This window comes from Peromyscus leucopus, chromosome 16_21 (assembly GCF_004664715.2).
Source record: "Peromyscus leucopus breed LL Stock chromosome 16_21, UCI_PerLeu_2.1, whole genome shotgun sequence".
Lineage (NCBI taxonomy): Eukaryota > Metazoa > Chordata > Mammalia > Rodentia > Cricetidae > Peromyscus > Peromyscus leucopus.
In genome coordinates, this window is record NC_051084.1 from 61,562,679 (window position 1) to 61,634,767 (window position 72,089).

Here is a 72,089-nt window from a genome sequence, read left to right on the forward strand (position 1 = left end):
ACCCCCTGGGGGTCGAATGACCCGTTTACAGGGATCACCTAAGAACACTGGAAAACACAGCTGTTCACATTACAATTCGTAACTAGCAAAATGACAGCTGTGAAGTAGCAACGAAAATAATTTGATGGTTGGGGGTCACCACAACATGAGGAACTGTATTAAAGAGTCCCAGCATTAAGAAGGCTGAGAACCCCTGCTCGATAGCAATGGAAGCCCTTTGCGCTTATTTGCCTCATAGCTACTCAGCCGCTCAAATGGCTTCGGAGGGGATTTAGTCAGGCCTCCTGGAGTCAAAGGTACCATGAACACATCTTCCTATAAGAATCATGATATAGTAGAAACCTCTACCTTAGATATGCTAGCAAGATTATTCTATTTTTTTTTAAAGTTACCAAATCAGAAACATGTACTCTGGTAGAAAACCCACATCTCCTTCTGCAAAGGGCCGGGCATTATGTTCTTGGAAATTCTACATTGCCTTGTGTAATTCATATTTTTCATATTTCAAAAAATGTAGGCCATCGATTCAAAATGTCAAAATCTTTAATACAATTGTGAATGTAGCTAGGAATGTTTATGTAATTACATTGAAATCCGCATAGCAATCAACTCCGTGGCTCTTCAAAGGGTAGTTTGTTCAGCCCACAAGTAGAGAAATTAGCCGTAGACTTATTTTTAAAGGCTTTTATGTCCTCCTACTTTTAGATGGATGGAGTGTCCCTACCTCCTCCCCCTGGCAGTGCCAAGCGAAATACAACCCAGCTTTAGAAGGAGTTTGGGGTCCAGGCAGCCCTTGTCAAGGGGTCAAGGAAGGTAGTTTTCTTTATATTGTTAACACGACAAAAATTCATGTACAAAAACTGTTTAATGATTATTCATGTAAGTCGATTTATCGAGACAGAAAATAATCCCACATTTTCTTTATCAAGCAATCGAGCAAAACACGGTAGTACAAGTAGCGGCAAAACCTTGGTAACAAGAGCTGAGAAATCATCGATTAAGACAACATCGCCGTCTGGAGGATCCAGGTGGAACTACAGAGCAGTAACCAAAGACAAACTCGGAGAGCAACAGAAACACAATAAATGGCCCTCGTGTCGCGGCTCTGACCCCTGTTTCAAGCTTCCGGTCGATGACTTGCACATTGCTATTGAGAGACTTAAAAACTGAAATTGTAACCCTGACATCTTTAAGAACTTTAAAATTAGTTCATTAGAATTCGGTGTGGTGTGGGCGCAGGCAGCCTGTATTCCCAGCTCCTTGGCCACCTGAGATGGGAGAATCCGGAGTCCCAGGCCAGCCTGGGAAACACAGAAAGACCCATCTCAAACAAAACAAAACACCCCAAACCAGAAACAACTTTCACCAGCAAATAAAAGTCAGGATTCTGAAACGAGAAACAGGCACCCCCAAATGCATCCCGTCGGCCCCTCTTCTTGAACTAAGTAGGGCCTTGAATAAATCTACAAGAATTTTATTCATGAGAAAATGTAGATGACTGACAGCTTAATTTTATCAGAGGCATTTGCATGTTAATGGGTTGGAAGTCTTAATTAAAAGAGAATGTCTAGTATTGCAGAGCCAGATAATGATCTCCCTTATACTATTTTTCTTTCACATTATGCTGATTTGGGGGGGGGGTAGTAAATCAAGAGGCATCCATCCTCCTTTTTACAATTCCTACTTGTTACTTTTAAATTCAGCAGGTCTTTTCCGCACTGATAGACTCGTTTTAATGACTGTCCCAAAAGGAGTCAAAAGACTTAAAACCACCTATATTTAATTATTCTAACTAGATACCGGTATTTTCAAGGAAGATCACAGTCCCCCATATCAATGCCTCCCAATGTATCTATTATACATACACTGTTCCCTGGCCTGGTCAAATGGAGTAGGTCAATGGAGGAATTCTTGATTAGCATGTTGGAGGTCTTGGGGTCAAGTCCCAACTCCACAGAAATCACTTCTTTCTTTCTTTTTCTTATCCATTTCCAAATCACTAGTTGGCAATATTTGTATAATTAAGCTAAAAATTTAATGCCACTATCTCAGTTTTTACAGGTATGGTGTCATGGAGCTGCCAGTGACAGGTGGTGCACCTGCAGGTGCACAGAAGAGCCTTGGGTCTCTATGCACAAGGCTCATCACACGTGGTGGTGCCCACTTCTAACCCTGCCACTTGGGAGGCAGAAGCAGGTTGAACTCTAGAGTTCAAGGCCAGCCTGGTCTATATAATGATTTACAGGCCCAGCCAGGGCTATTGAGTGAGATCTTATCTCAAAAAGGAGAGAGAGAGAGAGAGAGAGAGAGAGAGAGAGAGAGAGAGAGAGAGAGAGAGAGAGAGAGAGAAAAGAAGAAGGAGGAGGAGGAGGAAAGAAAGAAAGGATAAAACCTCCATTCACCAACACCACTGCAGTTACAGTCAAGAGCACCTTCCCCGCTCCTTCCCTCTCACTTTTCCCACCAACTTTTAAAAGAATACCATCTTTGAATCCATAACAAAGAGAACTTCTAACACGTTCTGGTCCCCATTTTAAACAGACCCTTTACTTGTAGCATTTACACGACCCCTACCCCTGCCATCTTTTGGTTAGTTCAAACCAGTTCAGTTTTGATAGCATTCCTTGTCATGAACTTGGCCTACACAACAGGGAGCCAGTGCAGACACTCAGTTAGCACAGAAGTTCAGCTCTTTGACCATGAACAAGAAACCCAGCTAGCAAAACAATACAGCAGACACATGCTTTCTTGCTTTGAAGGCAGTAGGAAAGTTTCAGTTGACCCTGCCCCCCCCCCCCAATATAGAAGAATAGTTATTTGACAAGTTAACAACTCTTGCTTTCTGGGGTTCTTCTTTTTTCTTGTCCCAGTAACCCAAAACATGAAATTGCATGTGTGCATATATTAAATAAAATGTTTAGACATTTCCATGTATAAGGCACAAAACTCACAAATCTCTCACAGAAAGATTAAAGAAAAAACACAAAGGTTTAAAGACTAGCAAGTGACGTAATAGTGGAGGAGGTTCATCACACTGGAGTTGAAACAGACCACTTCCCTTTTTAATACGCAGGGACCTTATACTGATAGGAAACACAGCCTGTGAAAAGAGGGTATCTCAGCTCTTCCTTGGCCACAGCCTCCTTCACTGGATTAATGCAGACGTCAGTCCTCAGAGAGAGCTGTGTGGCCAGAACACATCAGCTGCAAGCACCACCCACCCTGCAGCAGCTGCTCACAGCAATATTGCAAACAGTGCCTTTGGCCATCAGGTGCCTCAATCTTACTCAAAGGACCTTCAGGGGCCAACCACAGTGAGCACACATTCACCAGTCCTAGGACCTGTTTTAAGGTTTCTTCTTGAATCGGAGGCAGAACTGCCTGTTTGAGGACCCTGGATTTGGGGTAGCTGTGTTGGTCCATCATGGGACAGCATCTAACAGAAATTTGAACCTTAGATGCTCGGTTCCTCTTCAAAGAATCAGATCCCTCGAGCAACTGTAGAGCTAAGCTTTTAAAAGAGAACATTCAAACCTTCAGATAATGTCCTGGCCTGCAAGACAACCCTAAATAGCTTGCAGTTAATACTGCAGTCCACACATAGAAACTGAAAGGTCCCCATGGGGAATGCACAGACGAGGGTATCCATGTTTTCGGGCTGGGTCTTCTAGTAGAGCTTGGCACTGTTGCATTTCCTGATGTTTCTGTATTACATGAGAATCGGCTTCCTGAAGGTTCATATGGCTCCAAGCGTTTCCTGGAAGTGTTAATAGCTTTGGAAGTCTGTATATTGCCATGCAGCCTAGGGATGGGAACAGTACTTCAGGCAAATCGGCCAGCTAGTTGGGTATCCTGAGAAAGGGGCCATTCATTGCTGCAGTGAATGAGACCAGAGATCAGATACATTGAATAGTCCATTCTGTCAAAGGGTTTTGATGAATCTTCTTGAAAATTCCGACATTTCCACCCTAGGCAAGCTGAAATCGTAATAAGATGGAGTCCACAGGTCAATTTACTCAGTTACCAAGACCAGCAGCATAGGGTGGCTGCTCTGTTTGTTATTGTGAGGAACATCCAGAGTTTACTTGGCAGTCCAGTTTGATTATCTGTCCAGTTCAGGACTCAGCTTTGGAAGCCACATCCAGAATTCTGCTGAGTGTTCATGAGTGGGGGTGGTTTTCCTTAGTTTGGGATCTCATGAATCTTAGCCAGGATCCCTTCCCATGCAAGGCTATAACCCAGATAGAAAATGAATATTCCCTTTTAAAACTCTTAAATGCCTGCCTTGCATTTGAAATTTTATAACCATACCATGCCCTTGAAAATATAGAATAATCCTTTTTTTAGATAAGTTATCATGTATTAAAGGCTAGCCTTGGACCCACTACGCATCTGAGGATGATCTAGAACTTCTGATCTTCCTGCCTCTGCCTCCTTGAATGCTGCTACTGGTTTGTATGGTACTGGGGATCGAACCCTGGGCTTCCTGCATGCTATGTTAAGCACTCTCTACCAACTGAGTTTCATCCCCAGCCTGTAATACATATTAATTTTAAAAATCAAGCCTTAAAAACAAAAAGTCAGTTTCTATTATTGTGTCAAGTTTTCTCCAAATCACAGTAGCACATCTCTACACCTTTCCCCCTCGGCAGACCTCAGGAATCTTTCTTGATCAGTCTGGCCTTGACTTTGTGCCTCAGGAGGGAGGCGGTGGCTGCGCTGCAGGCAGCTAAAAAGAAAAAGGAGAGGCAGGCAGTGTAGACGGACAGGGGACCGTGGCGCTGGAGGAAGATCTCATGCCGTCCCTGGTAGTCTAGAAGAATGGCCTCCAGCTGGGAGAGCGTGCAGATGGAAAGGAAGGCGTGGAAGATCTGATGTCCATGGCCCACAATGTCACAGGAACCGGGGAAGTACTTCTCGGGTACCGGGCAGGAGAAGAAGTAGGCGCTAACTAGAAAGAAGAGGATCTGAAGGGTGTGGTACCAGGCCGCCTGCTCCTGGCAACCAGCCAGATGACAGAGCGCCACCCGGTGGGCCACAGGGCTGATGTCTAGGATGAAGGCCAGCCCTGCCGGCACCACTTGACAGATCTTCCGCATAACTGGATAAGGCCTTCGGTAGCGATACTTGGCGTAGCAACAGCCCGCACAGGAGAGCCAGCCACAGAAAGCAGCCGCGGGCAGGAAGAAAAGCCAGAACCGCTCGTACCAGGCCTGGTCCGAGCTATAGAAAAAGTGAGCCAACGCGCTGCCGTACTGGTAGACGCTGACCCCAACGTAGTCCACAAAGTAAAAGGTGTAATGCGACAGCTCTGACTTGGACTGCAGCAGGTGAGCCAAGAGGCTGCAGGTGAGGTAAGTGATGGAGGACAGGATAAAGAGGAGCAGGGGTAGGGTGTGGGGAGAGGCCCACTGCAATGCCCCAGCCTCCGCAAAGGCCCAGAATCGCAACAGGACCGCTAGGGCCGCCAGCAAGTGGGTCCAGACGTTGACCACCTCGTTGTGCTTCTGAAAGAGGCTGAAGAAGTAGTAGCGCCACTCGTGCCCCGTGGGGCGGTAGCCGGCGTGGATGTAAGGCTCCCTGAAGAGCTGGGGCACGTCGGTTTCTGGGACTGTGCACGGCATCTTGGGAAGCCCTTCTTCCAGAATCTTGGGCAGACGGCGCAGCTGCTGCCCGCTCACAGACAGGGTGCTCAGGCGTTCCAGGATGGCAGTCGTCATGGCAGCGGTGGTCCAGGCTCCCCAGGACGCAGCAGGACCAACCTGAAGGGAAGAGAGGAAAGCTAAGAGACAAACACAGCCAAGGTGGCCAAAGAGCTATTCATAACGGAGCATGGCTTGCTCAGACAACCGGGGAAGTTAGGAGGTCCAGATGAATTCTCTGGGCCTTGCTTTCTTTCTCTGTACTGTAGGGTTGCAGCATCCTCCCTCGCCATGACAACATTCTGACTCCTCGGTTACTATTCACCACAGCGTGAGGAAGACGCATCTCTTGTATAATGGTCGTGTTAGCGCAGCGTAAGTTAGTGATAAGTAAGATTTAATGATGCCTGGAACATAAAGGTACTCTTAAAGATCACTAAATTCCCTAGATATCACCAAAACGTAATCATCAGATGCCCTTGGATTATTAAATGGTTGGTGATAGAAGAAAATACATTTCAGCTGGGCGTGGTGGCACGTGCCTGTAATCCCAGTACTCTGAAGGCTGAGGCTGGAAGCTGTCAGCGGGAGGCCAGTCTGCACTCCTTAGTGAGTTCAAGACCACCCGGTGCTATTAATAAATAAATAGATGCTTATTGATAAATAAATAGATAAAAATAAATAAATAAGACGCCATTTCTTTAGCACTCAGCAAATCTTGAATTATTCACTGATCTTACTGGAAACTTTAAAATCAAATATAAACAATTGGCTGAAACTCATTAAAGGCAGATTATATTTGTCAGTGAGATTTGGAAAGAGCAGTGCACACTGTGGGATATCTTAGCAGTGTGAGGCCACCGTTGCTTGAAAAACAGGCATGTTGGGTGTGCTGGACAACCCCTCTGCAAAAGCTTTCTCCTGTTCTAGACCGGGTACAGCAGTATGCGGCCAAGCGGGTCAGTCTCAGAAGCCCAGGCACACAGATCCCTCTGCTGGCTGACGGTGGAAACACAGCCCAGCTTTTTCTTTTTGTTTTTAGATGAATGTATTCTGCTGAGCTTTTTTTTTTTTTTTAAACCAAAACGAAACACTTATTTTATTTTTTATTCGTGTGCGCGTGCGCATATGTGTTTGTGTTTGTGTGTGCGTGCACACACGAGTGTGTATGGTGTGTGCATGTGTTTGTGTGTGTGCATTTGTGTGCGTGCGTGCGTGTGTGTGTGTGTGTGTGTGTGTGTATGGTGTGTGTGCAAATGTGTTGGTGTGTATGTGTGTGTGTATGTTTGTGTGTGTGTGTATGTGCACATGTGTGTGTGCACGGTGTGTATGTGCACATGTGTGTGTACGTTTATGTGTGTGTGTACACGTGTGTGTGTGTGTGTGTGTGTGTGTGTGTGTACGGTGTGTGTGTGTATGTGTGTATGCACTTGGGTGCCATGGCACATATATAGAAGTCAGGATAACTTGCGCAGCTAGTTCCCTCTTCTTCCGTCACATGGGGTCCAGGGATCAACTCTATGTTGTTAGGTTTGTAACGAGGCATCTTCACTGGCTAATCCACCTCAATAGTCCCTTTAGTGACCATTTTCTTAGTTCCACACTCTCTCATGTTGACCAACTTTGTAATCCTTCATTTTTTTAACCTTTAATGCCTATGCCAACTCTTCATTCAACAGAGGAATTAAAAACGTGGCCTAAATATGGCTGAAGTCTAATTGCAGAGGTGGTTCTATTTTTCTTCAGATGCTGCTCAAGAAAGCAAGTGGCTTGGGATGTGCCTCTCCCGGGTAACGACACCTGTGTGCGACAGATTTCAGGCCCCTGAAGTACTTTATACTTAGGATTTCGAGGTAGTGCTCAGACAGATGCACACAAAGATCACTTTGTGAAATTGATGATCTTCATGCACACTCACTGAGTAAATTATGTTTTAATACACAAGCACTTTCTGTGTCTTTTATTTTTCTAAGCTTTTTTTTTTTTTTTCTGAAGAAAGTTAAATTCTTGTTTTATCTAAATGGCCCTCTTCCTCCAAAGGTCTTCAACCAAAGGGGACCCGAGAAGGGCTGCTAAGGGAATAATAGTCTCTCAACTCCCCCCCCCACACACACACACTCCCTTTGATTTTTCAAGACAGGGTTTCTCTGTGTAGCCTCGGCTGTCCTGGAACTCACTCTGTAGCCCAGCCTGGCCTTGAACTCACAGAGATCTGCCTGCCTCTGTCTCTCAAGGGCTGAGATTAAAGGCGTGCGCCACCACTGCCCAGCTTGCACCACTACTGCCCAGATAACGTCACATTTCTTCTTTTTTCTTTATTTTTTTGATTGCCTTTTAATTTTATTTTTTATGTGCATTGCTGTTTTGCCTGCATGTATATCTATGTGTGGGTGTCGGGTCCCCTGGAACTGGAGTTACAGACAGTTGTGAGCTGCCATGTAGGCGCTAGGAACTGAACCAGGGTCCTCTGGAAAGCAGCCAGTGCTCTTAACCCCTGAGCCACCTCTACAGCCCAATTTAACATTTCTTAATGCTGAAAGAAAAGTATCTAATCAGGTGAAAAATGTCAGGAATGAAAAGAATAAAAGTGTGAGAGAAGTCTGGTGGTGGTGCTGCACACTTTTAGTCCCGGCGCTCGGGAGGCAGAGGCAGGCAGATTTCTGTGAGTTCGAGACCAGCCTGGTGTACAGAGCAAGTTCCAGGACAGTCAAGGCTACAGAGAGAAACCCTGACTCAAAAACAAACAAACAGGGGGGTGAGTTGGGAGTGGGAGACTGGGGGGCGGGAGGAGAGAAGAGGGGAATCTTTGATTGGTGTGTAAAATGAATGGAAATTTTTTCTTAATAAAAACAAACAAATAAATAAAAGGAAAGGGAAAAAAAGTGAAGGAAGTTTAGGAAAACCTACAGCTAAGCCCGGGTTTTGCTGCTTCCTGAACGGCCAGCTAGAACTTCCCAGGTCTCAGTGTCTTCATCTAGAAAACAAGGGTAATAATTTCACTGGTTGCATCCCTTGTTGTGATGTCTAAGTTGCCTGGTTTGGGATGGTACTCAGAACATGCTAGGTCATTCTGGGCTAGACTCTATGCTAGGTACTAAATACTAGGTACTAAGTAGTAGGTACTAAGTATTCGGTAGTAAGGCTACAATAGCCCAAAAGGTAGTCTACTCACCTTTTGTAGAGATTAATGTCTGTAGTATTAGTGGGTAGAAAAATATGTAGTGGGGTTACGACAGAAAAGCACAGTCCATGCTCCAGCTGAGGCGGGCAATGACCTACTGGGTCTCTGCAAACCAGGGTGAGTGGATTGAGAGCCAGGCTGCTTCAAGTTCTTCTATCAGGACTGGAGGGATTCCTGAAAAGCAAACAAATGAAACAAAACGTAAGACTTTAGGCAGGGAACAAATTGTTTACTTTTAAATTTTATTTTATTTTATGCTCGTGCATGTGTTCTGTGTATTGTATTTAATGTGTGGCCTGCACGTGTGTATGTGCACCACACGCATGCCTGGTGCCAGTGGAGGTCAGAAGAGCATGTGGCTCCCCTGGAACTGGAGTTACAGATGGGTGTGAGTCACCCTGTGCATATTAGGAACTGAACCTGAGTCCTCTGCAAGAGTATCCAGGGCTCTAACCGATGAGATATCGCTTCAGCCCCTACTTTTATTTTTTGAGACAGGGTTGTGGTCTGTAACCCAGGCTAGCCCTCGAACACATGAAACTCCCATTTTAGTCTCCCAAGTATGGGATTCCATCATGTTCTGCAATTCAAAGAACTTCTGTTTAGTTACAAACGTAGAAAACCCAGTCTCTGAGTGAAGACCATGCACGACAGTGGCACCAGAGACGCCTGGAGCTCTGGTCCCGAGCACTGCTGTTGGCAAGTCATGTGCCTCTAGCCTGCACCCGATCTGCGCAGTTCCTCCAGCTTTCCTACCGCTCACGCCCTTCTTGACTCTAGGTTGAATTCCACTAAGATTGAGTACTTCTTTGCTCTCACAGAAAACAAACTAGGAAGAGGCTTTGGAACTAGGAGGAGTAACAGGGTAAAATGGAAGGAATATTAACTAACTTCAAAGGAACTCACACGCTTGCATACACATGTGCACGCACACATGCTGCAACCCTCAATAGTATGAAGTAGGGTTTCAGCTGATTATGACAAGCTAATACCTGGAAGAAGCCAAGAGCCTTCCAGAGGTCAAGCTGAGGCTCAAGGAGTCTTGATGATATTGACTTTTGATTATTAGCCATTTCCTGCTATGAATTCCTCACCTGCTATTGTAGCTTTCCCATCATTCATTTGGGCACAATTTCCCCTCTATTAATGAAATATTTAGATAACCTTCTGTGCAGCAATGCAGCCAAGATCCCTAATTTCAGGCCTTTATGTCATTATCGTCGTTAGCAGCATCTGGCCAGGACCATTCCTGGGTGGATGAAAGTATCTTATGAGATACCTCCGTACTTGCTAAGAACAGACTTAAGCATTCAGACTATCTGTCTGAGAAGACCTGGCGGATGTGCTGATTAAGCTTAACCTTCTCCTTTCCAATGTCTTATCTGTAGTTTTAGATCCATCCTTAACAATGAACTCAGAACTAAAGGGTTCCTACTTACAGGTGCATCTAGCTGTGACAGAAGTTGCTTGCCCAAGTTGCCTAGTGATGGAGCACACTTCCCTCACCCTGCCAGAAACGGTGGGAGCAGAGATAGCTTGGAGAGATAAGGGCCAAAGGGATAAAAGGCAGTTTTATTTTCAGAGCAGGATGGAGAAGAAAAAAGAGAGTAGAAGAACTAGATGGGTAAGAAATGCATTGGAAGAGAACTAGATTGGAGGACTAGAATAGAGAACTAGAAGAACAAGATGGAAGATGAGGAAGAGCCAGATGGGGAAGAACGAGATGAGGAAGAAGGAGATGGGGGAGGAGCTAAGATGGGAAAGAACTAGATGGATGAAAACCTAGATGGGGCAGAACTAAGATGAGAGAATTAAGATAGAACTTAGGGGGGACAGCAGATAAATGCAGAAAGAAATCAGGCAAGGAAGGACTAGGCATGAGATCAGAAAAGAAGCCATGTAGAGAGAGAATTGACTCAGAAAAATAAAGTGAATGAAAAAAGAGTTCCGTGTATGTAGATTTACTAAAGTATCCCTTAGATTTATTTGCCATCAGTAGCGTCTCTTTTGGAACTCTGGGGACAGCTATCGAGAGGCTGGACCCCAATAGTTTTCAGTAGATTCACACTTGAGCTTGTGCACATGCACACACAAGCACACACAGCAGAATCATCATTCTCTTTGCAAGTTAGATGTTTAAAATGCAACCATGCTAGTCTTCAAATCTCCTTCATAACCCTGAGAGTGTTGTATAACCTGAGACTAGATCCTGGTAATCCAGGAATAAAGCCGCCATTACCTCCAATCCAGCACATGATTCCTTATCTGGCTCATCAATTCTGGAATCCCAGGGGCTGAGTCCTCTTCCTAAGGATGGGAAAGGCTTACATTTCCTTTGGGAGTTAAGGGGTATGAAATTACAAACCTGTCATAAAGACAGGTTGCTATTTTCTGTTCTTTCCTTAGTAACTACCTCTTCACCTAATATGAATTCCCCCTTTGAGAGTAACCAACAAAACCACAATCATATTGGGCACGTAATGCTGTTTTGCTAAAAACCATTGACACTTCATTTGGGTCTACAAAGAAACTAATTGAAAGACGCCATCTTTACTTTGGGACAGTCCCCTGCCTGAGTCTCTACAAGCACATTAATCACTCAGAGTATCTGCCAACCTAACCTGTTTCATCTTCTTTCACAGAGATAAGTCGTTGTCCTAAACCTGCAGTCACCTTAGATTCCAGGACTGAAGAACTTCATGGAACTGATCACCCTCTCACCCCAAAGGAATTATCCATGACATAACAGACCATCTTATCACGTCAGTGCCTGAAGACCAACTTGGGAGTCACTAGACTCGTTTGTCTGCTCCTCTGCCCAATGTGTTGAGTCGATCCCCCAACTCTATTTTCACCACTACATGAGTCTTTACTTGGCATATTGGGACATTTCCTAACTCATTATTGATGCTGGAGCTGATACTTGAGCCCTTAAACTCCAGTTACATAATGATGTTGATGGGGTATAATTCTCTTATTAACACTAAATTCCTAAGACACTATCTTATGGCATCTTGACACCCTACCCAGATGGTCTTTATTTTCACCAATCCAGGGTAGACATAGAAGGGGGCTTCAAAGGGCCAACTGTAAAGTTTGAATCCAGTTTTGGAAAAACTGAACATTGACATCTCAATACTGATACAGGCGCATGACATTTAGCATTCCTCGTGGATGCTCTGAATAAAGACCCATCCATCTCTCACTGCTGGCCTCTCCCTTTAGATATTCCTGTAGATGTGGTTAGTAGTCAACCAAGATACTATCTCAAGATGTTGTCCTTGCACAGGTTCACTCCACACCCCCTCTCCTGTTGGAGCTGCAAGCTCAACCCTCAAGAATCCTCTTCCAATAGATAAGCTCAAGCCAGTCACTTTGGCCAACGAAAACTTCTTACAGCAACAAGTAAGTTGGGCAGTGGTGGCATTCACCTTCAATCCCAGCACTCAGGAGGCAAGAAACTGGCAGATCTCTGAGTTCGAGGCCACCCTAGTCTACAGAGCTAGTCCCAGGACAACCAGGGCTACATAGAGAAGCCCTGTCTCCAAAAATAAACAACCAACAAACAAAAAAGCAAAATGATAAGTATTTACTTGATGGCCAACTCCAGACTCCAAAGGCCACAGAAGATTAAAACAACATCACTTTCCTCAAAAATCTTACTCTAAAGAGATAATTCTCCAGCCTGAATCAGTAGTTAGCCCAAAATCAAGTGTGGAACAGACTAACCTAGACCAGCCATGAGGAAAATTGACTGGTATTGGGTCTAAAAGGGCCACAATACAAACTAAGGGTGGTATGGCTTCTTGGTGGGTTGATAGTAGAGGGACTATTTGGAAATAATAGGAAAGGGAATGAAATACAGTGACATCAGTAAGAGATGAGGTTCAATATTATAGAAGGAAGATGAGAGGATCCTATCAGGAGGGATGGCATAGGCTTATCATCCCAGGCAGCACTTGGAAAGCAGGAGGATTGAGAGTTCAAGGCCAGACTAGGCTACATTCTGAGAAGTTGTCCCAAACCAAACAACAACAGAGGAAAAACCAAGAAGGAGGCATTTCTCTCCCCTTGGCTACTTCCAATGTTCCCTGAGTATGATGGGTTCTCACAGTTACTCTCATCTCCAGCCCCATTCATCTCTCTTTCATGCTCTCAACATCCTCATCAACTGCGGTGGACCTAAGAAGCCGCTCTGCACATCTCCATCCAACTTCTCAGATTCTTCTCCCAGGCCCTTAACTTCAGCTACTGTCTCTACCAGAAGATTCCCAAATATCCCTGGCCTGACCATTCCTGACTTTGGGATTTCAATAACCAACTGCTCTAAAAGTGTCCAACTGAATCTTGAATGGGCACTCAAAGTCAACATCTCTGGAACATGTTCAGTCTGGTCTTGTTCCTGCACCTACATCTCAGGAATCCAGGCCTGCTGGTTTTAGCCCATCATTTTCAGAACTCCAACAGTAACTTCTATTATAGCAACATCAGTCCCATGAGCATCCTTTCTTCTGTTAGTAAACCTCCCTGGCCTCACACCCCTAACCTTCAATATGGTCTCCAACCACTTCCTGGTGATAGTTAAAATGGAACTCTGTCTTCTCCTCCTCAAGTGCCCACCTGTTTACAATACACACTTTATGCCTTGTCTTTCAAACTAGTCCTTTCTCTGCTGACTATCTACCTAGTTTACCTTTTACTCCCTGAACCCACACCCCCAGCAATGCCAATGGCCTGGGCCCAGATCACAGCACTGAGTCTTCTTGAAGAGTACCCAGCACTCTCCATCTCCCATGCTTACAACCTTACTACGTTCTAGCCATTCAACCTCAGCTCACTCTGCAAGAAGAAGAAGCCCTTACTAGTGCTGGCCTACACATTATGACTTTGCCTAGTTCTTGTATCCTGTCTTGCCTTTCTCTACTCACGTCTCTCCTGAACCATGGTTGCTGTGTACTCCACTCACCTCCTCATTAGTCACCAGTTAGCTCAGGGCAGGAATTGTTTGTGGAAGAAGTTTCCATATCTAAAATAGTATCTGGTATATGGAAAACACTTTGTAACTATTTACTGAATAGGTGGTAAAGGTGAAAAAAGAACTGCTGGGTTGGTAGTCAGGAAGTCTGGCTGCCAGTGTTTGTTGTACTTAATTAACTACTTGCCCAAGACACTGAACTACTCAGTGTGACTGTCTAGTAACCGAGTAGGTAAGAGGAGGTGACTTCCTCTCTAGCCATATCTCAGGAAAATAATAAAAAATAGTAAAATGGGCAGAAGTGGATAGTACTTTGAAAAGATAAAATATGCATATTAAGGTTCTGGTAGTATCTGGAATAAAGAACCACCACTTGGTATGACAAGCACTTAGGAACTGCTTTTGCTGAAAAAATTCTTGATGGTTTAGCACTTCACTTGGCCTACAAGGTAACTGTCCTGGCTGGTTTTATGTCAACTTGACACAAGCTAGAGTCATCAGAGAGGAAGGAGCCTCAATTGAGAAAAATGCCTCCATAAGAATCAGCTGTAAGGAATTTTCTCAATTAGTGATCTATGAGGGAGAGACCAATCCATTGTCGGTGGTGTCATCACTGGGCTGGTGGTCCTGGATTCTACAAGAAAGCAGGCTGAGAAAGCCATGGGAAGCAAGCCAGTAAGCAGCGCCCCTCCATGGCCTCTGCATCAGCTCCTGCCCCCAGGTTCCTGCCGTGCTTGAGTTTCTGTCTTGATTTCCTTTGGCAATGAACAGCAAGGCAGAAGTGTAAGCCTAATAAACCATTTCCTTTCCAACTTGCTTTTTGGTCATGGTGTTTCATTGCAGCAATAGAAACCCTAGCTGAGACTAAACACAGGATAACAGCCTCCAGCTTGCATCTATCTCCTTTAGGCACTTAATACCAGCTTTCACGTGTCCTGTTCTAGGCCGCTAAAATCTCCTTCAGGTGTCCAGTGATTGTCCTAGACCTGCAGTCTCCTTGGATTCCAAAATACAGCAGAATTTGGCAGACATATCACCCTAAGCAGGAAGGATAATCTTATAGAAGTAACTTGTCTCTTCTAGATACAAGCATTTCTTCAAACCACCCTATAGAACCAGCCAGTGGTCAACCAGATCAGTCCACCTAGATGGTTTAGTGGTGCATGGCTCATGTTACCTGACTGATTCTTAATGTAAAGCTACCGTGGTCATTCAGAAGACAGACTTGAAGTCACTGACCACTTTATCTGTGCTTCCCAGTGTGACCACATTGGTTAAATCTTCTTTATCTGCCTTTCACCATCAACCAGCTCTTTAATAGTTGCACTGAAATGGATGACTGAACTTCATCTAGCGGAGGTGAGCTTTTTTGCCGAAACTCTCATAACATATCCGCACTCACATCACCCTGCCCATCACAGTTTTCTTTCTGTGTCTGTGGGCAATTACAGATTAGGAATATCTTAATCATGTCTTTACTGAGTATATAACAATTTCTCTTGTTTTTAAACAGTGCAACATGATTTTACATAACACTTACATTGTATTAACCGTTATTAGTAACCTAGAGATGACTTGCAGTATACAGGAGAATGTGCAGGGGTCATATGCAAATACTGAACTATTTTACAAAGGGGACTTTAGCGTCAGCTGACTCCTCTGATTTAGAAATGGGAAATGGAGCCAATCCACTGAGGGCCAACATTTTGTACCTGGAAATTTATTTTATTATAATTTTTAATGTTAAAAAGGAATATATTTTTTTTGTATGTTCCCCCAGAACCCTCCTCCCAATTCCTTTAAAGACTCTGTGTGTGTGTGTGTGTGTGTGTGTGTGTGTGTGTGTGTGTGTGTGTATGTGTGTGTGTTACTGGAGAGTGAATTCATGGCCTTACGATTTGTAAAAATGCACCCTGCCACTGAGCTACATCTGCAGCCCCAAATTAATCAGATCAAGATTAGAGTGGGGTCACAATGGAAGTTCTGCCAAACATGGGTGTGTATACTATGAATTCATTTAATAGTAAAAATAAAAGTGACGAAACGTTATATCACGTCTGTGTCTTAGAAGGCTCCGTTCTGAAGGTTTTACACTGAGAAACTCTTTTCAGTTATTTAGAAAAATGGAAAATGAAGGCAAAACAGAGAGATAAAAGCAGGGTAAATCAAGCATTCACAGCAGTAATTTGACATTTTAGTCACAACTGTGCTTTTAGATGTTTTTAAAAGGATGTCACAGGCTAGGTATGGTGGCACACACCTTTAATCTCAAGACTCCTGGAGGCTGAGGTGGGCAGGTCTTTATAAACTTGAAGACAGCCTGGTCTAGATTGTGAGTTTCTAGCCAACCAGGGCTACATTTTGAGACTCTGTCTCAAACAAGCAAACAAACAAAAAACAGAAATCACAGCATTGAATAAAGTAGTGTTTTTTTAAAGAATAAATGTATCATTGTTGTTGTTTATATTTTATACAGTGGGTCTTTTGCATGCATGCATGTCTATGCACCACATGTGTGTCTGAGTGCCCCTGGAGACCAGAAAGGGTGTTGGATCTCCTGGAACCAGAGTTAGAGATAGTTGTAAACTGTCATATGTGTGCTAGGAATTGAACCCGGGTCCTTTGGAAGAGCAGCCAGTGCTGTTAGCCACTGAGCCATCTTTCTGGCTCCTAAACTTTAAGGCTTGGTTTTGTTTATCTAGTTTAGACAGCTGAAAAATACCCAGAATACGTTTACTTTTCAGTAAGGACAAAATGATGAGTTTCCAATTGGTGGTCATTGTAATCCCCTGAAAACAGTTAAAATACGTGTCTCTGAGGAAAATCCAACTGGCTCTCTCCTTCTGCAACTCACACCTCGCTTGTGTGATCCTGGAGACATGATCGATATCTCCACACCTGCAAACATCAACTCTCCCAGACTGAGATCATGATCCACAGAGATTTCTCAGTAGTGATTCTAGGGCCCTAGGGACCAGAAGAGGGCGTCAGATTATCCCGAAACAGGAGTTTACAGGTAATTGTGAGTGACCATGTGAGTACAGGAAATTGAACCCCAGGTCCTCTGGAAAAAAAACTGCAAGGTGCTCTTAAGAAGTAAGCCATCTCTTCAGACCCATTGTGGCTGGATTTGCAAAACTAATACACTGAGACATTCCAACCTGAAGGTGCTGGTAGAAAATAAGTCCACATAAAAACACATGTATGAGAATGCCATAATGAAACCTATCATTGTGTATAATTAATACATGCTAATAACGAAAGCAAAGAACAACCACTGAAATATGCTACTCATATTCCATGCATTCCAAAAAGCCTCTCCCAGATCAACAAAGAGGAAAATTGAATAGATGCTCCATATTTGGGAAACTCACATAGCGTGGTATGAAAGACATTTTAACTGGTAACCACCAAGACACCCTCCAAAGCAATGGTGTTCCTTCTCCCATTCCAAAGATCCCACAAAATCCTACCACAAACTTGGACATGCCGCTTCCGCGAGATGAACCTGGATGAGAAATGAGAAGTTCCAGCTGCTAGTTCGACTTCCACTACTAACCATGAAAACTTGCGGCAAGTCATTCATCCTCACCATGTCAGAGGGTCCCTGTCCCTAAAACAAGAGTATAGTCTGTACGAGCTCAGCTACAGGGTGATTTTAGAATTCACCTGGGCTACATTTGGCTCACACTGAAATCATCAACAAAGAGATTCTATGACATCATCCCATGCCATTATGTGCAGGACACACAGATGGCAGGCAGGTGGCCCTGCTGGTTGTTGGGCAAAGGACAGAAGAGCAAACACTCTCAGTAGAGGTCAAAAGAAATGCTTCCAGAATCCCGGGGACACCCTTGCACATCACGGCATAACCACAGGGGTGGAGAAGAAACAGCAGCTAAAGGAACAGCATGGACTCAATTAGAACCAGAGCCTTGCCTGGAGAAGTCTTGGAAACTGAGAGAGTCCAGGCTGCAGACTCAGAGGCTTCCAGAACCTCCAACCACCCATCAAGCAAGAGACTTCTGGGCCGTCCCAGATCTTTGTAACTTCTGCCAAGAATCGTATCGTTGTTTATAATGTCATATTTTAAGGCTTAGCGTTGTTACCAACCAAATACTATTATTAGCAGAGGTAATTTTAGCTTGGATTTACCAACAGTCAATGCATGTTTCCCTTATATTCGGGAAAAACCCAATGAATAGTTTCTTGACATTCCCCAAATGGAAAACTAGACTGAATAAATTATAAATCTATACAATATTTATTACATGTCTTTTCTGGAAATAGGCACACAGTAGAACTGTATGACCCCGTTTACCTCGGAGTGTGCCTGTACTTTGAACAGTGGCACAGATTCAAAGGGTACTAGCAAGTAAATTATTAAAATAAATCATTAAAAAACAAACAAACAAACAAACTCCTACTCCTTGGATGGACATGCTAGGGAAGAAGTGGTCTAACTTCTTCTAAGACACCAAGGAGTCTTTTTAGCTTTGCGTTTGATTTCTGTCTGGAGGAACCACCCTGTGCAGCCCTGTGCTATGAGGCCTCACCTGGGGTGGGCACTAAGGTTTTGTTGTGATTGTTTGCAGGTGCTGTTCAAAATTTTATTTTATTATTGTTATTGTTGTTGTTGTTATTATTATTATTTGGAGATGAATTTGAGCTCTGTAACTTATACCTGGAATGTTAGAATTGGTGCAGCTAGTGTTGACCGAGCTAATGGGATGGTTGGTCTTCTTTTCAAATACTTTTCATATTAAACGAAACAAAACAAAGACTTAAAAAGCACCGCCCCAACCACACGCGCACATGAGCAAAAGAAGCTACACCGGTCTGATAGGCATGCTTGCCGTCTTCTAGGCTCAGTGGTCTCAGAGCCTGCCTATATGACTCTATAGGTAATATGCGAGAGAGCAAATGAAAAGGAGGAACGTAGTTTGCCCCCCACCCCACCCCCGGGAGAGGAGCACTGTGTAATTCCTCAGGGTGCCCTTTCTCCCCAAGGAAGCCCTCGAGCTAGAACTCCTGACCGCGCTTGCCCTTACATGCTTTGCCACCACATGCCAGCTAGTGTCACTCGAGCAGGCGCTGGCCTCAAAAAGCATCACTGTACACACAGAACGCATCTACCCTGGGCAGCCGGCAGTATCCGCAGTATCCGTATCATCAGGAGGGAGAATTCGGGAGAGCTGGGAACAATTCGGGAGAACACACTGAAGAGTCTGCGACCGATCAGCTAGCTACTCAGTTGGCTGGGTGAGGAGGCTCATCTGTTCTTTCTAGACTTCTTGTTTGGGTCCGGGTAGGCTCTGCTGTCTGCAACACCTGCTAATTAAAGGCTGGGGACAAGGAGTCTCCATAGAGGTCCCTCTCGAGCATAGCTGTTGGCTTCGCTTGGGTGTGGTTTGGCTCCGGTCCTGCTGCCTCTCAGCCGGTTCCAGCTCCTGGCAGTCAGGCTGCTTCCACCGATCTGCAAGCCTGCTGGGACCGGGGCCAGCCCAGGTGAACTGCAGGGCTTGCTCATCTCCACTGACCGGGGTCCCTCTCGGAAATGCCCTTGCTTTCTTCCCGTGGAGTCGGAACAGCACACAGACACCTCTCTTCCCTAGCCACCCCACGGTTTGCATCAATCCTTCTGCAGTTGATAGGGTGCACTCTTCAGGGGGTCCCCAGTTCTGACCTTTTTATTGGCTATAAATTCAAGCACATCATTTGATTATCAGTTTCTCTTTAGATAAGTAGGTTTTAGTTCAATTCCGAATCATCAGGAAGCCTCTGCCGGTCATTTTGACTGGTTTCCCTCCTGAAATGCTGGTTTCCCTGTTTCACATGCTGTGACCTGATGCACAGGTTATTTCACTACTGTAGTACAGAGAGCTTTGTCCCTATAGTCCAAGATCTTTCGAGACTGTAATAACTCGGACTTTTCCTCCTTTCTCCTGTTTGTAAACTGGCAGGGTAAAAGGACTCCAGGATTCATCAGTAGATAACAACTATTCAGAGACAAAATGAAATAAGGCATCCTTCGCCTGCTTCTAAAGGTACAGTCGACACACAGGGGGCACACGCCTATAATGCCAGCACTTGGGAAGTTGAGCAGGAAGACTGCTGTGAGTTCAAGACCAGCCTGGCCTGTCATAGTGAATTCGAGAGTAGCCTGTGCTACACAGCAAGATGGGGGAGGGGACAGCAAGATGGGGGAGGGGACAACTGAAAATAACAGTGGCTGGCAAGATGGCTTAGTGGGTAAAGGCACTTGCTGCCAAGTCTGATGACCTAAGTTCAGTTCCTGGGACCCACGCGGTGAAAGGGCCCAAAGCAGCTGTCACGAGTTGTCCCTTCACTGTCACGTGTGCTCTGTGACACAGTCCTGCTTACATCCACGCAAAAGCAGTGGAACTTTAGGTAACGAAATTGCGGTGCGTTTGGCAAAAGGAAAACAGTGTTTGTATTGGAATCTGTGTGTCGCTCATCTGCTTGGTAGATATATCCAGAACAACATTCAAATTGCCGACTGGATTTCAAACCACCAGCTCGCTTCTAGTCTTTCATCTCTTATTACTGGTAATTTCATGTCCCAAGAATGCCTAATAAAGATGCAGGGAGTGGAGAGCTAGACAGAAGAAAAAAAAAGGCCAACGACACTGGAGAAGAGTCAGAGACCTAATTTCTTATTCTTGGTGCATAAAGAAAGCCAGAACAGCCTGTCCTGGTTCCCTGAGCAAAGCCAGACACTGCCAATGTCACTGGACCCCACGGTGCCTGGCAAAAGCTGTGTCCTGCTTAACCTCAGGCCCAGAACCTCCCCGTGACGTCTAGAGCTGCCCCGGGCGGAACTGACTCCATCTGCCCCAACCTTAGGCATTTCAGGTTCCCGTACCATAATACTGCAAACCAAGGGGTTTTAACACAGCCAACATTTATCTCTCCCCGCTGTGGAGGTTTGAAGGCCAAGAACAAGGCCCTAGCAAGCCCACTGCCTGCTGCGGACTTGCTTCTGACTCGCAGACAGCCCTCTTCTAGCTGGACCCCCGGAAGGCACAAGGGCCACCAGGCTTCCAGTGTATCTTATAAGGTCATTGAAGCCGTTCATCTCCTAACACCCGCCCATTGGGATGAGGATTTGAACATATGGATTGGGAGGGGGGGCACATTCAGTCTACAACACCATCTTAGCATCACATTGTAACTTGAGGGGTGTTTTCCTTTACTTGGGATTGTGAGCATCACTGAGATGCATAAGAGAGTTGCTCAAACGTTTAAATTTTTAATTAATTAATTAACCAAATTTACTATGGTATTGGAGATTGAGCCTAAGGCTCAATCTTGATAGGCAAGTACCCTATCTCTCTCTCTCTCTCTCTCTCTCTCTCTCTCACACACACACACACACACACACACACACACACAAAATACCCTTTCCTCCTAGTTCATGGCACTTGACTGTAAGAATAATTGAGACATAGAGCACTTAAGCTTTAAAGCAAACCGGCAATAGCGCACAGACAAACCCCATGCTTTCAACTCTCCCGTCCCAAGAGTCCGACAACTGACTGTGTGGCAATAAAAGAAAAACCATCACCCACAAATGAACAGGAAGATCTAGAGGGCAAGAGGGTGGCCTCTGAGCTGATTCTGGGTGAAGAATCCTGGGAATTACCCAGAAGCACTACCTAGACCTTCACCTCCCAGGTTATTCTATGAGAGCCCTCTTAAAGGTACCTCTGAAGTCAGTATTCCATCTCCCGTAAGCATTGATAGTAGTCCATAGAGATGTCTTCCATAACTATTAGTAGTAGTCCATAGTGGCATTTTCCAAAACTATTAGTAGTAATCCATAGTGGTGTTTTCCATAACCCTTAGTAGTAATTCATAATCAATAGTTAATTGAAAGTGTTAAAAGTCATTAGTTATTCAACAGAGGGGCTTCAGTTGAAAAATCAGCCGGCTCAGTTCAGATCCCTAAGAGCTGCCACTCGGGGACAGCTCTCCTCTCCAGTATACTAATCGCCCACTGGCTGCCCTGCACTGTCTGCAGAGGTCTGATGACTTCTCACTCAGAGTTACCTTAGCTCTGAGATACTAGGTTATAATCCCTTCTGATTACAGGGGTCCCAACTTCTGCTTGTGTCTGAGTCTGTACACCTTGGGTTCCTTATAACCTCCTGTCCTCTTTCTTCTCTTAGTCCAGCCGCATGATTTGAGCCTGTGGCACCCCGACACAAATGCGACCCAGGGCCAGCCATTTCACTTCATCCCTAGCCAGCACATCACTGCCTCCATCCCTCCTCCATTACCCTTGGCTTAGTCTGCCTGCCCGCTCGCCCCTAATTACACATACTTTTCCTTTTTTCTTCTCATCTGGTGTGCTGTGGGAAGTCCTAATATGTTGTGAGACCATTATGGCTTCAGCCTTCTTAACCATCACTTCTGTCCATCACACCTAGCTGTCCTCACCACCGCCACCACCTCCACCACCACCACCACCACCACCACCACCACCACCACCACCACCACCACCACCACAAGCAAACTTCCCCTGGCATACCTAATTTTGTTATTGGCATGGCTAATTTCTTATAGACCCTTGAAGTCTAGACTGACATCTCTCACCAGGTTTGGTGGTGCAGGTCTATAATACCAGCTACTCAGGAGGTAGAGGCAGAAGAGAGGAAGTTCAAAGCTGACATGCCAGGTGCAGACTCAAGGGCAGCCTGTGTACCTCAGTGAGATCCTATCTCAAAATAAAAACTAAGACAGCAGGGTCTATATAGAGCTCATGGCAGAGCTGTGTAAAAAAGAAAGAACCAGTCTCCTCTCTTTGCCTCCCAATTCCCTTAAAAGCTCCCAGTCACTAAAACTTAAAAATGTTCAGCATACACAAAAACCTTTCCTTTCTGACGAGATAAAGCATGTTCTGGGTAGAATAGCTGTAGAGAAAACATGTTTGTTTCACTTCTACAGACGCATATCTTGCCCCAACAACACCAGCGGTGACAGTTTCCTAACTTTTCTTAGCCTCAGTTATCTTATTTGGTTGGCCAAAATTCAGCTCAAAAAAACAATTTACTCCAAAGCCTCTGGTAACTCTCATTTGCCAACTGAAGCTCACATTCCTGAGCCTGGCAGTCAGAGCATTCCATGACATGGCCCTGGTCCTCATCTGTGGGAATCATCTTCTCTTGAAGGCATTCAGGACAAAGGAGAACAAACAGAATAGAACACCAGAGCTCTATCTATCTATCTATCTATCTATCTATCTATCTATCTGTCTGTCTGTCTGTCTGTCTGTCTGTCTGTCTGTCATCTATCTATCTATCATCTATCTATCTATCTATCTATCTATCTATCTATCTATCTATCTATCTATCTATTTCTATCTCTGTATCTGTCTGTCTGTCTCTCGTGTGTGTGTGTGTGTGTGTGTGTGTGTGTGTGTGTGTGTGTGTGTGTGTGTGTGGTTTATGTGTTTGACACAAGGTCTCCATCACATCCCAGGATAGCCCGGAACTCACTAAGCAGCCCAAGTCGTCCTTGAACTTTGAACTCATGGCTGTCCTCCTGCTGCAGCATGTTGGCCTCCATGGGACATGGGATATCATTTGCTGTTCCTTATGCACTGTAACTTTCTCTTGGTTGAACTTCTGATTCTCCTGTCTCTAGATCCCATGTACTGTGATTCTAGGTATGGGCCACTTATGTCCATATTCTTCACTTTAAAATCATTAAGTAGTTTAAGTGTACAGAAATGTAGACAGTAAACAGGAGTTTGCCAAATCTTTGTATGTTGTACTTATTTCGGATTTTCTCTTGGTTGATCTCCCTGTCTGTTTGATAGACACAGTTGAAACCTTTTTCTCTCCCCAGCAACAGTTACTATGTACTGAATTAGGCTGTTGACCCCACCACTCTTTTCGATTGAAGACATTATGAAATTATGAATAGGCATCAACATGGAATATTATAAAAACATCATGAAATTACATACCCACAAATAATATAGCCTTTTGTACATTTTTAACCTTTATGCTATTTTCAACATTTTATAGCCTACTTTCTGTCATTTAATATGCTATTTTATTTTTCCCCACATTAATCATTTTGTAATCTCTGATTTATTTCCCCATATGACCATTTCTCATTGGCTAAATATACCATGATTCCTTTGATTCTATTTATTCCTCTTGTGGATAAATAGAGAGATTGTTTCTAGGTATTCATTTTGACAAACAAACCTGAGTGCTCATGTCTTTTTGGGTAGCTGCTCAAAGGGGGCTTCCTTTGTGGCATCTTTACCCAGGCTGATCTCTTTACCTGGAATGACTTTCTCTGTCTATGAATTTCATCATCTCTGCAGGTACTCTCAGCTGCTAGCTCACCATGTTCTCCAAAGCATTAAGTCACAGCAACACCTTTCTCCATCCTTCCTCAGCAAACAAGCAAACCATCTGCATTTCTGTTAGTCAGATGGAGCATTCAAACACAATCTTGTCCTGTACCGACCTGGATGTTTCTCTTACGTCCCCATCAAGCCATACTTCCTTAGAGATAAATATTGTGTTGCATGGGATTCCATTGCTTTTCCTCTCTAGTGAGAACACTGAGTAGACATCAATGAATGTCTGTAGAATTCACTTAGGCCTTTCTCTTTTTGCTACAAGTACTGCTTCCCCACTTAACGATACAGAATCATTAGAGTCAGGAGCTGCTGCATTTCCACGTGTTGTCATTTGAACCTGGGGGTAAGAAGCTTGGTTCTGTCACCAACACTGTATGCTGCTAGAAACCAGAGTCACTCGGAGTCTCTGGGCTCCATAACCAGGAGTAGGTGACTGTACACAGCTGGATGTGCAAAGAGATGAAGAAATACCCCTTTTCTTTTCTTTACTGTGAAAGCACCAGTGGTTTGAAAGAAAACGCTCCCCAAAGGGAGTGGCACTTTTAGGAGGTGTGGCTTTGTTGGAGGAGGTGTGGCCTTGTTAGAGGAAATGTGTCACTGTGGGGGTAGGGTTTGAGATCTCCTTTGCTCAAACTACACTCAATGTGGTAGACAGTTCATTTTCTGTTGCTTGTGTATCAAGATCTAGAACTCTCAGCTCCTTCTCTAGTACCATGTCTGCCTGAGTTCCACCATGTCTCGTCATGATGATAATGGACTAAACCTCTGAAACTGTAAGCCACCCTAATTAATTAAATGTTTTTTGCCGAGGTCATGGTGTCTCTTCTCGGCAACAGAAACCCTAACTAAGACAAGAAAACTGATGGAAAAGCACATACCAAGAATGTTATCAGAATTGTATCTGAGGATAGGGGTGTTGGTCAGTGTAAAGCATGCACAAGGTCTCAGGTTTGATCCCCTGTATAAGAAGGGGGAGGCTAGAAGGACAGGAAGGAAGGGAGGAAAGAAGGAAGGACAAGAATGAAGGAAGGTAGAGGGAGGAAGTGAGGGAAAAAGTAAGGAAGAAAGGGAGTAAGAAAGAAGGAAGGAAGGGAGATAGAGGAAGGAAGAGAGGAAGAAAAGAAAGAAGGAAAATATGGACAGAAGGAAGGGAGGAAGGAAGGAAGGAGAGAGAGAGGAAGAGAGGGAAGAATTTTGTTCATAAATTAAAGGAAATAACACATTAGGTAGATTGGTTACCAAACACTGGAGGGAGCAGAAGGCCATTTTCAAGGTTGGTGGTATATTTGTTTGTTTGTTTGTTTTTCAGGCAATCCATAATGATTGCTGCCGTGTAGAAAGGACCCAGCAGAAGAAGCTGTTACTACCCCCACCCCAGCCCTGCAGTGTAGTCTCAGAACCCTTGACTAGGGGACAGGACTGTGGGAGGGGCAGAGTCACTGGCCACCCATATGTGCTAATCGCCCTCTCATGTTCAGTAGTGTGTGTGTGTGTGTGTGTGTGTGTGTGTGTGTGTGTGTATGCACGTGCGCACACGCGTGCTGGGGCATCCTCCTGATTGCAGAGCAGAGATTCATGCTCAGCATCCACTTTTCCTATTACATCTAGAAAAGTGGCATAACAAAATGACACGTGGGAATCAGTTCAAACTCCAAACTACCAATTTCTTCCACATTTTATCATTAGGTGCGAAGTATTGGCTTAAACGATGATAAGTTGATACCTGTTTATTCTGGCCTCCTCAGTTCATAGTAAGACATGTCCAGGTCACAGACTTTTCTAGGCGGCTCAACATTCCATGCCATATGATCTATTCGGTAAAGAGTAACCGAAATAAGCATATCTGAGCTCCTTCCTTACTTGGGAGTTGACAAGAAGGTCAGCTGGAGCTTTGCAAATCCCAGGCTTATAAGGGGCTTAAAATTCATACTGGAAATGAATGTTTTCTCAGCTCCCAGGAAGCCAAGACTCCTCAGGCTAAATATTAACCTGCAAAGCTAAGATTTAAGAAAACAAGAGAAAAGAAAATCACACCTCTGGTTTTTGCTCCTAGGCTACAGTTTGACTTAAGAAAGGGTCACGTATAAGAACAAGCACCTATCATGACCGTAACCTGACCTTCGGTCTCAGGTGACTGTCTCATTAAAGCCAGGGCAGGTGCCACCCGAGCGTCTGGATTGTCTTTCTAATCAGGTTGAAATAAATCCACCCCCAGCTTCAACATCAGCTGCCTACCTGTGACACTGTTGGATCACTGTCTGGGCTTTGCCGTGGCACCCATGGGTCCTGGAAGATTTAGACACAGATTACTACGGCTGCCAGGAGATAAACAATTCCTTCCTGGCTGTGCTCAAAACTCCCGTTCTCAAGCAGCTACGCAGCAGCCACCTTCTGGATTTCAAGCTGTCTGATGCTCCACCTGGCACCCTGCTCCACTCCTTTGTTTCAGCTCGGATTTATTTCTTGTAGCTTCATGTATTACTTTCTTTCAACTACACAAAATGTATCACCTTAACCTCTTCTCTCCCCCACCTTCAATTACACAAAATGTATCACCTTAACCCCACCCCCACCCCCACCCCTCTCTCTCCTTCCGTACAGTCTCATTATTTCGTCCAGACTGGCCTCAAACTTGTCATCCTCCTGTACAAACTACTAAGCCTTAGGACCCACCTTCTCCCTTCTCGGGGTGCAGTTGAGCACATTCATGTTGCATAAACCCATCTGCGCAACTCTTTCTTGCCTGCAAGACGAAACCCCAATATCCACTGAACAATTCCCCGTTCCCCCTTCTCCCTGGGCCCTGGCACTCATTTTTGGCCTTATGGATTATTCCTGGAACATCATTCTCATGGAATCATAATCTTTTCGTAGCTGGCATGTCACTTGGCACAGCGTTCCCTAGTTTTGCCCATGTTTGTAGTGTGTTTCGACAGTTTTCTTCTTGGAGGGTCAACATTTCAATGTGTGCACATATCACCCTTTGTCTGTCTGTCTGCTCATCTGTCAGTAGACAGTCCCACCTTTTAGTTACTGTGAGCCATGTACACACGGATGTGGTGTACACATACCTCCTCAGTACCCTGCTCTCTGTCCTTTATTATTTTTTTAAAGAATTTTATTTATTTATTATGTATACAGTGATCTGGCTACATGTATGCCTACATGACAGAAGAGGGCACCAGATCTCATTACAGATGGTTGTGAGCCACCATGTGATTGCTGGGAATTGAACTCAGGACCTCTGGAAGAGCAGCCAGTGCTCTTAACCTCTGAGCCATCCCTCCAGTGCCCTCTCTATCCTTTAAAACATACACGCCCTGAAGTGCGATTTCTGGATCATAGTAATTTCATTTTTAATATTTTGAGAAGCCACCAATAAATACCATCCGCAATGCAGCTGCAACTTTTTTTGTCCCACCAGAATATTCCAATTTCTGCACATCCTCAATATGTTTATTTTCTGTTTTACTTTTTTTTAAAAAAAGTTATTCTATGTGTATCAGTTCATCCCCACCCCCATATGCAATGCCTGTGCAGGCCAGAACAGAGCATGAGATTCCCTGGATACCAGAGTTACAAATGATTGTGAGTGGCCATGTAGGCTCTAGGAATTGAATCTGAAGAGAAGCCCTGAGCACTCAGATTGACCACTGAGCAATCTCTCCAGCCCTATTTTCTATTTTTCTTAAATAGCAGCCATCTATATTATTTTTTGTTTGTTATATTTATTGTCTGTTCTTCCCAGTCTCTCTGCCGGCCCAGACTACAGGTTCCATCAGCAAAACGATCCATATCTGTTCTGTTCACTGTCCCATCCTTGCCTAGAACAGTATACAGTATACTGTATACTGTATACTGAGTATACAGTAAGTGCTCAGTGACTAGTCACTGTACAAATGAGTACAGAAAAGATGGGCCTGGTAGAGCAAGCCTGTAATCCAGCTTGTTCAGGAGTCTGAGGCAGGAGGATTGCAAGCTCCATTGTGAGCTCAAGTCTAACTGCACAACTTAGCAAACTGTGCCTCAAAATAAAAAGCAAGAAATTGGATGGAGAATGAGCCAAATGGGTAAGAGAAAGACATGGAAAAGTGGGCTATTCTTTTTCTGATTTGTATGCCTGATCTCATCATTGCTTTGCTCATGGCATGCTTAGGTTTATGTTTATCTATTACCTTTATCGATGACATTTAGGACTTTGGAAGGAAATTCTCTCTTTAATACATACTTGATGAATTTTGAATATATTCCATTATCCTAGTCGTTATTATTCATGAATCCGAAGCTCATGGAATTTGGAGTTGTGGGGAGCTCACAAGAAGCTTGCAGGAAAACCAAAGAGAGTCTGTGATACTTAGAACACTTAGCTATCATCCACTGCTGCCCACTTGGTATCTCTGCTGATAACCAAAGATATTTCAAACTGAACATTCCCCAAAGACAATCAAGCTTCCCTAACCTACTTCTGTCCCATGTTCCTTATTAATTAATTTACTTATTTATTTAGAGACGGAGTCTCAAGTAACTGAGGGCGCCTCAAAATTCCCACGCAGCTGTGAAGGTCTTGGACTTCTGATCCGTCTACCTCCACCTCCCACAGGCACACACTATCACATCTAGTTTTCCTGTACTCCTGCCAGAAACAGGGGATGCCTTTCCCCCTCTTCCTCACTCAGCACCTTTCTCTATCCACCTGCAAATAAATTATCCTTACGACTCACCTACCTTAAATACTCAGTCTACGCTAGGCACTGTTTTAGGTCCATTGCGTGCATGACCGCTTTCTTCCTTTTAACTAGGTGGACTAGAGTCTACTAATTTTTAGCTGTGATCCAGATAAGAGAACAAGTTAAGTCCCTTGTCCAAAGTCCCTCATGGAGGAGGGAGCAGAGCCAGGAATCATCTGGCTTCCGAGCTTGCTTAGGCTTCCATGCTGTTCGGATAGACATGCTTTCGGTTTCAACCTTTTTTTACTGGAAATCACTACAAATGTCTAAGACTACTTCCTTCAATTGATACGAGAACAGGATTCTAACAATTCAGACCTGTCTACATCCTCCATCTCTATGCAAACCTTGGCTAATGCAGGTGGCCATAGCCAGGGGCAGACGGAATCTACAGTCTTTGCTGGGATGTTGGGCTGAAACAGAAATCCTAGCAGCACTTGATTATCCTGCATTTTGATGTTTTTTTTTTTTTTTTTTTTTTTTTTTTTTGTTCAAGTAGAATATGTCAGTAAAATCTGAATTAAAGGCTGTACTAAACCAAATATACTGTAGTAGACACCTTCATTAATATCGAGGCACATCTATTACAAACACCAAATTTTCTTCTTTGGAGGATGTATTGATCTTGGAAGCAAAGGAGGCTGGGAGGCAGACAGCCCAAGCCCAGCTCCTGTCACATTAAATGAAGCATGTGCTTAAAAATGCTCCACAGCCCTGCTGGCTCCAGCAGTCCCATCTCGAAACTGAGAAGGATAATAAAGGCTCACAAATTGGGGGTTTCTGATATCTGCAGATATCAAGACCACCGCAGGGCTAGCAAGTTATCACTTCTCGGTTTCAAGCTTATTCTGTATATAATAACCCCATTACACCCGTTGGCCATCAGAGGAACATTCAGACGTGATACCTTTTAGTCAGCTGTCCTGGTTCGTGACTGTAATCCTAGCCCCCATCAGGCTAAGGCAGGAGGACAGACAGCAAGTTTAAAGCCAGCCTGAGCTCTGTAGTGCGATCCTGTCTCAAGCAAAGCAAAGCAAAACACAGCTAAACAAAGGTTCAGTTTAAATCTAAAAGGGCACACTATCCAGGCCCCAAGTTCCCTTTAGCAAACAAAGGAAACAGCACGGACCCAAGCTGTTTGGCAAGTGTGAACCGGGGCTAGGAACAGACCAGCACTCAGTGTTACCGGGAGATTCAAGGTCAACACTTGTGGCTTCATTTCCATCACCCGGCGGGCGGGTGGGCGGCGCTGCCTTTCACAAAGGCTTGTCCTATATTCTGAAGAGTTGTATTAATTCCCCAGCTCACCATTTCAGCCTCATGCAGAGTCCAGTTACTTTCAACACTCCCAAATGGTGTTTGGCCTTTTGCCTTCTTCCTTTAGATGACATCCAAAGAGACACCGAAAATAAAGAAAAAAAACCACAGCGAGCTTGAAGTGATTTCAGCTAAAGACTTTTAGCTAAGCATTACTACACAGACATTACCCTTAGTGGAGCAGGGAGTGTCCTCTAAATCCTACCTGGTTTTAAAAAAATCCCTTAAAATATTTGGCCAAAGGAGTGCTGTCTGACCTAGATGGGTTTTTGCCTTCTCCCTTCTCCATCCCCAGTACACAGTTGACACTTTTCAAATGACAAGGGATCTCTGTGGGTCCTTGCAGCCACAGCAGAGGATCCTCAAAGTGGCTGAGTTTGACTCTGCCTTGGAAAAAAAAAAAAAAAAAGCCAACAAAAGCAAACCACAGCAGCAACAGCAAATCTCCAGCATCCAGAAGACAGCCTGGCACGCTCTGTCCAGTCTTCCTAGGAACAGCCAGGCCTCGTGAGGCAGGGCCTACAAGCTCCCGCCTACATAGCTTATTGGCCGGAAATGCTTTCCAGTGAGCAGACATACCTACACCATTTCTATTGCCCAACGGGTGGCATGAACCAGGCGGACAGCAAACAGCTTCTGTCAAGGAAGTCTCGGATTCCTTCTTTTCTTTTCTCCCCGCCTCCCGACTTTGGTGTTTTGGAGACAGGGTTTCTCTGTGTAGCCTTGACTGTCCTGGAACTCAGAGATCTGTCTGCCTCTGCCTCCTCCAGAGTGCCGGGATCAGAGGTGGGTGCCACCACGGCCCAGCTAAATCCCGTTTTCTTCACACTTTACAGTTTCTTCAGAAGCGAAGAGAACTGTGCCAGCCCTGAAGGAGTTAGCAGTAACTGGGCACTAGATTTTTTTGTTTTCTCTTCTCATGAGACCCCAGTGGATCTAAATCCAGCCAGGTATAATGGCTCCGAAAGATTAGGGACTCCATCAGGACAGGCTGTGGGTTGGGGTTCCTGTTACCTCCCCTGAACTCTGTAGCAAGTATTCTCATTCTCCTCCTAAAAGAGGGGCTTTATTAAGGCGGGTGAGGTGGCACATGACTTCAGTTCCAGCCCTCAGGAAGCTGAAGCAGGATGGCCACGGGTTAAAGGTCAATCTAGGTTAAGTTATGAGAACCTCTGTCAAGAACAACCAGACAAGCAAACCAAACATCAAAACACAAGAAGAGAGACTATACTTGGTCTTACTGATTATTCAGCCAATCTACAGCCTCCTTGAAGGACCTACTGTGTGCAGAAAGGGAGAACTCAACCCCAAAACCGTCCAGGAAAAGTTAGCATTTAAAATATTCTCTTCAGGCAGAAGCGGTGGCACAGGCCTTTGATCCCAGCACTTGGGAGGGAGAGGCAGGCAGATCTCTGAGTTCTTGAAGCTAGTCTGGTCTAAAAGAGTGAGTTCCAGGATAGCCAGGGCTACACAGAGAAATTCTGCCTTGAAAAACCAAGTGGGGAGAAAACCTTCTCTTAACTGGATCTGAGGGTGCATGCCTTTAATCCCAGCGCTCCCTGTGAGTTTGAGGACAGCCTGGTCTACACAGTGAGGTCCAGGACAACCAGGACTACATAGAGAAGCCCTGTCTCAGCAAACAAACAAACAAACAAACAAACAAATAAAAATGGAAGTCCCTCTTGTCATCTGTCTTGCAGAGGTGTCTTGGCATCCTTGAGAGGTATCATTCCCCCATCCTTTGCGCACACTCTCAGAATCACTTCCCAAATGTTAGGGAAGGAACCCACAAAACCACAGGCCAAGGCTGGGGTAGCAAGTGGCACTCGGGTTTCCCTGTTCTTGCCATCCGCTATTGTTGGTAAGGGCTTCCTGGAGTGTCATACTGAGGGATGCCCCAGGCCTGGACTGCACCTGGGAAGGAAGGTATTGTGACTGAAATGTCTGCCATAGGCTCTTACGGAAGGCCAACCTCGGGGGCGGCGGGGGGGGGGGGGCATGGCATGGAGCCATGATGTCATGTCTGAGCCCACTGCAGAGCCATGATGTCATGCCTGAGCCCACTCTACTGGCAAGAGCCAAGTGACTTTTTCTCCGCTCTTTTGCCCATGAGACTTTTTCTTTAAATGTAGAAATCACATCAATAATGAAAAATTACTTAAAAGTATTTGCCACAACAAATGTTTGAAGGAAATACATTTCAGAGCTGGGGAAGACATTATAGTGGATACAGTTCTTGCCGAGAAGGTGAGAGGACCCTGTGAGGGGGAGGTTATGGGGGTGGGTAACTGGCCATCTAGTCTAGCCAATCAGTGAGGTTCTGGGTTTGATGAGAGACTCTGTCTAAAAATCTAAAGTGGTAAATGATAGAGGAAGACATCTGATTTCAAAGTCTGTCCTCCCTGCACATGCACACAGGGCACACTCACCCTCACATACATGTGCACACCCACATACACCACACACAGAGAGAAGAAAGAAATAAAACAGACAATACATGTTTCCTAGAAAAGACCTTGACTGAGGAATTAGCTGGCATATTTCACGAGGGACATGGGTAGAACTTGTTCTCAGCCTCATGAGTACCCTGACAAAGTACACCCTATGGTGCTCCACAGTGAGAGGAATAAGAAGGCATGGGAAGCCCTCCAGCAGTTATACAGCCTCCTTGAAGGGACTGGGCAGGTAAGAGGGCCAGAGAAGAAACCCAGATTCAAGACTAGGCAAATGCCAGTGATCTCAATGACAAAAGGAAGCAGAAAGTCAATGCTTTCATGGAGAGAATGGAGACTCTAGCTTCTTGGATTTGAGGCAGCCAAGTGCCTTGACCAATGGATAGATAGGATTTGCTTGCTTTCTGCTCTGGCCGTAACCATGTGATGGGCCAAGCAGATGCAATGTAAGGGAAGAATCATGGTGTTTTGTAGGTTTAGCCACTCTCTAGGTCCTTTCAGCATCCGGTTTGAATGCTTAGGAGGGGCCTGCTAGGTCAGGTCTCTGGAGGGGTAGAATTCGCCTCCCTGGATCTTCTTTGTTTTCTCAGCCAACTGGCTCCCAGGTGGGGAGAGATTTCTGGCAGTAGACACAGTACGCAGCAGGCAGGAGACCTCAGAAAGGGCCGGGGAGTGGGGGCAGCATGTGACACTGGAGACAAACACAATTAGCTGTGCCCCACACCAACTGAAAAGATGCAGTGGGAAGACTGACTCCCTCTGCCAAGAGAGAGAAGCAAAGGGAAACTCGTCTGAAAAGAAACTGAAAAGAAACCTTTTCGTTCCCTTGGTAGCGGCGGTCAAAGGCCGTCACATTTCCTGTGACGTCCCTTCTCAGTGTGGATTTCTCCAACACTTCAAACTATCACAATAAGAGTTGGACTGCTTCATCAATGCTCCTTACTGAATAGAATCCATTAATATTACAAGCTGGTCCTTGCTTGACTAGAGATGATACCGGAGCCTCTCAAAGCCGTCCTGTCCCTGTGTGCCAGTTCTCAGCAATGGCTGGGTGACTGAGTTCGTGGAAACCAACATGGAGATTTGTCTTTATGGAATTCAGTCACAGTCCCGAGAGTCTGCTCTTCTCAAGATCCAAACCTTTAGTGTGAGGACTAGCTACAGGAGTGGGGTCTGGAGGTGACTATATAGTATTTGGTAAGCAGGACAGGCTCTGGAGTTAGGCAGCATGTGCGTGGTCACTCCACCATTTACTTATGAACCGGGTGACCTGAGCAAGTCTATAAGGCTGCAGTCTCATTGTGTGTGAGACACAGATTATCATGGCATTCCATGGAGAGAGCTGTTGTGAAGGTGAAAGATTTATAACAACAAGTCTTTATCTTTTAAGTCACATTTTAGAAGATTGACAAGTGATATTTGGGGTGTACTTCAAAATAATCTGGAGGTAAGGTACATAAAAAACAAACCAACAAAAAAATCTTGGCAGGCCAGGTGTGGTGTCATATGCCTTTCATCCCAGCACTCAGGAGGCAGAGGCAGGTGGATTTCTGTGAGTTCAAGGCCAACTTGATATACAATAGTGAGTTTCAGGACAGTCAGAGATATGTAGAGAGATCCTGTCTTAAAAAACAAACAACAGCCAGGCAGTGATGGTGCATGCCTTCAATCCCAGCACTTGGGAGGGAGAGGCAGGTGGATCTCTGTGAGTTCGAGGTCAGCCTGGTCTATAGAGTGAGTCCCAGGACAGGCTCCAAAGCTACACAGAAAAACCCTGTCTTGAAAAAAATGAAAAAAACAAAACAAAAAAAAAAACAAACAAACAAAAAACAAAACAAACGCCGGGCGGTGGTGGCGCACGCCTTTAATCCCAGCACTCGGAGGCAGAGCCAGGCAGATCTCTGTGAGTTCGAGGCCAGCCTGGGCTACCAAGTGAGCTCCAGGAAAGGCGCAAAGCTACGCAGAGAAACCCTGTCTTGAAAAACCAAAAAAAAAAAAAAAAAAAAAAAAAAAAAAAAAAAAAAAAAAAAAAAAAAAAAAAAAAACAAACAAACAACAAAAAAACAACAGCAACCAAGAAGTGAAAAAAAAAAAGAAACTTGACTATAGTTATCCAAATTGGGTGAGGACATGGGGAGAGGGTTGCTACCATTCTGTCCCAAAATATTTACAGCACAAATTTAAGAAAGAGAATAGAATGCATTAAAACTCTTCAAACACAGCATACATGTACTCAATACATATAATCTGTTAGAGATCAGGGAGAATCTCAAAGGCATTTTTCACACTCACAGAGTCACCAGAAGTTGAGCCTGCCTCTGGACACCAGCACAAAGGGACATGAGTGGGTCCACTGCAAACCTTACTGTCACTCAAAGCCACCCATGACTGCCCAAGCTTTCTGTTGGGAAGTTTGCTGAATTAGCTGAATTCATTATTGACACACACAGTCACAAAGAGCTGCAGATTTGCAGTATCTTCAAACAGTTATCATCACCCCAACCCAAAGCCAACCTCTTCTAAACTTCATGGACTCATGCAGCTCTTCGATACACAAATTTGGGGGATTACAGGCATATGAAACAATGGAATAAAAAACGTTCACTGAAGACACCCTCTGAACCCTACCTTGTGCTGTGGACGGACTCAGGAAACCACTTACACTGATTCAGTCACCACCAGAAACTCTGAACTGTTAGGATTTCTTCAATAAGATGCTGAGCTGAACAGGAAGCCTGACCCTGAAGTAATTCTAGGTTGGATACTCAGGGGCCCTTAACTTAAAACTAAATCAGCGTTTTCAAACTCCATGTCCCATCATCATGAAGGAATTCACGGTACCAGCCTTGTTACAGACCAACTTTGCTCATTTGTAAACTGAGATGGCAGCTCGCTCCTCACGTTGCCACAGAGATTAGAGAAAATACAAAGAAAGTATATCACACAGAGCCGGAACATAGCAGTTACTCAGTACATGCTTCTACACTCTGCATTCATATAGGAATGGTTGTATTGTTATCTCCTTTGGAATTCAGTTAATCATTAAAGCCAGCGGTTCTCCAGGCATAAGACACATCACACAATTACAGACACTTCAGTGTTTTCTATTTCACGTGGCAAGATTTTTATACGGCTGTAATCTTCTACAGAGAGTTGATATGTGGATGACTATATTATTGTCACCGGGGCCTATTTGTCCTCTTTTATATGATCCCTACTTCTGTAAATGTATTGTGACAGTGTATTTCTTATACCAAAAGAAAAATCATAAGTTAAAAAAAGTACAGAGAAAAAAAAAAACATGGCCCAATTCAAACCTAGGAATCACTGTTGTTACTATTATAAAGTGCTGGCCAAAAGGCACAGAGTGTGTGTGTGTGTGTGTGTGTGTGTGTGTGTGTGTGTGTGTGTGTGTGTGTGTGTAAGAGAGAGAGAAAGAGTGAGGGGGAGAGAGGGGAGGAAAAAAGGAGAGAGATGGAGAAAGAGGGAGAGAGATGTACTATGTTTCTTAAATTATTTTATCCCTTACTGTGCCTAGTTTACTGCTGGGGATTATTCAGGGGTCAAAATCCCTGCAGATGAACTAAAATTTCTTGCCTGAACCCCATCTTTGCTGCCTGATGCCATTTATACCCCAACAACATAGATTTTTTTCTTCTGTTACCTCTGTGTCAAAGTGACTCCCCGACTTCAAAGATCTGAAACTATTCACATCCCAGGTGAAACAGAAAGTCACCAGTAAGGCTGAGCCTGGTGGCAGACGCTGTGATTCTAGCTACTCGGGAGGTTGAAAGCTGGGGGGAAGGAGGAGAGTTATAAAGAAATGGGGAGGAAGGCGAGGAGGAGGTCAGGAGTCCTGTAAATTGGGGGTGTGGAGGGGGGGTTGCAACCTGAGAAATAGCAGTGGCATTTCCTGAATCAACCAGAGCCTCTTGTGCAGAGACCTGATGAATCAAACCTCCCTGAAATGTCACCTGCCTGCATGGCATTTCATGCACTGGAGTTATTTCAGTATTAGCCCATGCAGAAAACGAATTCCCCCTTCACTGGCAACTCAAGAGAATAAATACTGTTAATGCCAGATTCTTGCTTAAGTGCAGGACTAGGAAAGCTGAGGTGGGGTTTTTGCGCTGAACTCATTTTGCAGAACATAAATTTTGTTATGTGGATATCCTTGCCTCCCGTTGCTGATTTCATGTTATCCTCTGCTTATAGTTCCCTCAATTTTCTTCTTGAACAAGTCTAAGAAAAAAATGAGCAGAAAGCTTTCCCCAGTAAAAGGTTTCATTTCACACAAAGCCATTGTCTGTGGGCTGAGTATGTCTATTTCCCTTCCATCTGCAATTGGTTTGAGTAAGCACAGTCTTCCTTCTGTTTCCAGATGACAGCCCTAGTGGATAGTGTCTTGGTCTAAAAAGAGCAGGTGCCACGGATGCGGCCAGCACACACTTTCCAGACATTGATGAAAAGCTGCAAATGCTCTCTTATTTGTGGATACAGAATCCATCTTCTTGCTCCTTCTCCTTTGAATCTTTGACAACATTAGCTGAGAAGGACAAATGTCACTGCCTCTGCTGTTAGCTGTGTCTCAAGATGCACAGAGAAGCTCCTTAAATCAGTAACCCTTGCACTGGTCTCCTTAACCTTCCTAAGGGCCTGGGAGACAGGGGTTAATTCAAGTCAGGAACGGGGTCAGCCTAGAGAGGGAGGTCTACCTTGGTCACTTAGGTTAGCTCTTCTTAAAATCTGGGTTATTGTTACACCTGTTGTACATTAAAATTTATCACCAATTATTAATTTATTCATTCAATGATTATTGCTCTGATATGGTATTGAATCCTCTTCACATAGAAAAACGGGGTTAGTCTGTGATAGTTCAATTTTTATTGTCAACTTGACCAGACTTCAGGATCTCCTATGAGAAAGATACATATCTCTGTGAATGCCTATGAGAGTGTTTCCACTCTCTCTGCTTCCTCACTGCAGATGTGATGTGACCAGCAGCCTCACAGTCGTGGTGGACCATAGCCTCAAACTGCGAACCTAAATCAACTCTTTCTTCCTTTTCAACTTTCCTAATTGTGTGGGAGCTGAAGGGAAGGTGCTTGTTTGTGTGTGCACGTGTGTGTGGGTGCCTACACCTGTGCGTGAGCTTGCAGAAACCCAGGAGTCAACATGGAGTTGACTCCATTGTACTCTTTGAGACAGGCCCTTTCACAGAACCTGGAGCTCAGCTTTAGCTAGACTGGCTGGTTAGCAAGCCCTCAGCGATCTGCGAGTCTCTACCCCTACCCCAGCATTGGAGTTACAGAGACACCCAGCTCTGTCTGGCTTTTACATGGATTCTGGGGATCTGAGCTCCTCAGGTCCCCATGTTTATGCAGCAAGCACTTGAGACCCTAGCCACCTCCCTGTCCCTCCTCCTTCCTTAGGCTGCCCTGACAGGTGTTTATCACACCATTGAGGGTAGTACCTAATGGATCCTGCTAAGCATGTAGATGTCCAGGAAGCTTATGAAGCTTCCCTAGGCATGAGGAAAAAAATATCTTCCTCCTTTACCCCCAAAGGCTTATCAACCTGATGATCCAACTCGGTTAACTTGTCACAGAGAGCAGTTTCTTCACCTTTGGGGAAGAGTCATTTTGAATATAACATGAGATAACATGAAGGTTTTTGTTTTGTTTGGGTTTTTTGAGACAGGAATTCTTTTTTTTTTTTTTTAAATTATTGCAAGAGAAACAACTTTATTTTTCAATGATTGATAAAGCTAGGCAGTACAGATAAAGCTTATTGTTAGAGTGTTTGACTAACAAATATAAAACTCTGAGTTCAACCATTAACACATACAATACATACAATACTTTTGACTGACATGCCTGAGTGACGAGCTTCCCTTCTTCTTACCCAAGCACTAATGTGCATTCATGTACAGACATATGAGGTGAGATGAAAATGGAAACTTGGGTGTTGAAAAGAGAACAATTTACTGTCTACACTCTCCAATTTATCAATTATTAGGGCTGAGACAGGAATTCTTTGTGTAGCCTTGACTGTCCTGGAACTCACTCTGTAGCCCTGGCTGGCCTCGAACTCACAGAGATCCACCTGCCTCTGCCTCCTGAGTACTGGGATTAAAGGCATGCGCCACCACTGCCTGGTGATAACATGAAGTTTAATTCATCCATTCTAAACTTCTGAGTAGGTAAATAGCTAGTGCCCTCCTGTTTCCTGGTCGTCTTAGTTCTGTGCCCAAACCATGAAATATGAAAGCTAAAAAAAGAAACTATTTGGGGCAGGGAGGAAGAGGGGAGTGGGGGGGGGTAGAAAAGACAGGGGGCACCAAGAAGAGTTTTCTCCACCTGACTCTGAGGACAGTGTGGTCTCTAAGTTATATCTAAACTGTAGCCTCCAGAGATGCGCAGACGCCATTTCTCTTCATCATTCCATCCACAATGTTTATTGTAGACCCTGGTGCTTGGCAAGCCCAAATATGATAGATGAATGAGTAGATGAATATGGTTCCTAGACCACTGGGAAGTCCATCAACAATCTCAGGGCAGGGCCAGCAAATGGCTCAGCCTGTAAACATGCGAATCTGATGACCAGAGTTTAATCCCTGGAATCCATAGAACAAGCCAGATGTGGTGGCCTGCATCTGTAACCTGAGCCATCCTAGAGTGACATGGTGAGCAGAAACAGGAGAAGTGCTTGGAAAGTCATGGGCCAGCTAGCCTAGAGTACAGGACATAGCTACCGTAACAAGAGAGATGCCCCAACGAGGTGAGGGTGAGAACTGACTTCCCCATGCATACATGGCGCTTACACACTTACACAGCAGGCCGGCCTGGTCTGCAGGGTGAGTTCCAGGACAGCCAGGGCTACACAGAGAAACACTGCCTCAGGGGGAAAAAGGGTACAAATATGTGGCAGGCAGTCCTGCCATTTACTATTATTGTTATTATTATTATTATTATTATTATTATTATTATTATTTTGCTATTTTCTCATTATCATTTTGACAAATTTATTATGATCGCCATACTTAAGTTGGAAAAAAAAAAAACTAGAAGTCAGTGAGAGGACTCAGAGAGTAAAAGCGCTTTCCAGAAAACCCTCTCCACCACACGGGACGACCAGAGTTCAAAACCCTAGACAGACACAATGGAAGGAGAACCAACTCCCACAAATCATTATCTGACTGCCATACATGTGTCATGGCATGCATGCACCCCCTAAGTAAATGGTGCAGTGGCATGCATGTACCCCCTAAGTTAATGGTGCAGTGGCATGCAAGTACCCCCTAAGTAAATGGTGCAATAGCATGCATGTACCCACTAAGTTAATGGTGCAATGGCATGCATGCACCCCCTAAGTAAATGGTGCAGTGGCATGCGTGTACCCCTAAGTAAATGGTGCAGTGGCATGCAAGTACCCCCTAAGTAAATGGTGCAGTGGCATGCAAGTACCCCCTAAGTAAATGGTGCAGTGGCATGCATGTACCCCCTAAGTAAATGGTGCAGTAGCGTGCATGTACCCCCAGAAATGTCAAACAAGGTGAAGGAATCAGAACTAGCTAAGTTTGTAAGGCTCTGAAGGAATGTTTCCCTGACTGCAAGCTTGCCTACACCTGTCACTAAAACAAGTTTTTATTTGTACCCCCCCTCCCTCTCCCTCTCCCTCTCCCACCCAGTCCCTGGGTGTGTGTATGTGGTCATGTGGGGTATGTGTGTATATGCATGCCAGTGTACATGTGAAGGCCAGAGTTCACACCAAGTATCTTTCCTTGTTTCTTGAGACAGGATCTCTCCATCAGAACTGGGAGCTCAGTGATTGGCTAAGCTGGCTAGCCAGTGAGCTCCAGGGATCCACACAGCTCCATGATTCTCCCTCAACCCCCGCCCCCCTCCAGCCTCAGTCCTGGGCTAACAGATGCCGCTGCCCTCATCTTTTTACATGGGTTCTGGGGAGCGACACAAGTCTTCCTTACTTCCCAGCGGGTACCCCAGCAGCAGATCTATCATCTCCCTAGCCTTGTGTTTTCTATTTTGTTTTCCTCTTTTTTCTTCTTTTTTGATGTTTCTGTTTTTGTTGTTTTTTTGAGGCAAGATCTCATTGGGTGGCCCAGCATAACAATCTTCTGGCTTCAGCTTTCCAAGGGTTGAGATCATAGGCATGAGCCGGCCACAACTCAACCTCCCCCCCCCCTTTTTTTTTATTATGCAGGTTATTAATCTAAGAAGGTAGTGACCCTTGACTTGCAGAATCATCTGAGAAGCAGTTTAAATATTGGATACCTAGGCCCTACCCTGAGTTCCTCAAAAGGTGGTTTGCGGTGGGGCTCGGGCACCCCAGGCAAGTCTATTGTGTGGCAGGAACAGAGCCACAGGCCCAGCGGTTTCTAGCTTTCAGCTAAGAAACCACTCTTGTTTACATCCTCCTCTACAAAGCACTGTGCCTGCCCTGGAATGCGCCCTACTCCCACGCCGGGGGAGATGTGCTAGTTAGTTACTCACTCAAGTGACGCCAAATTGAATAGAAGAAAACAGCAACAAATAGAAATCAAAGCAGTGCTTTCCTGTCCTATACGGCAGGCCAGGCCGCACAAGGCCCAAAATGAATAGCTAGGGACTTCTACAAGAATTCCTTGCAAGGTCGAAGGGTCTGGGGAAAAATGAAGGTACACTGGTAGACCTTGCCTGCTCACATAGCAGAAGCCCGAACCCTGAAGAAGAAGAGGAGATGATGATGATGATGATGATAATGATGATGATGATGATGACCAGGCCAGGTAAAGCTAGCTGGCAAAGGGAAGCCCTTCTCCTCATGCCATCTTTCAATTTCACAAGAGAAGTCTGGGGACTGTCCTTTATGACCTGCAGACTACACTCACCTGTCTGGCCAAGCTGACTGCAGGAGGAACCGCTCATCCATGCCTGCCCTACTTTTGGGCACATGAGTGGATCAAGAAACATGGATTCTTACTGTACACAGGTTAAAGGCCCAACTCCATGTCTCTTGAAGAACAGTCCAAGGATTTTTTACTCAGATCTACTGATAAGTCATACTTAAAGTGATGGTTTATTGGTTCCTGCTGTGTCCTACGTGTTTCATATAGACGATTTCATTTAGTTCTATATTATCTCTTGATTATCTGCAATGTATCTACATTATCTGAATATCTGTGTAGATAGTCACATCAAGTGACACTCACCCAGGATGGTGCAGTGGATACCTACCCGGTGAATCTTGAATGCTAGTGCAGGCTGCTTTCTGACACCGGATCTGGGGGTTCTGGTATTATTGACATTTTAGACTGACGTTTAGACAGTTTTATGTTGGGATGGACTGTCCTGTGCTCTGTAGGATGCCTAGTAGAATCTCTGGCCTCCCTTCACCACAGTCCAGCAAAAACCCTCCCTATAGTCCAAATAATCAAAATTGTTTATAGACTGGCCAAGTCTCCAGAGTCAGACAAGGTCAACCTTCCTTCTTTTTAGTGGCCGCCACTCTAGGTTGGGATGTGCTATATACTGTTTTCCTGGTATAATTTCACAGGCCATTTCTCAGAAGAGGAACTGCCAGAACAAAACAACAAAACCCACAGCATCCCACAATTCTCCAGAGGAGCATGATATTTTAATAACGCAACCCCATTCTACAGTTATGTATCATTACGTGACTCAGTAAGTTTTTTTAGACAGGGTCTCCCTGTGTAGCACAGGGTGATCTAGACTTCAAAATTCTCCTGTCTCTATCTCCTGAGTGTTAGGATTATTGGTGCCCACCACTGTGCCTGACCCCTGGGTGCTTTTGTATCATCTCCCTTCATGGCAGCTAAGCCTGTAGTGAGAGCTAATCCTCAAAGAGCTAAACCACCTCAAAGAAACGGAGGCAGGAGAACTGTGATGGCCTTTCTTCATTCTTAACTTGATTGGTTTTGGAATCACCTAGGAGACATACCTGGACATGTCCTTGCTTGCCCACAGAGGTTTAACCGAGGAGAGAAGATCCACCCTGACTATGGGGTCATGACATCCCATACACTGGGGTTCCAGACTGAATAAAAAGGAAAATAGGAGAAAGTGAACTAAGTAAGCAACAGCATTCATCTCCCTCGGCTTCCTCACCACAGAGCTCGTGGCTCTCGCCACCATACTAACTACCATGGGGAACTGGTCTCCCAAACTGTGAGCCAAATAAAACCTTCCTTAATTTGCTTTTATTAGTTATTTTGCCTCAGCCCTGAGAGAAGTAGCCGATACAGGAACACTCTGTGAAAGTCATATTAATCCTTGGCACCGCAAGTAATTAACGGAAGGCTTTTGCTAGCACATAGTTCCAAGACAGTATATAGCACAAATGTGAGCTCTAGAGAGGCCAAGTCCACATCTAATGGCTCTCTACATTCCTGGCCTCCAATTTAAGAGCTCTCGTAAAACACTATTTCATGAACTATGACGTTTTGTAGCAACTCTGATCATTTGATTAAAACTATTGTATAATAATCTTCCTGGTTTGTATCTGAATAGTAAAATCCACAGAAAAACTTAATGTCAATATTTACAAAACAGCTGAGAATTGAATGACGAGCCGTTCTTCCTTGTCCTTAAAAAAAAAAAAGCAGGGTGAACTAAAATTTTAATAAAACGGAATGTTCATCAAAATCAGCCCTCTCAGAGCTGGGGACATAGCTCAGTTGGTCGAACCCTTGCACAGCATTCATAAGGACCCAGTCACAATCCCCAGTGCCACAGACACCAGGCACAGTGGTAGCAGGTACCTGGAACCCCAGTACTCATAATGGAAAAGGGAGGATCAGAACTTCAGTCACTTCTAACTAGACAGTGAGTGCTTGGCTAGTCATTTCAAAATCTGTCATGTGAACAGTATTTCACTGGAAGGAAGGGAGGGAGGGAGAGAAGAAGGGAAGGGGGGAAGGGAGGTAAAAGGAAGGGCATTTTTTATTGCCTGGGGCAGGAGGAAAGGGCCACAGGGGAAACTTTTGAATCACTTCTTCCTTTACATTTTCACTACCATGTCAAGCTTTAATATACAACCATAAAAGGAATGTTCACATAAAAAACATCTAAATTAAAAGTAAAGTAACTGTGGTGGCTTTTAAAGCCACGATTTAAAATTGAATAACAAAAAACAAAAATCTAAGATGTTAGAAAGATAAAAATAAAACTTTCTCATTCATGTATGAAGTTACAAAGCTTAGCTAAAAGACTGTCATTGGTTAGACAATTATAAATTTCACATGAAGTCAAAAGATTTTTAAATCTACTAGTAAACGATTTGACTATTAAAAATTGCCAGACTCCACTCAGTACTTATCCAGTTAAGCACAAGTCACAATTAATCTTCCTCCCAAACCCATGGGGTCCACACCTATTATTAGTCCCATTTTAAAACAGATGTCACTTGAAATGGAAATTAGTATCCATATGGCAGGAACTGAGGTTCAGAGGGGTGACACAACATGTCTGTCATCCGAGACCACACCTAGACCAGAGTCAAGTCACCGTGCTGGGGACTTTCTTGCTACGTAACCTGAAAAGAAAATGGAGGATTTAGGGAAATCCAAGAAGAAAGAGGGCCTATGTTCTGGTTCTGTCGGCTTCTTGCACCATGTGCCCCGGAATCCTCATGCTAAATGCATTTTCAGAAGTTATTCTCTTCCATTTGCCTGTGTATAAAGTTAAAAATACAACTCAAAACTCAAGAACTGGGCATAAGTATATGTAAGCATGGCTTCCTGGGTACCTTTTGTTTGTGTGTGTGTGTGTGTGTGTGTGTGTGTGTGTGTGAGAGAGAGAGAGAGAGAGAGAGAGAGAGAGAGAGAGAGAGAGAGAGAGAGAGAAAACTAGTCTCTTATTTTGCTGCTTGTAAAAATCTGCAGCAATACAAACTGCCCAGCAAAGAATATCAAGGTGAAATTTATTCTCGCACGACCTAATACATTGTAAGGTATACTAATTAAGTGATATTTCTAAGTTATTTTTCCAATATATACTAGAGTATAAACACCCAAATGAAGGTGGTACTTCTATTAATTCGTATCTTAAATTTGTTTTTAGATGGTCTCACTATGTATTTGGCTTGAACTTGCTATACCGATCAGGCTGCCCCCAAACTGACAGAGACCCACCTGCTTCTGCTTCCCTGGTGATGAGATTAAAGGCATGTGCCACTTCACCGGGCTGATTTGGACCTAAAATGTCTCCCAGTGGCTTCTGTCTAGAAGGTTTGAACTGTAGTATTGGCAAGTGGTGGAGGAAAGGATAGTGTGTGTGTGGGGAGGTGTGCCCTGGTCTTCTTCTCCGTCTCTAATTACCTGCACCATGAGCTGAGAGCTTGGCTAGGCTGTGCACTCCCAGCCCCGCATCTCTGCCCTTCCAATAAACCCAAATGAACTAAGCCCAGCAGACAGCAACCTCTCAACCTTTCCCGGGGCGTTGCTTCTTGCTTCTAAGTTGATTATCTCAGGTGGTCCGCTGCTGTCATTCATCTGACACAACCTTGAGTCGTGTCGTGGTAGGCTTTCTGGAAGCCCCCCTTTGAGCTGCTAAGCCTGCGAGCGAATCGTCACTATTTTCGTATTTCGTTTTACAGCCCCAGTTTTCCAGAAGCCCAGGTTGGCCTCATTCTGCCTTTGACTCTGCCGACGGCGGCAGGTTTGCGGGCGCTGGGGCAATCAGCAAATGTGCTGCAGGATGCTCCAAAGCAGGCGCTCCGGGACTATTCTCAGAAATGACAGCATCACTCGATTTAGTACCCAGCTTGCCAAGGGAACACTGTTGAAGGGGAGAAATATTCATTTGAATGTACGAATACAGACATATTTATTTTAATACTTGGATAAAGAATTGAGATATCAGCTGGCTTTATATTGAAGTGAATAAATATACTGCTGCAATAACGATATTTCAGATTTTGGGTGCAAGGGTGAGGCCATCCAATAAGCTCTATGTATGTGCTTTGCGCAGCAAAGCAAGTCCTGATACGATGTTTTGAAACGAAAGCACGCTTTTCCTGTTAGTTTGCATAGTTATTGAAGATTTCCCTTTCTTGAAGGAAAAAAAGAAACTTGAAACAAACAAAAATAAAATTAAAAAGCACACCAACAAAACAAAAACCCAGACTGGGATAGCTGTGGTGGAGCCTGCCTTTAATCCAAGCACTAGGGAGGCAGAGGCAGGTGGATTTCTGTAAGTTCAAAGCCAGCCTGATCTACATAGTGAATTCCAGGCCAGCCAGGGATACACAGATGACCCTGTCTCAAAACAAACAAAAAAATCTGATACACTAAATGTTAGCTCCCCAAATAGCACTTAGAGATTGGGGCTTCAGCTTAGGGTAGAGTACTTACTTATCATGTGCTAGGCCCCATGCTTAATATCCAGCACTGCAAATAAAATATTTCTTGTAATGCACACATTTGTAATTCCAATAGTTGGCAAATAGAGACAGAAGGATTAGCTATATTTGAGCCCAACCTGGGCTCCATGAGTCCTTGTCCTCCCAAAAAAGTTAAAAACAAATAACCAACCAAACAAACAAACAAACAAAAACAGCCCTTGGATTTCTTAGGGAGCAGGCATCTCAATGTGTGCCAGAGGATGGCCCTGTACTCATAGCCTAGAAGGAAAGATATTCTTTCCCAAACACAAATGCCTTCCAGTGGCAAAGAAATCACAGGGTCGCTATGAATCAGTTGTTATTCCTAAATAAACTACCCACGACAAATAATCAGCAATGTAAGGTAGGTCAACAAGATGCTCAACATTACTTTAAATGAAATGACTTGCACACGCAAGATAAACAAAGGAAAACAGACAATGCCTAGGTCATGTTTTCAGATATGCCTTAGACACGTATCCTCTGAGATGCCAGGGATGGAGCAGTTCAGAGCATAGGAAGAGACCACCAATAACTTCAACAGGGCAGTTGTAGATAGTGCCTTCCACAAGGGTAACTTCTTAACCACAGGAAAAGAAACCCGCGCCAATACAAACACCGACTACACAACAGTAAAACACTGAAGTTCGCCTGTGGGATGCAATGTGCTTGTCCACCCCCCTCGCCCTCCATATTTTCTCAGAAGCTGCCTTTGACACACACCTACATTACATGAGTTCTGCCCAAAGCACACAAGGTTGATATCCCTTATGTATTTGAAATCTCACTCTGTGACTATTCCTTTTGCCCAAGTCTCGTCTTATCACATGCTCAAGCAAAGCATTTCTAACCCAGGTCAGAAATATGAGGTGTCACTTAAGCAAGACAAAGTGCTCCCCAGGACCAGGGGTCTCTCTTTTATCACTGGGTACCTACAACTGCTCAGGAAGTTGAGACATTTGGCTGCCTCCAGGTCCTGGCAACTAACTGGTCATCCTTCCATTAGGTTCCCAATATTCCTGGGCTCGCTGAGCGCTGCGTCCCCAGTCCCCATTTGTCCTGTCTAGGGCTTCCCAATCTGCTGCCAAGGGGATACCCTCTTGAGATGTCCGCGACTATCTCCCGTGAAAAGACGACATTCCCAGCACTGCCCCGCTGGCCACCTCTGCCCTTTCGTACTCTCTGGTCCCTCAGTTCACCATAGCCCCTAAATCAGCAGCCCATGGTTTTCAGCACTACTGAGCTCCGTGTAGCATCTCCTCGGAGTACCCTGCTCCATTCTCCTCAAGGAGGAGCTCACGCCTCGCTCACCTTACTCTTTCCGGGGTTCCCCTCCCTCGGGAACCCCCTTCCTCCCCGTTCTTCCTCTACTAGGCATTCCCCTCCCGGGGCTCCGTTCCTCTCTGCCCTGTGGAGGGCGCCCCAAGAATGCGCACAGGACTCCCCTCCTCTGGATTGTGTCTCTCCTGCTCTCCGGGCTCATACACCCACAATTCACAATCGTGACATCTACCCCAAACCCCAGCTCCCTCAGGCTCCCATCCCCAATCTCCTCACTAGCCAGTCCGGATTCCCAAGCCCCAGCCCTTCAGGGGTCTGCAGCTTCCCAACTCCATGGTCTGGACTGTCTGTCCTGCATTCTAAAAACCAGTATTGAAACTCCAACATCGGGTCCCAGCCCCGGCCCCTGGGGTCGGGGCACCTGTCAATGCGGTTCTACATCTTCTCTGCAGAGTCGGGTCAGGCGCTCCCCGACGTCTCGATCCTGACATCCCCGCCTCCCGAGCTCCGGCAGAGGCTCCCCAGCATCACAGTGGAGACTTGCATTCTGCCCTGTCCCCAGCCGCCGTGACGGGACTCACCAACACCAGGCGCGGCCGAGCTCCGGCAGTCCAGCTCCGGCAGCCCAGCCCAGCCCCGCCAGCCACACTCCCGCCTCGGGATCCCGGAGAGCTCCCTCCGAGCGGCCGCGACCGCGGAGGGCTCTGCACCCGAGAGCACCGAGGAGGAGGGGACAACCCGGGCGGCGACGCCCAGCTCCGCCCCTTCCCGGCCCAGGGGAGGGCTGCATAGCCGGGTGCACACCCCGCTGCCACAGCCACGGCAGCCGAGGAAGTTGACTGACGCCGCTTCCTTCCACCCACCTTCAGACCCTCGCGCCCCCCTTTCACTGCAACTCCCCCGGGGGCTTGAGGCAGCAAGGGATGCGGCATGCACTCTGTGTTCTCCCTCAAAACCGTTTTCTAAGTCCCTCGGGAGGGGGAATAACAAACTTCATCTGCCATTTCAGGAGCTGATCCCAACCCCGGCCTTCTTTTCTCTCACTGCCCTGGGGTGAATGTTTGCGGTAAGGCCCAAGAAATCACACAGTGCACCCCAGGAAGGCCCTGCAGACACACTTTCACACCCCCGTGCAAGACTCATACTTCTGCTGTGATTGCATCACACAGGTCACTCGGCTGTGCCAGGCAGACCCGTGTGACCTCCATCCAGTAAGTCCTGCCCACAGTGGCCGGAGTTGTTCTTCACCCACAATGCACTCTGTATTTATCGTGGTTTTTTTTTTTTTCTAATCCATTTAGGAAGCAGGACCATCAGTTAACAAATCGAATTGGTTTTGCTGCTCAATAGCTGTCTGCATTATCAGGAAGAAAGGGGGTGGGAGAGTCAGATCCCGGGAAGGTGGTCTGTATCGGTTTTCCTGTAAGAGGTCCATCTTCGCTGTTGTTCCGAGACAGCTCCACCGGTTTGTGGACTACTGAGCTTGGGCTTTTTTCCTTTAAACCCACCCTGTCGCAGCGAAGCATCTAACAATATTTTACCCATTCCCAACATTTAAAAAAAAAATCTGTTATTTGGTGAATCTTTAGCAAAACATTCAGAAGCAAAGCGAACCGTTTATACAGTGGGATTATTTCCATTCCGTAAATGAAGATGTTTGGATTCCGGGCTGTTGTGCGGCAGGTTGAAACAGATTCAGACCCTGCAAGAGTCCAGGGGCCTGGCTCAGTTTCGCTGCTTTCCCCCACAGGACAGTGGCCCAGCAGGCAAAGGCATGGGTGCAAAAGCTCCGGGGAGGGCCCTGTGCAGCTTTGCTACCTTCATTTCTGCCTCACCCCAGAGATGTCCAGGCTGCTCCTGCATCCTGGAAAGCCACGGCCTCCCACATTACCAGGCGTTCATTATTTTAGCCAGGGTACTCAGCTGTACAGCAATGCTAAGAGGAAGGGACCACACACACACACACCACACACACACACACACACACACACACACACATACACACACACACACACACTTTCTACTCAGCTCTAATCTAGAATCAAAATTTTTAAAAGTTTCCAAATCTGAGGGTCTACCCACAGGTTCAGTTGAGCTAATGTGAGCTGGTGCAAGAGCTGAAAAAAGCCCGAGATGTGTATCTTGGTCTGTTCTTGCAATACCCTCCACCTCTGGGAGTGCTGCTTTATCTCAAATGTAAAGTCTCACAAGGATGCTAGTTCCTATGACCCACAGCATCTTAAACCTTGGTTGCAGTCCTGTGCTAGGGAGGGCTGCAAAACCCCGGACAGCAGTGGAAGTTTCTGCTTATGCAACAGCGGGAAGATGCTTCAAAATCAAATGCCTAAAAAAGCCGAGGTCTCGCTGGTGGCCTCTGGTGTGTGCCGCTTCACAGCAGCCTCAGTTCTTTACACACATGTGCACGCTGCACGGTGCACGGTGCACGCCATCACCACATGCAACCCCGACCAGTATTGCCTGAAATGCCTCTGCTCAGAGTCTTACATTAAGAATTGCAGCGGTTTTTTGTTTGTTTGTTTGTTTGTTCATTTGTTTTTTTACCGTACACAAGGTTTTCTGGTCTTCCCAAACACTGATAGTTCAATTACTGAAAACAAAGACTTTCAGATTTCTCTGCTGTCATTCCTTAGCGTCAGATTAGCATGTCGGTGGATTAGAGGTGTGTTAGAGGACTTAATTTCAGCAACTGTGCCTTACATGGCTGACTTAAATTTCACTTAAGGTCTGTTAAATGAACTTTGGTTAAAGGTTAAGACAGAATTTCCAACAATTTCTGAGATGTCCTTAAATATACTTCTACCACTTGGTGTTCTGTGTTCATGGGAAGATGTGTTCCCAGCAAATGATCATAAAATCAACATGTGGATCAACGCTGAAAAAGACTGAAGATGTTCTACATCTCTGAGTCTCAAATATTCAGCCAGCTTAACTCACTGTATAAAGAGACAAGCACATCCATCTCATTAGTATGCAAAGTTTCTTTTGTCTTTAATAAACGGTAAAATCATATGTATACTATAGAAAATAAAAAATCTTTGGATCCTCTGCTACAGGGACATTCAGGATGCTCTTTGGTATATGGAAAGTCACAGCCCAGTCTGTGTCTCTGCGTGTAGTATTTCCACCAGGCAAGAACATTCTCATTTGAGATTTTTCTAAGATCTGGAAGTGTGTGCGATCTCCACTGGCTGTGTTCAGAAGACCAAACTGCTAAACCAGTCTGCATTCTATCAGACACTATTTTTCTTTCAGATTGTCCTTAAAAACCACAGTAGGAGCAACATGACAAAAGAGTCAATTTGCAAGTGTAGGAACTATTTGTCCCCAAAGTCTGACAAAATCATGTGACCTGTAAACAAACCAAACTGGCACTGTTTTCAATAAAACTTCTACTTTGTGCTCCAAGAACATATGAGGGCATCATCTATCATCCTTCGTACATTCACATGAGTTAGGACGATGCTGACCCTACTGTGATGCAAGATAAACACTGACTTGTAGTTCTGGTACATACACTGGTGTATTCTAGACTAGACTAGGATATAGACTAGCATAAAGAATTATCACAAGAGCCACTTGTGTGACACTGTACACAACCCAGAGAATTGCTTAAAACCCTTGCCACCATTGTTTGCTTATTCAGAAGAGGACTGAGAGCCGTTCAGTCTTCATTGTCTTGGTGAAGAAAAGGAGAGGCGCTTGGCATTATTGGTTGAAAGTGTGAGCTTGCTGTCAGCCTATCGTGAGTCTGAGACTCATTAGGGCTCCTTGGAGTCTGTCTAAGCCCTCTGTGAGTCAGAGCCTTTATGTGCAGCATGGAAACAATCATCTTACCCACTTGATGTAATTATTTCTAGAACGAAATGAAAGACACACAGCACGCACTTAGCATTGTGCCTCACACATAATGAGGGCTTGAAGGAAGTGGATAAAAAGCAAGGAGTTGAATGAAAAGGTCCTTCATATTTTCTGCTGCAAGAAAAGATGTATTATTTCAGTGGACCTTGTGGGAGGAACTCAGGGAAACTTGAACATTAACATTAAAGAAACAAAACCTGAAATCATACCAACTTATTCTTGACACTCTGTCATCAGGGTATCTTCATCCCGGTTTTTCGGTTTGGATCCCTTGCAGCTAGACAAGCGGGGAAAGCAACCCTGAATCTAAATCCAACTGCTGCACATACAGAATTAAACTGAAATGAAAACAGAAACTGTGGGCTGGCCAGGCAGTGGTGGCACATGCCTTTGATCCCAGCACTTGGGAAGCAGAGCAGGCAGATCTCCGAGTTCCAGGTCAGCTTGGTCTGCAGAGTAAGTTTCAGAGCAGCTAAGGCTACATAAAGAAACTTTTTCTCAAAAAGCCAAAACCAACCAACCAAACAAACAAACAAAAACAGCCCACTGTGGGTAAATCAGGCTAAGATTAAATAAGAATAATGATTTTCTTGTATCTTGTGTCCATTTTATCTCATTTCACAGTGGCATGGTCAGGGCTCATTTTAATCTGGAGTTGGGTCACTCTTTTTCTTCTCAAAAAAAGGGTTTGTTTTTATTTTGTGTATATGTATGTGCTTGCATGTATGTACATGCACCACATGTATGCTGGTGCCTGAGGAGATCAGAACAGGGTGACGGATCTCCTGGATCTACAGTTACAGGCAGCTGTGAGCTAAACAGATGTGGATTCAGGGAAGCTGGGTCTTCTTCGAGAACAGAAAGTCTCTTAGCTGCTGAGCCATCTCTCCAGACCCTCTTTTCAGTTAATGAATAATTAACAATTGTGATCCAGGCATGTGGAATGCGGGTGTAATCCCAAGGCTCTGGATGCTGTGGCAGAAAGTATCAGTCCATCCTGTTCACAATGAGGTCCAGCCTCAAAGCATCCAGAGCTGGTGGTGCAGCTCAGTGGTAGCATGCTGGCCTAGTATGAGCTCAGGTGCAGGTTCTGTGCCCAGCACCGAAAAAGAAAAACAAACACCAGCAACAGAACATTTCCAAGAACAAGTCAATTCTTGTAGACCACAGACACAAGTAGACATTGCTTCTGGGCCCTCAGGATCCCTGGGCTCATCTGGAGTTAGGAAGCCTTGGGTCTGATCATAGCTAGTTCCTGGTGCAAGTATATCAGGAAGCAAAATGACCAGTAAGGAACTTCTTCATATCACTAATAAAATAAAATTCCTAAATCATAACATTTCTGTGGGTACTAATTTTAACACTTGTTCCTAAACAAATCCTAAATTTAGAAAATGTGCAATGTAATTGGATCACAGTAATGTAATGACAAAGAAAAGCATAGATTAGAGACGGAGAGCTTCTTCCTTATTGGTCTATAGGAAACTAAAAAACCTTACGGTCACCTAGGAGTGGTGGCACACTTAATCCCAGCACTTGGGAGGCAGAGGCAGGAGGATCTCTGTGAGTTCAAGGCCAGCCTGGTCTCCAGAGTGAGTTCCAGGACAGCCAGGGCTACACAGAGAAACCCTGTCTCTAAAAGCAAACAAACAAACAAAAGCCTTATGTACCCCATCCTGGCAATTTCTTTTTGCTGTTGGCTTTGCCCCCAGCTCTTAGTCATTGCCTGGGGAGGAAGTGGGCAATGCCTTAGCCCTTGGACAATGAGAAGCCTTTAATGAGATTGATGCCAAAAGGTGGCAGAAGGAAACTTGATTTTTCACACTACCCAACGCCAATTCAATCCAGGTTACGTTCTCAGATATTTTGCAGGGCGGTTTCTCAGATTTGGCACTAGAGGAGACAAGCCACATGATTTCACCGGAGTAGAAAACTGAGACGTGGTTCTCTGGACTTTGTCACGCAGCACCTCTGCCTCCGTTAGGGTGTTAACAGCTGTGGGAAAGCACCCATTTCCTATAGCTTACATCGTTCAGCCATCCATCACTTAAGTGCAGTCGATAAACGAAGGCGCTGACCACCCTCTGCCCCTCTGCTGAATGCTGCGGGTCAGAATCTTCTCAAAGGACAGTGTGTTCTGTCCATGACTCCTGAGTTGCAAGCTATCTCTATGAAAAATGGCCGTTTTGGACAAGTTCAGCAACAATTGCATTATTCATACTTGATTCTGGCCAGGCTTCAGAGTTTTAATCATCTAAATAGAAAAAAAAAATCGATTCAACAATGACCAGTTTGATTCAGCACATGTTTGCTGAGTCTGTTTTAGCTGCAGAGGGGAGAGCCGGTAGCAAGCCAGCAGCTAGAAATGGCCTCTCCATGTGGCCATCTGGAAGGCCTCTCAGAATAGATGCTATCCAGGCTGTGCTCTAGTCCATACCTCAGAACAGGAGCAGATGAATTAGAATCTTTGGGGGGGGGTCATATTTGTATGTTCCAGGGACATTGGTTAAGCTGTGGTCTTGGTCAAAGATGACATTCAATTAAGTGAGACATAACATTGAAGTGACCTTTCTTGTGGCTCTTACATATCACTGAATGTTTCTCCTTTTACTTCTTTGGCTTCTCCACTGGGCTCTAAGCTTCTGCAGACCAAGGTCTGTATACGTGGTCCTTACTGTCTTATCTGTATGAGACAGTACATAGCATGTGCTCAAAATATCGTTTGTTGAAAGGATAAACCATACGATGCTGATGCTTAGCACACCGGGAATCCACTCGGTTCAGGGGTTCATGATCAAGATGATGGGTGATCAAGAAATGGACTAAGAGAAGACTATATGCCGCAGGGGGAAGAAACAATGGAATTCAGAAAAGGCAATTAAGGAGAAATATGGGTCCCCATTTGTCCTAGTTAAGTTTGCTTTTTCTGTTGTTATGATAAAAAAAAAAATGGCCAATACCAACTTGAGAAAGACAGGGTTTATTTGGCTTACAGATTATAGTTAATCAGGACGGAAGCTAGGGCAAGAGCTCAAGGCAGGAACCCGGAGGCAGGAACCTGGAGCAGAGACCATGGAGGAGTGCTTGTTTCTGGGTTTGCTTCCCCTAGCTTGCTCAGCTCCCTTCCTTTTACAACCCAGGACCACCTGCCGAGGGATAGCACCAGCTATGGTGGGCTGAGCCCTTCTCTGTCAATTACCAATGAAGAAAATACCTCACAGACATGGCTGCAGGCCAATCTGATGGAGGAAGTTCTCCAATTGTGATTCCCTCTTCCCAGGTGACCTGAACGTGTGTCAGTTTGACAAAAACTAACCATAACACCATCTGAGGTGGGGAGTGAAGGTGTGTGTGGGTGGAGAGAATGAAAAACAGTGAGCAGGAGTGAATCTGAGTCCTCAGCAGGATGCACTACAGTAACTGACAAAAAATTTTAAAGTGTCCCATTGAGCTTGAAGAACTTGGCATGTTCTTCGGGGGAGGGGTAGTGGCACGCAGCTTTAATCCCAGCATTTGGGAGGCAGAGGCAAGTGGATCTCCTTAGTTTGAGACCAGCCTGGTTTACAGAGTGAGTTCAAGGACAACCAGGGCTACACATAGAAATCTTGTCTCAAAAAATGAAAAACAGTAACAAAAAAATTGGAATGTTCTTGATAGTTTAAACACAATAAAGCTTTCCATTTTCATTCTCCCTCCTAAATAAGTTTGTGTATCAGCTTTGTCATTACCTTGGGATCCTCCAGCCCTGAAGATAGCTGGGGAGGACTTTAGTAGTCACGATGAATGTACAGTTTCAATTTTATGGCATCTTTTGCCTCAATGTACCTGACAATGTTCCACGACCCACCCGACAGCCTGGGGATTTTGATCAGTCTCAGAATCTCGGCGATAGCAATGGGAAGTACTAGCAGGAAAGTCTCAGGGAAAGTGGTCCCTGCAACAAGATGGGATGACTGAGGACCTCCTTAACTGGAGTCAGTGCGTGAGGTGGGATGCTGTAGGCTTTAAAAATCACATAGACCACACAACACAGAGAAATGTGCAGTCGATCCTTCTATGGCATGTTGGTTGTTTTGTTTTGTTTTTGTCAACTTGACACAAGCTAGAGTCATCTGAGAAGAGAGAACAACAAGGGAGAAAATGCCTGCTGAGAATAATCAGCTTGCAGGCTTGATTATTGATATGGAAGGGCCCAGCCCACTGTGGGCAGTGCCATCCCTGGGCAGGTGGTCCTGAGCTACATAAGTAAGCAGACCAAGTGAACCAGGAGGAGCAAGCCAAGGAGCATCTTTCCCCATGGTCTCTACTTCAGTTCCTTCATCCATGTTCCTGCCTTGAGTTCTTGTCTTGACTTCACCTGATGATGGACAGCGGCTGTGAGCTGAAATAAACCCTTCCGAGATGGGTTGTGTTCCGTGTTTCAACACAGCAGCAAAAAAGTAGCTAATACTTATGGGTTAGCAAAGGCAGCGAGAGTGATACAAGCTTTAAGTGTGTGTGTGTGTGTGTGTATGTGTGTGTGTGTGTGTGTGTGTGTGCCTTGCAAAAAGGAACAATGAAGAAAAGAGGAGAGGAAGAGGGAAAGAAAGCTGGGTGCTTATAATGGCATTTCCAGAACTCAATTTCCCTTTTTGTAATTATAAATATTTTTGAAACCCTCCTTAATAAATACATAAGTGAATGACTGATGCTCATTGATGTGAGCCTAAGTATAGTTCCAATGCTCTATAATTAGTCATACATTATATTATAGTACAAAACTACAATGAGCTAATTACAGGTAATGGTGGTGGTGATGCAGAGTGCTTTGTGAGCACCCTGTGCTTACGAGCTCCTAACAGTGACAAGTAAGAACCTTTATCTTCTCTTAAACTAGATGTTAGGAAAGACAACTTGCTAAAGGCAACCACAAACTGTCTGCCATGTCATCATCGGCCACATGGAGGGCGTGGGTTGCAAGAAGGTCAGACTTGGTGCTCAGACTTCCAGGAACGTGAGGGTCTTGGAGGCGACACAGTGTAACAATCAAGAGTGTCCTTTCTGTTAGTCACTAATGGGCACAGCCAGGTCTAGCAGACATGAGCAGTCTCCTTTGTCCCCATACTCCTCCTTAATTGCACACTCACGATCTCTTGACCCCTCTGTTGAGTCAAGGCTGCAAGGGAATTGTGTGGCCTCCTGCAATTTTACTGAGATTCCAGGCAGCAAACTGCACAGGCTAGGGCCTGGCTGCCTCACAGATCCAATTATGCCTGCTTCAACCCTTGTTCCTGACAAAGGACAACAAATCCTTGAGTTCAGAAGGGAAACCCCTTATCAGGCTGCCCTGGGGACACTAAGTAAGATTTATTCTGGGGACTGAGAGACACAAGGTCAGTACTCGATATGCAACATTCTATTAGTAATTCTTTCACATATCCAGGAGATAGTCATTGAAAACTACCTTGGTGCTAGGAACATTTTCGTAGGACCTCAGGCTCAAGAGACAAGCATAGTGCAACCCAACCCTCCCATCTAGAGGAGAAGACATATTTAGAGAGATTTTTCACGAGGCCACATTACAAGCATCATTGGAAAGGAACACTGAATCTGAAGAAAACCATGGGCCATGGCACCTGGCTCTCTAAACGTCTAGCTTTTCAGCATTAGGAGGTTCGGCAAGGTGAGTCATGAAGGAGATAGCTAGTAAGGTGGGGAGGAGGTTTCTGTGGGAGGAAACAAGGACTTAAAAAGGATAGAGTCATGATGGCCAGGATGGCCAGCCGTGCCTTGCTCACCTTCTCAGTATGGGAGGAAGACGTTGTGGCATCACAACCCAAGAGTTGATCACTTAGTTACACACACAAAGAGTAAACACAGCCCCTTACTTTGACCTCCGGGAGCTTGTAAACTCCTCAGTAGATGAGGTGTTCAAGAAAACCTTTTTTCTCTATCCCTTGCCTGCCGCCAGTTCCTATAACAACCCAAGATTTAGAGTCAATGTCCACAGCATTTTGTATCATTTTCTCCTTGAGCTCTCGCTGTCTTCTCACAGCTTCCCCATTTCTTCGATACATTTCAATTCATTCCTTGAACTTCCAGGTCGGCCAGCATCTCCTCTCTCATCACAACCTTAAATAGGTTGCCTGTTGTCTGGCCACTTTTGTTAAGAGACTGTGGGGCAAAGCCTGTACACTGACTTCAGGGTAAATATCTGAAACACATCATCAGGCCTTTCACATGGTCTCCTCTCGACACCTGCTAACAAGGTGTTCACAAATTATCATGACAGAAGAGAGTCTGAGCTAGCAAGATGGCTCAGTGGGTAAGGACACTTGTTGTCAAGCTTGGCCATGTGACTTTGATCTTCAGAATACATGTGGTGGAAGGAGAGAAAACCAACTTACCTGCACACATATGCTATGGCACACATGGGAGCCAAACATACACACACACACACACACACACACACACACACACACACACACACCCCTAAATGTCATTTTTTTAATTAAAAAGAATATAGGTGTGTGCCCCATGGACTCACATGTTTGAATGTTGGGCACATAGGAAGTGGCACTATTAGGAGGTGTGGCCTTGTTGGAGGAGGTGTACCTCGGTAGGGGTGGGCTTTGAGGTCTCACATATGCTCAAGCTACACCCAGTGTGAAACAGTCTCCTTCTGCTGCCTGCAGATCAAGATGTATAACTTCTCCAGCACCATGTCTGCCCAGGTGATGTCATACTTCTTGCCATGATAGTAATGGGCTAAATCTCTGAAACTTTAAGCCATCCCCCATTAAATTTTTTCCTTTATAAGAGTTGCTGTAGCTGGGGGGCGGTGGCACACACCTTTAAGTGCAGCATTTGGGAGGCAGAGCCAGGCAGATCTCTAAGTTCAAGGCCAGCCTGGGCTACAGAGCGAGATCCAGGACAGGCACCAAAACTACACAGAGAAAGAAACCCTCTCTCGGGGGGAAAAAAAAGAGTTGCTGTGGTTATGGTGTCTCTTCACAGCAATAAGAATCCTAATAAAGACACTTAGGGAGCATTTTTAGCTTAGTGATATACAGACTGTGGGTTTTAGGGGTGATAGAGAAGAAAGGAAAATCTATCACATAAATGGACCCTAGACCACACAATGATTTTTCCATTGAGTTGGGGGGGGGGAGCAATCCCCATTTGTCATTAAGCCCCATTTAGCTTCTGTTCTGAGGGGGAACATGTTATAGTCATGAGGTTCTGGGTGGCTCGATTTAAGAGATAAAAGTTGATAATAAGGGAACTCAATAGGAGGTGAGTATTTGATTACATTTGTTTAATTGTGAGTGAGTCTGGGGGGGTGGGCATTCAGGCCACAGTGTACCTGAGGAGGTCAGAGGACAACTTGCTGGAATCAGATCTCTCTTTCCACTTTATAGGTCCTGGGGATAAAACAGGTTGTTGGGCTCCATAGCACTCGCTTTTTACTGACTAAGCCATCTCACCCTCCCAAAGTTTTGATTTTGAAGATTTTGTTAGCAGAAATACAGAAGGAAGATCTGAGACTAGCAAGGCTGGCAAAAGAAATGGAGACAAGACCAGTCAAGGAAGCAACTGTGGTCATGAAGGTGAAAATTGATGAGAGCCTGGAGGATGGCGAGGATATGGTTTGGTCAACAGCCAACACTAGAGCCAAGAGGTATTTAGAAGGAAAATAAAATATCATCTGGTAACTAAGAATACCAGATTCCTATACTATGTACTCCCAGAGTTGCTTGTATATCCCTTAGGTATACCTCATCCTACTGGGTAAGTTTTTGATTGACATCTCCTATACAATTTCATAAAGGCTGACACCATGTGCATTTTCTTCACCACTATGCCCTAGCCTACAGCTCAGTGTCTGATAGATACAGACAGAGCTTGGGAAGAGGTTAGCTCAATGGATAACAAATGAATGAATGAATGAATGAATGAACAAATGACATGAAGAATGACTGTCACACACTGGTGGTTAGAGAAACCATCGATTAAAGGTGACATAAAGGGGAGGAGGCTGAATCCTTATTCATAGTTTTATATCCATCATGCTGCATTTTGGGTGTCTATGAGCTCTCCAGGAAAGATGTTTTAGATCCAACTGGAGGCCAGGCAACAGTTTTATGCTGATATGATAAACGTGGAAGTTGTCAGTGGGCAGATGGCTGTTTATAACATGGAGTAGCTAGAAAAAAAATACAGGGTGAAACAAAGGAGACAAGGGACAAACACGTTATTACTTCTAACCAGGAGATGGACAGCCTTTGAGCTTTGTTGTGGCCTTTGTTGTTGTTGAAATAGAATTCATATACCATAAAATCCCCCCTTTTAGCGGTGGTGGCGCACACCTTTGATCCCAGCACTCGGGAGGCAGAGTTCAAGGCCAGCCTGGGCTACCAAGTGAGTTCCAGGAAAAGCGCAAAGCTACACAGAGAAACCCTGTGTCTCAAAAAACAAAAACAAAAACAAAAACAAATTCCCCCTTTTAATGTATAGAGTTCAGTAGTTAGGGGCATTATATTATCACAATGGTCAACAACCATCCCCATCCTCCACTGTAGAATATTTTCATCATCTCCCAAAGAAAATTACCTATCTCCCAGTCTCATAGTCTGTGGCAACCATGAACCATCCTCCTGTGTCTACAGATGGCATCTCAGTCACTGTTCTAGGGCACTGAAGAGATACCATGGCCAAAGCAATTCTTATAAGAGAAAGCATTTAGTTGGGGGCTTGATTATAGTTGTAGAGGGTTAGTCCATTATCATTGTGGCAAGACGCAGGCAGGCATGGTGCTGGAGCAGTAGCTGAGAGCTTGACATCCTGAGTCAGAGGCAACAGTCAGAGAAAGAGGCAATGGGCCTGGGCTGGGCATTTGAAACCTCAAAGCTCACTCCCAGTGACACGCCTCCTCCAACAAGGCCACGTCTCCTAACAGTTCACCAACTAGGGGCCAAGAGTGCAAATATATGAGCCTATAGGGGGCATTTTCACTCAAACCACCACAGATAGTCAATTCTAAATGCTTTTTTAAATAAATAATAGTAAGAGTCTGGAATTTTCCCACAATGTGTTCAAGGCTCATCGAGTTGTGTGATGAATTGGTACTTCAACCAGAAAGCTGGTGTCCAATCTTCCCTGTGGTCTGACAGTCCTGAGTTCTTGGGATCACGTGATCTTCATGCTCTGCCTCTTGGGTACCTGGGAATGAACGACACATGTCTCCACAGTGGGCTGATGTTTAATCTTCAGCAAATTACTTTATATTCTCATCTTTGGCTGACGAGACTCTTCCAGACTTCAGCTATATCCCTCCAAGTCCAAATGATGGGACCCTTCATCAATTCATAGAGTATGGAACACCCTTATGCTGAAAGGAGCCTCGGCTATAACTTAAGGTATCTCTGGTAAATCTGGCTCATGGTAGACTTTATTCTCTTCCTTCTGGAGCCCTGGCTGTGTGCAGTGCACATATGGTTATATCTGGTTCTACTCTGGGTGCAAAAAATAGAAGCTATCCCAGGCTGTGTTTTTCTTCTACTATTTGCCACACTGAGCTGACTATTATGTGGAACTTTACCTACAACCAAACAGAATCCAGAATGGCAATACTCCCTATAAATTGCTAACCAGTTTCCAGGAATAGTACTTTTGTTATTAAAATTTGTTTGAGCCAGGCAGTGGTGGCACATACCTTTAATTCCCATACTCAGGAGTCAGAGGCAGGCAGATCTCCAAGTTCCAGGCCAGCCTGGTCTATAAAGTGAGTTCTAGGACAGTGAGGGCTACTCAGAGAAACCCAGTTTCAAAAAATAAAAAAAAAAAGAATATGTTTGGATATTTTTTATTTTGAAACTTTATACTCAACTACTCTTGGAGTTCCTTTTGTGTTTTCTGAGAGTTGGTGCTGTTTTCCCCCATGTGAGGTTGATGTCCAGCCAGAATGCTTTGGTCCAGCTGTGGGGCCAGTACACTGCCTGTGGCTGGTGTTGATTCTCAGTCACTGGTACCCTTCCTGATCAGTTACCAGATGTTCTCAGGGGTACTCCTTTGCTGCCATCAACACAGGATCTCAGCAGCATTCCCACGCCACCCCCTAGTATGACAGCACTACTTTTTCTAATTTAAATTATCCTAGAACACCAGACCTAGGCTATCTTCTACCTTAGTGGAGATTTGGGGTTGGCTCCTCCTTATGCTCTGTTTCTAATAAATATCTTTTTAACTTTAGCCAACTCAAGTGAAGTCTCTCTCTCTCTCTCTCTCTCTCTCTCTCTCTCTCTCTCTCTCTCTCTCCCTCTCTCTTGAGACAAGGTTTCTCTGTGTGGTACTCACTTTGTAGGCCAAGTTGGCCTTGAATTCATAGAGATCCATACCTGCCTCTGCCTCCCAAGTACTGGATTCCAGGTGAATTTCTGATACCACAAGACTTAAAAGCATTCAGAATTTCGTTTAAAAAAATGTTCAGTGAATGTATTGCTCAAGTATTCGTGTGTGTGTGTGTGTGTGTGTGTGTGTGTGTGTGTGTGTGTGTGTGTGTGTGTGTGTGTAGGCTGCAGGACAACCTTGAATGTTGTTTCTCAAGTGCCATATGCCTATTTTGTGGCCAGGTCTCTTGGTCTCACATTGTGGTAAAGCTCACCCATTAGGCTAGACTGGCTACCCAGTGAGCCTCAGGAGTCTGTCTCCCCAGCTCTGAGATTACAAGTGGGTGCCAACACCCATCTTTTCTTTATGTAGTTTGTAGGGACTGAATTTGAGTCCTTGTGATTAAAAGCGAAATATTTTATCAATTGAGCTATCTCCTCAATATCCAAAATGTTTTGTTGTTGTTGTTGGTTTTTGTTGGTTAGTTGGTTAGTTGGTTGGTTGCTTTTTTCGAGACAGGGTTTCTCTGTGTAGCTTTGGAGCCTATCCTGGAACTTACTCTATGGACCAGGCTGGCCTAGAACTCACAGAGATCCACCTGCCTCTGCCTCCCAAGTGCTGGAGTTAAAGGCGTGTGCCAACACTGCCAAGTGGTTTTTGGTTTTTTGAGACAGTCTGTGTAGCTCTTGCTGTCCTGGAACTCACTCTGTAGACCAGCCTGGCCTAGAACTCAGAGATCTGCCTACCACTTCCTCCCGAGTGGTGGAATTAAAGGCATGTGCCACCACTGCCTAGCACCAGAATGTTATTAATATGACATAAATATATTTTAAAAGTAGACTTCTAAAAGACATTTGAAATCACATCATTATTTGACAGGGAAGAATTTGAGGCTCAGAAGTTAAAGATTCTATGTGGTGCCACAAATGTTTTCGAGTGGAGACTGGGGCCTCATTTCCACCACAGAGGCCATTCCTTCATCCACTTCATCACCTTCAAGGATTGTCTCCAGCTCATAAACCTGAACTGTGCAAACGTGGAAGATGCTCACGTTATCGAATCACAGAAGAAACATGATTTGGTGCTTTTACTAATTGCACTAATTGTTTTGACTTGTAAGAGTATCTGTGTGTGGTTACACTGAATCAATCCTTGCTGAGTAACTGGAAGCCTTTGACCGGCTGACAAGCAGAGATTGGAAGCACATTGTGGTATGGTGGTTTAATCCAGTAATTATGAAATAACAAAACGTTCAGCTTGCTCGGACCCACGGGGAGGGTTGTACACTCTGCTGAGCTTCTCTCAAGCTTTCGGGGCATCTCCACATGGCGACTACACCTTGTTATGACGTTTCCAGCTCTGTCTTCTCGTTTAGTTACAGTTTCTGATGCCCCTTTCTTCATCCCTTCTCTTCCTCTAAACTTGGCAAAGAAAGCAGGGAAATGTAGACTGTCCTGATTGATTGAGACTGTCCTGTGTCGAAGGTTGGAAAATGGTTCTTTTATTGGCTGAGTCCCAACGAGGCTGCTGGTACCATATATCCATGCCTACTATCTAGGTCGATGCTTGAGCATTCCAGGGGAAGCAGGTCAGTAATATGGAAGATGCTCCCAGTGCTTGCACAGTCAGACTATCTCTCACCCAAGGACCAGTCTAAAAGTGCAAGCAAGATAAACTCCAAGGCAAGGACTCTATTCTGACCTCACCTGAGTCATGATTTTCAATGTACTTGTGTCTACATCATTTAAATCTTATAAGTTTCAAATCATATATATAGAAAATACACCACTGACTTACTTCTTTGCTCTGAAATGTATGGCTACAGTTCATTAAATAGTCTTCATTTATCATTAATTTTAGCCAAATGACTGCTTTCTCTCAGAAGCTGTATACTTCTTGAAAAAAAAATGCAATTAATTTTTTGTTTACTTCCCAGAATGCTTCTGGGATAAGGGCATTTAAAAATCCATTAAAATCTTGTGCATAATGACTACATAATCATACTTTAATTTTGCAAAACTCGATTAATGTCCTTATGGAGTACATATCTGCCTGTCTCCTTTTCACTGAGGATCTTTCTCTCCTTTACCTAATTGTGATGACAATCTTGTCCCAGGCTGATGGGAAAGGAATAGACAGAGTCTCTTACCCCTTCTGCCCAGAGAGGATGAGATGTCACTGAGAACAGACCATTTGCTGTTTTCCCCACTGTGGCAGTATCCACTTTTCTTGGGATCATCCTTTCAGCAAGGACCATGTAAACCCAGCGTGCCATCTGCTTCCAGATCACATTTAGAAGATATCATCTGAGGTTGAAACAATGAACCAAGTTATAGCCCATGCAATTTAAGTAAAGGTCTGCTGACCGTGGCATTGGAAATTTGTCCTTAATAAAAGAGACAATCACGGTCCCTTCTACTTTTAGACCCTCTGCCCTGAATGCAAATATTACCGGTAGAGTTAAAGCTGATGTATGAACGAGATTCACTTGCCCAATCAACCTTTGTTGTGGGATAATCCTTTTGTACACTGTGAAGATGTGTCTCTGCCAAGGCACCTTCTGATTGGTTTAGTAAAGAACTAAAGAGCCAATAGCTAAGCAGGAGGGGATAGGTGGGACTTCTAGGCAGAGATAGGAACTCTGAAAAGAAATTGGAGAGGCAGAGACTCACCAACCAGACATGGAGAAAGTAGGACACACAGTACTTAGGAGAGTTAATGAGCTACATAGCATAATGTAGATTAATAAAAATGGGTTAATTTAAATTATAAGAGCTAGTTGGCCAAGCTTTCATACTTAATAAGAAGTCTCTGTGTCATTATTTGGGCACTGACAGTCCAAAGAAAGCTCAGTTACAAACTTTTACCCCTAAGGGTAGAGAAGTTGAGTCTCTTGAAACACATTGATACCCAATGTCATTGTCCCTCTGTATCAAGGAGGATTGGTCCAAGGATTCTCCCTATCTTCCTTAAATCACAGATACCAAAATTCAGGTATTTAACTTCCTTATATAAAATAGCATAATATCTGCACATATCCCATAGCATCCTGAATATATTATATCACATATCCAACCCCATATTAAAGCTATAAAATATTATTTGTTATGTTATATTGTTTGGGTGGCAATTATAAAATGGAAACCTGTACATATTTAGTTCAGTGATGGCTATACTTTGTTGTCAACTTGACACACTTGGGGAAGAGGGAATCCCAGCTGAAGAACTGCCTCCATCAGATTAGTTTATGGGCATACTATGGGGCATTTTTGTGATTGCTAATTGATGGAAGAGGGCATAGATCATTGTGGATGGTACTACCTTTGGGCAAATGAGGTTGTATAAGGAAGCTAGCTGAACAGCAAATAAGCAGCATTTCTCCACAGTCTCTACTCCAGTTCCTGCCTTTACATTCCTGCTTAACATCTTGCTCTGACTTCCATCAGTGATGGACTATGACGCGGAAGTGTAAGCCAAATAAACCCTTTCTCTCCATCAAGTTGCTTGGGTCATGGTGTTTATCACAACAATGGAAAGCAAGCTACAGAACAACTATACTGTTTGGGTGGTAACTACAAAATGGAAATCCGTTCGTATTCAGTGGAGCCAGTCACCCTCAGTGTAACTAGACAGTACAGGAATAGTAAGCCAGACAAATAGTAAGTGCTGGAGGGAAAGAGGACATCTGAAGTGGCAAAAGGCTACAAAGGTTATGTCAATATGTCACTTCATGTATGTCTGGTGCTCAGTATGTAGCAAATTCAAATTCTTATTTTGAAACTCTCTGAGACTTTGGGGGTTTGGGGGTATTTTCTCAGTTTATGGTTGGTTGGATCTGTAGATGTTGAACACATAGATACAGAGGGTTAGACTCTATCTGAAACACATGAGTGTTCTAACAGGGCACAGGGGGAAGTGGTCAGCACACATGTAGTTAACATTTGCTCTATGGTGTAAACAGGGCGATGCAATACGGCTGCATAAAAAGTTGCCTAAGTGTTTCTAGTATCATAGTTCCAGAAGGTCAGGAGTACGGACATATTTTAACTGACTTCTTGGCAAGACTATAATCAAGTTGGCCAATACTGTTTTCCATCTGGAGGCTTAGCAGGAACTGAGTCTGCTTCTAAGGTTGCAGAATTTATTTCCTTAAAGTTGTGGGACCGAGTCTTTGGCTTGTGACTGGTTATTGGCTGGAAGTTGCCTTCAATAGAGATTACCCATGGTCCTTTGCCAGATGGTCTTCCTGGCATGGCTACTTATATCATCAAACATGCAGGAAAAGCCTCTAGTGCAGTGGTTCTCAGCCTTCCTCACCCTGTGACCCTTTCATACAGTCCCTCATGTTGTTGTGACCCCCCAAGTATAAAATTATTTTGTTGCTATGATATGAGATCCCCAAAGAGGTCATGACCCACAGGTTGAGGACCAGTGCTCCAGACTCTGTCTAGAGCAAACGTGCCAGCAAGATGCATCTTATTAAGATGATGTAATTATGGAAACTGCAGTCCATCATCTTTCCAGTCATTTACTGTATAGCTTCTCCATCTGCTTACGGGGAAGGATTATACAGAGACCTGAGAATGAGGAACTTAGACTCCTTGGGAGGGAGGGAGGTGCATCTAGCCAGGTGTGGGTCATATAGCAAGCTCAGAGAGAAGAAGAAGGAAAATGCTAAACTTTTCTGGGGAATAAAAACAAAACAAAACAGCTCTTCGGTTCAAATAAAAATGGAAGACACCCTAGAAATAGAACTTCTGTGACTTGGCAACAAACGGAGGATCATGCAGGGAAGGGAAGAAATGGAGATGAGTCAGCCTTTGAAGCCAGTGACTGGAAAGATGACAACCTTGCTCCCGGATCTGGGAACTTTGGCAGAGGGATGGAGGAGGGAGGAAGGTGGGATTTCTTTTGAGATCCGCAGTATGTACATGGAGTCACCTCCTTGGAGTTTAGAACAGAAGGCTGAGACACGGCTTTCTGTGTCAGGATGACGTCTACCTAGAAACAGTGTGGACGGGAGTGGGTCCCACATTTGTGAGCACAGCAGCAGGTGACCTCTGCTACACAATCCTCTGTTTGCATGCCTTTCAGATTGCCACTGAAGCCCCTTGAACTGGCTTTAAGTCCTTTCCTGGTTCATCTCTTGCTTACCCTTGTAGTCTTGCAGAACCTCCCTAGTGCTCTGGCATAGCAGGGAGAAGAAGCCTCCCCAAGTTGCTGCAACTCCTGTTTTCCCCAGTTCTTTACTCACCATTTTCCAACTGCAAGAAACGCTCTCCATCCCTCTTTTCATCTTTCCCTGGCTGTGTATCTTTGATTTCCATATAGAACACACACACACACACACACACACACCCTTCTTCAAATGTCCTCAGCACTCCAAATGTCCTCTCTCTGCGTGCAGTTCAATAGTCCTGTGTTGCCCTTTCTTATTTTCCTCTTATTAAATCATCAGCTTTCCAAAGGCAGGCACTAGTGCGGGCCTACCTTACGGCTCCTGTTTAACATTGTCTTCAGCACACTGTAGACACTCAATAAACATCCTCTGCACGGACAAGCGAGTGCACATCTCTGCTTCAGTCAAAGCTTCTTTGCTGGGAAATGCCACACCACATACAGTTGGATGGAGGGACTCAAAGGATGTCACCAGATGTCATGCTTTCTCTTCCCGCCCCTGGCTCCACTTCCTCCGTTTAGCTCCATGGATGAGCTGTGTGGACTCAGCGTAGCAAGGTGGCCACAGGGACTTCTTTTATCTTAGCGCATACAGACAGCAAGGCAATGCTTCCTTTACTCCCAGACATCGCAGCAGGGGGTTCATGGAGTTTTAGTGACACCTAGGAGTCCTGTGCCCGTTTCATAACCAATTACTATTTGTCTAGAAAAATGGAAGTCTGTGATTGGCCTGGCATGAGTCATATCTCAGCTCTACTCTGTAGAATCAACTGAGACTGGTGATGAAGAATGGAGTGGGTGGTGGCAAAGAGTAGCTTCTGCAAAGAGAAAATTCTAGATTTCCCATAGATGTTGGTGAGGGGATCCTGAGTGACACCAAAATCAATCAATCAATCAATCAATCAATCAATTAATCAATCAGATTTTCCAGTTTTTCTTTTCTTTTCTTTTCTTTTTAAGACTGTATAGCCCTGGCTGCCCTGGAACTTGCTCTGTAGACCAGGCTGGCCTCGAACTCACAGAGAGTGTAATTAAAGGCATGCAACATCAGAACCAGCTAAAAGAGGATTTTTTCCCCTCCCCTTGGTTTTTCAAGACAGAGTTTCTCTGCGTAGCCCTGGCTGTTTTGGAACTTGCTCTATAGACTAGGTTGGTTTTGAACTCATGGAAAGCCACCTGCCTCTGCCTCTGGAGTGCTGGGATTCAAGGCATGTGCCACCACCACCCAGCCAGACTCAATACTTTAATTCATGCTTCATGTCTATGGTGTTCGGCATAGGATAGATACAGAGTGAATGTATACACTCATTGAGTTGAATTGAATATAAACAATCTCTACATTTGAGCACAGGAGCTGGGGGGACACCTCCATGGGGAAAGCACTTACCACACAAATTATGACCTGGAATTCACCAGTACCCATGTAAGAGCTGAATATGCCTGGACCACCTGTAATTCCAGTGCTGGAGGTAGAGACGGAATCCTGAAGTAGGCTAGCTAGCCAAATTAGCCAAAGTGGTGAGCTCCAGGCTCGGATAGAGACTTTGCCTATCTAGGAAAAGGCAAGGTCAGCTGTGGGCCACCACAGCCCAGGGTGCATTGACAACTGTACACCAATACACATACAAACATAACACACACACACACACACATACACACACACACACACACACACACACACACACACACACACACACACACCCCTGAGTACAACCTATGCAAAAGGCAGCTACAATATCAGTATAATTTGGTGGTTTGCAAGGGCATTGAGAGGGTTTTGTGGGAAGGTGGAATAAGTCAATACAATGTGTGCACGTCATCTATTCTGCAAAATGCTGTGGCAAGCCCAATTTTCTATGGTAGGAATTTACATCTTCCTTCATCAAAACACCTGGGCTTGGCCTGCGACAATCAGGGTGAGGGTTTGTAATAGTAGGCCTGTCAGGGGAAATTATAGCTTGTGAGGTCAGAGGACTTATTAAGCCTTCTCTGGGCCTGCACCAAGAATGTCCCTCCGAGAAGACTGACTCAGCCAAGAAGACTCCATCAGGTGGCAGAGCTGGTCATACTGCTTCTTCTTACACACCCCTCTCTGCCCACCCCTGTGTATCCGCAATACCAGGCGAGTGACGAAAGCATGGGCCTGCTAAGGGAGCCACCAGCCAAAGACAGCTTGATCTTCAACTCAGGCTTTAAATACTCATATTTAATTTAGAAATACTTAATTTTAAAATACTCATTTAGAATGAGGTAATGGGGATATGGACAATTGCTGATCAGAATACTAATTGAAAGGATTAAATAATCTGCAGGGGGAAACAAACCCAAAAACAATCCACCTACTTCCCTTGGGAATATTTAACCCATCAGAGGACTAAAGATAAAGTAAATGTTTGGGGTAAGGAACTCTTGCAGTGAATCTTCTTCGGCTCTCTGCAGGTACTATCATCCATGTGTTCCTGTGGGGATGAATAAAAAGGGGAGGAGCTGAAAGGAATGGAGATTAATTCTACCTCTGTGGCAATGAGGGGCCCAGGGCAGGACTGAGCTAGGTAGGAAAAGAAATAGGCAGTTGGCTCCCAAATTCGTTGTTTTGGTTTATTGATTGGCACAGTTTGTCCGTGTTTCCTTCAAACATTCAGGGCTCCACAGGCAAGGAAGAGGGGAGTTTGTGACTGAAAGCAGACATCCTGAAGATTTTGATAAATGAATCTTTTACTTCACTTCAAGCCGTAGACGGTCTGTTCCCTTCAGCTCTCCTACGCATATACCCAGCCCCACCCCCACCAGACAACCCTACCAGGTTTAAATCTGACAACTGTCCTTTGTGGCAAGAGAGAAAACGGCACCAGAAGTTTGTAGTTTCTCTTCATCTCCCCCTTCTTCCTGCTGGCCCTTGACCTCCACACCAACTCCCACAGCACAGCCCAATCATTAAGGCACTCAGGGAGTGATTTAAGGTGTGACCTCCCCCATGGCTTGTTTTCATCCTAACAATAGGCTTTGTAGTTTGCTTTCCCAAACATCCTCCCCTTTGGCTGGAATCCCTGTGAGGAAAGCCTTGGGGTCGTTATCTCCCCCAAGGTGTTTTTAACCACTTATCAAACTCACTGAGTACTTTTTACTTGCTGGTCTCTGTGCTAAATGCCGCATTCACACTTCAGTGAAACACCACAGCCATTCTGTGAGATTAAAAAAAAACGTTACAGCTGCTTTCCAGAGAAGAACGCTTCCTGTGTGCAACTTGCCCAAGGTCACCAGCTGTTAACAACATGAAGAGGAAGGCCTGGGGTGGGCCCAATACAAATCCTGTCCATCCTGTGCCGTTCTCCTGTACAGAAGGGAGCCGTAGTCTCAGGATGCCCATTTCCGAGGTATCTGTCTCCCTTTTACTACTTCACAGAACTCACACAATGAGCAGCTGGAGGGAGAGATACTTTTAATCAATTGAATTCCTACATTGGGATGAGACTGTCATGTTGCATGTCAGGTACACTAAAAAGCAACAGAACCATCTGATTTGTGCCTCCTAAATTACGTTGTCAGCATCCGATTCTTCAGTCAAGTCCAAGTGGAGTGGGAGAAGCTCCCAAGCCTCCTGGAATGCAGCTCTGCCTCTACTAAACCTTGGGCGCATCAAAGCTGCCTGTGACTTCCTGGCTACGTTTTTATTTCTCCATCGTGTCTGTCTTGGACTCTGCAGTGTTTCATGGCTGACCCTGGATTGAAAGCCCCCCTTGCCTGGGTTTCAACAGTCTCTCTTGGTTTTGCTGATGCTTAAGCTCCTTTCAAAGACTTTCGTTTCTCTAACTATACCAATCATGCGTCAAATGCTAAGAGTGGGTTTGCGCAGATAGAAATAATGCCAGGTATATCACCAACTTATGGGGAGAAAAAGAATAGACTCCAGATTGAGTTCCTGGACAAAGCTCAGACCTAACTCATCAATGGAGTAGCTGTTTTAACCATAATTAAGAAGTACCTTCTGGTGAGGACACTCCTTCCAAACTACCAATCAAGACCTGAAATTGTGTTGCACATCAGCCCAGAGGTTTCATCTTGCCCTTATAGTCTTCTCTCTCCCCACTTATTCAACCCTGAAATGGGAGCCAAATGTGAGTGTGTAATTGCCAGAACCTAAGTCAGACCCTTGGCCATCAGGCTACAAGTCTACCCGAGCTTTTCAGTCTGTTACAGATACCCTAACAAAGAGAACGGAATCTACGCTGAGCCGTACGGTTCCTGACCTTTTGATGTACCTGACATTGCATTCTGAGCCTTTTTCTCTCTGGTGATATTATCTCAGGACAACTCCTGGTTTCAAACAACACCTGGGCTGTTACCGACCAGATTCCCTGCCTGAGCTCTGGTCTTGAATGTCCAGCCGGCTTCTGTTGTTCATGAAAGGAAGGATGGCCCAGGACACCCCAAGACCAAGTTCTCAGCACAAAGGAGATTCATCTGCTCCAGAAGGACAAAGGGCAGGGATGGGAGACAAAGACAGAAGACAGAGAATAAATGAGAAAGGAAAAGGAACAAGGGATAGGGGGAAGGGGGATTTGCCCCTGGAGTCACAAAGGACTGTGTCTGGATAGAGAGAAGACAGACATAACCCACAGGGAAATGGCAGTTTGTAAGGGAAAAGAGGAAACCCCATGTTAGGGTGAGGTGGTTAGTTTTAAATGGACAAGTTAGTTAGGGTAGCCGCTTTGATTGCTGGACTTTAGTACTCTGATAGCTGGGCTTGGTGATGATTTTCAGCAATGAGTCAGTGGCCAAATATGAGACTAGACCTTGGCGGTTAGCTTTAGGAATGTAATGTAACAAAGGGGAGAAAGGTAAAAGGCAAAACCTGTTGACACCATGTTTGCCATGCTTGGGCCTGGGTTTGCCAAGCTCAGGCCTGCTGGAGCCCTTCAGGTCATCCTCCCCTGCTCTGCTTTCTGTGTTGGTGGACTGCGCAGTACCTACCTAGTAATTCATATCTGACACTGGGAATTTTCCTTATCCTCATATGTATCATACAGATGGTTGTTCTATGTAGCTTCTATGTGTTTTCATGTTTTCCTGTGATTAGATGGGGTTATGTGACTGAAGGGTTCACAACACGCCCCCCACGGTCGCATATACTAGGCGGACACTTCCGCCTAGCCAATTCCAGTCAGGATAGCCATTTCCGGGTCAAAGCGTCTCTCGTAATCAGGATACCCGGACACCTCCGCCTAGCAAGTTCCGGGCCAAGGCTTCTCGCATGACCAGGATCCGTGATGTTACATGGCTAC

At 44.8% G+C, this 72,089-nt stretch overlaps 1 protein-coding gene across 12 annotated transcripts; it reads right to left on the minus strand.

Annotated features, from left to right (window-relative positions):
* Positions 1-846: 846 nt before the first annotated feature.
* Positions 847-48,108, minus strand: Paqr8 (progestin and adipoQ receptor family member 8). 12 transcript variants are annotated; one of them, XM_028868076.2, is made up of 7 exons: positions 47,964-48,108; positions 42,661-42,756; positions 30,239-30,308; positions 26,439-26,489; positions 25,927-26,013; positions 8,815-8,997; positions 847-5,762 (listed from the first exon to the last, which is right to left on the minus strand). In XM_028868076.2, the coding sequence occupies exon 7, from the start codon at positions 5,718-5,720 to the stop codon at positions 4,656-4,658; it is 1,065 nt and encodes a 354-aa protein (XP_028723909.1). In that variant the 5' UTR covers positions 5,721-5,762; positions 8,815-8,997; positions 25,927-26,013; positions 26,439-26,489; positions 30,239-30,308; positions 42,661-42,756; positions 47,964-48,108; the 3' UTR covers positions 847-4,655. The 12 variants fall into 12 exon arrangements, with proteins under 12 accessions (XP_028723909.1, XP_037056017.1, XP_028723908.1 ...); XM_037200122.1 differs by lacking the exon at positions 25,927-26,013 and adding an exon at positions 26,064-26,200; XM_028868075.2 differs by lacking the exon at positions 42,661-42,756.
* Between the last annotated feature and the right edge of the window lie 23,981 nt (positions 48,109-72,089).

Excerpts from the sequence above, each read along its gene's own strand:
- Paqr8 (XM_028868077.2), bottom strand. The coding sequence starts at position 5,720 with ATGACGACTGCCATCCTGGAACGCCTGAGCACCCTGTCTGTGAGCGGG.